This window comes from Leptosomus discolor, chromosome 3 (assembly GCF_034619465.1).
Source record: "Leptosomus discolor isolate bLepDis1 chromosome 3, bLepDis1.hap2, whole genome shotgun sequence".
NCBI classification, from domain to species: Eukaryota; Metazoa; Chordata; class Aves; order Leptosomiformes; family Leptosomidae; genus Leptosomus; species Leptosomus discolor.
Window position 1 is genome coordinate 45202604 of NC_141393.1, and position 54324 is coordinate 45256927.

At 46.4% G+C, this 54324-nt stretch overlaps 4 protein-coding genes across 13 annotated transcripts; 2 read left to right on the forward strand and 2 right to left on the reverse strand.

Annotated features, from left to right (window-relative positions):
* Positions 1-977: 977 nt before the first annotated feature.
* SLC39A13 (solute carrier family 39 member 13) lies at positions 978-12696 on the forward strand. Of its 2 annotated transcripts, none has more exons than XM_009947492.2 (9): positions 978-1245; positions 1683-1796; positions 3336-3457; positions 4684-4836; positions 10071-10160; positions 10485-10535; positions 10767-10899; positions 11032-11131; positions 12621-12696. In XM_009947492.2, exons 1-9 carry the CDS (start codon positions 978-980, stop codon positions 12694-12696), a joined length of 1107 nt encoding a protein of 368 aa, XP_009945794.1. The 2 variants fall into 2 exon arrangements, with proteins under 2 accessions (XP_009945794.1, XP_086319266.1); XM_086463140.1 differs by having other exon boundaries at positions 3339-3457.
* Positions 12697-17786: 5090 nt separating this feature from the next.
* LOC104340782 (transmembrane protein 178B) lies at positions 17787-32079 on the forward strand. The gene is made up of 4 exons (XM_086463231.1): positions 17787-18245; positions 28577-28690; positions 29948-30085; positions 31835-32079. The coding sequence occupies exons 1-4, from the start codon at positions 17867-17869 to the stop codon at positions 32077-32079; spliced, it is 876 nt and encodes a 291-aa protein (XP_086319357.1). The 5' UTR covers positions 17787-17866.
* Positions 32080-33301: 1222 nt separating this feature from the next.
* PSMC3 (proteasome 26S subunit, ATPase 3) lies at positions 33302-41195 on the reverse strand. The gene is made up of 12 exons (XM_086462483.1): positions 41047-41195; positions 40850-40930; positions 37643-37768; positions 36783-36887; positions 36625-36687; positions 36046-36183; positions 35779-35922; positions 35425-35573; positions 34821-34917; positions 34528-34673; positions 34256-34337; positions 33302-34133 (listed from the first exon to the last, which is right to left on the reverse strand). The coding sequence occupies exons 1-12, from the start codon at positions 41071-41073 to the stop codon at positions 34023-34025; spliced, it is 1269 nt and encodes a 422-aa protein (XP_086318609.1). The 5' UTR covers positions 41074-41195; the 3' UTR covers positions 33302-34022.
* A 441-nt stretch (positions 41196-41636) lies between these two features.
* On the reverse strand, positions 41637-51064 carry RAPSN (receptor associated protein of the synapse). Of its 9 annotated transcripts, XM_086462505.1 has the most exons (9): positions 50858-51064; positions 48008-48346; positions 46579-46737; positions 46138-46236; positions 45918-46040; positions 43280-43333; positions 42441-42640; positions 42275-42312; positions 41637-41710 (listed from the first exon to the last, which is right to left on the reverse strand). In XM_086462505.1, exons 1-9 carry the CDS (start codon positions 51047-51049, stop codon positions 41637-41639), a joined length of 1278 nt encoding a protein of 425 aa, XP_086318631.1. In that variant the 5' UTR covers positions 51050-51064. The 9 variants fall into 9 exon arrangements, with proteins under 9 accessions (XP_086318631.1, XP_086318623.1, XP_086318630.1 ...); XM_086462497.1 differs by lacking the exon at positions 42275-42312 and having other exon boundaries at positions 41637-41709; positions 50858-51049; XM_086462504.1 differs by lacking the exons at positions 42275-42312; positions 48008-48346 and having other exon boundaries at positions 41637-41709; positions 50858-51049.
* Positions 51065-54324: the final 3260 nt, after the last annotated feature.

A 54324-nucleotide genomic window follows, 5' to 3' on the forward strand; every position in this document is an offset into this window, starting at 1 on the left:
TTCAGCCTTTGCATCATTTTCTTTCCTTTCCTGTTTACCAATGAGAGTGTAATCATCTGTATTTTCCTCTTCTAACATGCCTGCTTCTGTCCAATTTTCTTGTGACTGAAGATTTCTTAGTAACAGCTGTGCTGGTTTTCACTAAGACACCATCTAACCCAGTGTCCTTCTAGCAAAGAATAAAAATAGGACACGTATATATGCTATTTTCCAACTACTTTTCCAAACTCTAGCTCCTTTCAGATAAGGGGATTTCCTGAGTCTAATGTGAGCTGTCTAACCATGAACAATCAATAGAGTTGTCTTTCTAGTACTTGTCCTGTCTTTTGTTGAATCCATGTAAAATTTTCCATTCTTTTTGGAAAAGTACTACCACGTAAGTTACCTGCTGATAAAGAGTCACCTTTGTTTTATTTTGAAGCTGACCCTCACTGGCTACATGTGATGGCTGTTAGCACTTATGTCTGAAGAGGTGGTGAATAATCTGCCCCTGTTCACCATCTTTACACCACTCATGATTTTACAGACCTCTATTATGCTGCCTGTCTTGCATCCTGATTTGTTACGTGGACGCTGTTCCATGGCAAAGAGAAGACTTGTTTGGGTAGCACCTCTAGTCAGTACCTTTCTCTGAAGCCTCGGGACACTGAAGGGCAAGGACAAGGGTACTTGGAGTCTTTGTCCAGCTCACCTGAGGGAGGGTGCTGAAAGCCAGACTCTTTCACAAGGTGTCTCATGTGCAGTTTCGTAGACCCGATGATAAACAGTTTTTCTGTCCTTTAGTGCTGTGTTGAAATCAGGAAGAGTTTCAGGTGTTCCTTTTGGGGATACATACCTGTGCTAAGATGCTGAGGGAGGGGATGGTGTGACTGAGGCCTTTCCTCTGGGATGGTGGGAGGGAGCCTCGAGTACGCTCTCAGAACTGCTCTCCCCTGTTCTTTTCAGAGATTGGCCAGCCTGGCTGACACCACTTAGCGATGACAAAACAAAACCTTCTGCTTGATGGGACGCTTTCCTTGTTTCTGATCGTGGCCTGTGAAGCTCAGCAGCTCCCAAAGAGTCATGTTGCCCCTAGTTCTGGTCCTCTGTGCGAGAAGGAGGCAGAGTCCTGGGGAAACCTTTTCAGCAGTGAGCAGCTGGATGCCTGGATCTGTTCCCTCATTGGTTCTTTCATGGTGGGACTGAGTGGGGTCTTCCCCTTGCTGGTGATCCCATTTGAGACGGGAGCTGCTCTGCGGTCAGAAGGTAAGCCTGCTACCTGCTTTAGCCTTTCTGAAGCAAAAAGTCCTGTGTTGTGACTGAATAGCACAGTGATGAACAGGACCTTGTCACAAAAGTACTGTCCTCTAAAAGAGACAGTCTATTTCTGGTGCTTTAGACCATACCTGCCAATTTGATAGGGAGTCCTTGGACAAATGCAAGCCCTGGACGGAGCTTGTACAAAGAGTATTGTTTATTCTGCACCCTGCGTGGTCCAGGACCCTCCCACACACTGCTTTCCCAGCCAAGTGGTGTAAGGGCTTTTTCTTGCACTCCAGCAAGTTTTGTGCTCTCTCCTTTGAAAGCTTGCTTTGCAGATGCTTCCAGTTTAGATCTCTTTGTGCAAAATCTCAGCTGGAGATGTTTTGGCTCCTGGCTAAGTTGAGGTCAGTTTTTGATGGGGTTTTTTGTTTTGTTTTTAGCTGGATCACACCGTTTGAAGCAGTTGTTGAGTTTTGCAATTGGTGGACTACTAGGGAATGTGTTTCTGCACCTGCTTCCTGAAGCCTGGGCCTACACATGCAGTGCAACGACAGGTATGAAAGACCTATGCATCTAGAGACAGTCTGTGCTATGCCTACTGCTGCATTTTTTGAGTCCGTTCCATCTTGAAAACATAAGACCAGCCAGGCTGGGTCAGCCCAAAAACTGGTCTAGGCTGATATTCTCTTTCAAATAATGTGTAAAAGCAAGTGCCTAGGGAAGGATGTAAGAACAATAAAAACACATGTGATACTTCATCTTTGTATTCTCTGGTCCTCCAAAGATTTTGATATGGGAGGCTTCCTGAGTTGACCATGGTTTCTTTATGTTTCGTAACTTGCAATGGGTTTCTTGCCTATCAGGTTTTCCTATCTTGCCTTGGACTCCTTTGTCTGTAAAGAAAGGGAATACTTTTTTCCTTTTCTGTAAGGAAAGGAAGTGCTTCTTTAACCTGATGAGAAGTTATGAATGTGTGTGTGATCTGGTACATGAACATGTACATGATCTCGGGTGAGGATTCTGCCCCACCAGATGCATTTTGTCTATAATCTGTCCCTATAACAGTGTTACTCCTAGAGCCTCTTTCTTGGGTCTAACTGGGGCCCTTGGCTCGGTACTTCGACTGAGGGGCAGGGAGAGAAGAAGGAAATGCAGGTGATGGAAGCCTGCCAGCAAACTAAACACTTCACCTCTCAGACAGGGTTGTTGAAACCTGTAATGATTGTATCTCTCTGCTTCAGCAAGCTGATAGAGTGGAAGGCAAGTGCTGCTGCTTCCCACCAGTTGAGAAACCAAAAAAATCATTTCCCTGCTGAAAATGTCAGAAAGGGAAAAAGATGCCCTGGGTTTCCAGGGCTTCCTTGCACCTATGTCCTGGGATTTCGGATCTGCTGGGCCTTTAGTCCTCTTCTTCCTCATGGCTCTAGCACAGCCAGCAGAACCTGCTGTCCTTTTTTCCCCTTTCTGCAGTGGTTTCCAAATGACTCTGTCTTCCTCCTCTAGCTTGTTTGCTTCTGCCAGCCCGTCCTGAAGCATAAAGGTTTCCTTGACCCATGTAAGCGCCATTTCAGAGTCGTTCTATTCTTCTGCAATGCAATCTCTGTTTCTGGAGCCAGGCTGAATGGATTATTATCTTATGAGCTTGGCTGTAATTGAAAAGAAAGTTTATAGCTTCAGGCTTAATAACTTGCCCAGGTGTGGCAGAAAGGGGCAGGTGAGTCTGTAGCTCACTAATGGCAGATTTCATGTCAGGGCTTGCTGCTCAGTAGGTACAGCTGCAGGATTTTTTGTTGTAATCTTCAGTTGCATCTAGAGCTCAGGGTAGTTCCCAGTGCTGTCAGGAAATTTTCTGGATTGCGCTATTGAAGCAAAAGTGTCCCGAGATAAGGATATGTGTTAGTTCAAGAGTGAGCAAGCCAAACTAATTTGCTTTGAGATATGTTTGCTCCTTGTTCCTCGCAGGAGGTGTTTCCATTGTCATTTCTTGGGTTTTGTCTTGGAACTGGTGGTTAAACTGTCTGAGGCGGAGTGGGTTCACATGTGGTTCACTGTGTACTTGATAGTGACATGAAGATTTTTCTCTTGTCCCTCAGGAGAAGGGCAGAGCTTTCAGCAGCAGAAGCTTCTGGGTCTCTGGGTGATCATTGGTTTCCTGACCTTCCTGGTGCTAGAGAAGATCTTCCTAGAGAAAGAAGAGAAGGAGTGCCGTGGTGTGGTAAGTTAGCAGCCAGAGGTGAAGGAGTGCTGTTATGTTTGGAATACTGTACTAAACTCCTTGTCTGTCCTATCTGACAGGCTCAGCAAATGATCCTGGAGCTGTGAGTAGCTTGTCAATGCCCTTTGGGAACTTTTTGACAGTTCTTTGACGTGGGGCTCTAAAAGAAGGTGTTTCATCCCCAGGCTTTGGCTTTGTGGTTTTAGCAGAGATTTCTGGGCTGTTTTGTTCTTGATGTGGTATGTGTAAAAGACAGCTCCCCTTTTATGGGTACTGGGAGCGCTCTGCAGATGACACTTTTGCTCAAGTAAGCTTTGAGGGATGACAGCTTGCTGATGCATGTTCCATTGAGCCATTGTGACTCACTCCACTTCTGGGTCCTCAGTCAGGAAAAAGACCAGCCGTCTCTGTGCTGTTCCTCACTGCCCACTCTTCTTGGGTATGGCCTGGACCAGGCATTTGTTTGGTTAATTTTGTGTGGTAGAAGGGGTTTATGGTTGGCCAGGTAATACTAAGTAATGGTTCAGAGAAGAGTCAGCTGCAAAAGGGCAACGTAGGCAGAGGTACCAGAAGGTAATTCCAAGATAGAGGAGAACAGCTAGTCCTCAGACATCTGCACAACTCCTAGCAGCAACTTCTGTAGACTGTTCAGTCCTTGCTGTGCCATGACTTTTGAGAGGTGAAATTGCAGGTCAGGCACTGCATAAGAGCACTTAGGTGTTACTTTGACTCAACATGAGACTTTAAAGTCTGAAAGGAACTTAGTCTTCTTATTACAGAGAGACTGAAGTCTGAGATGAACATTTTGGTTTTTGGAAACTGACAATCCCAGCTATAGAATAATTTAGACTTAGTTATTCCGATGCACTGGGAAGAGCAAGACAATTCCCTTCTTCCCCCCCCCGCCCAGATGGAGTTGTATTTCTCTGGGCAGAACTGCCAGCAGGAGTGGCAGGCTCAGTCTTTCATCATTTCAGTGGAACCTGGCTCGTGCCAAGGAGGCGTGACTCCCAATTTCTCCTCTCTTTCTTTCTTCCTCTTGGTAATAGCAGAATGCTCTCTGAAATCTGTCTCATTTCTGGCAGTTGTCGTTATTAAACTGGGGTACCAATGCTGCAGGTCTGCATTGTAAGGACAAAAGGATTAAGGGTTGGATTTCTGACCCTGATTCATGCTCGTTCATCCCTGACAAAAAGGCAGTGACAAGTTGTTTTCCTCTAATTTAGGGCTGTGATTCCAAAGCCCCTGTGGGAAAGATTCCCAATGGAAGTGGCTACCCCTTGCTGAAGGTGGCAAGCCAGTCCCAAAGAGCAGGAACAGACTCAACTCAGTGTAATGGCTCTTCTCTCCAGTCTTGTCCAACAGACAACAGAATCAAGGTAAGAGACTCACAAACTGACCTTCACATCTTGTGTTTTTTGGGGATATACTTTAAAATTCAGTTAGGAGGGTGAGTTGTCTGTGGAACGAACTGCACCTGAGCAGGGACCTTGGTGTTTGAGTGAGTTGTGCTTTATTTTGCTCTGTCAAAGTGTCTGTCCAGGTCACAGCAGGGAGGAAATAGTGGACTTGGAGAAAATCACCACTGCAGCTTATGCAAAAGAGGCAAAGTCACTATTGTGAAGGCATCAGTCTGATGATGTGTGTTTTGTCTGAATCCTGAGACCAAAGTACAGTACTTTCACATTTTTTTACTCTGTATCTTATAGCCATTGTATCTTTCTTTGCTTAAATTTTTATGCCACGATTCCTCTGTTCTCTAGAGCCTGCATTGTACCAATTGTGAGCTGTATGTTTCCTTCTAAGGCACTTTTTGGAAGTGTTTTGACAGTTGAAGCTATCCACTGTAAAACTTAGAAGTTCAGTTTCTCAGATTAGCAGATTATCTGCTGCCAAAAAGGGCTCCTTCTCCACTTCTGCCTCCAAACCTGTATTTCCCATCACTTCCTTTGCACTGGACCTCATTTGACCCCACAGTGAGCCTATTCAGGGAGCTAAACCGGCAAAGAATTCGCTTTTACACCCCGCCCCCCCTTCTGCCTGGTTATTCCTCTTCTGACTTAACTTCTTGAATCAGCTTGGCATGTAGACAGGCAGTCTGTAGTGCTGGGATAGGGGAGATCAGCAAGATCATAGGATTGGAGGTGGAGGAGGGGAAAGGAGTACTGTACCACATAGGGCAGTGGCTAATCTTTATATTGGCTTTGCTTTCAGTTTTATGTTACTATCTTTGCACTGGGGAAACCGTTGTCTGGGTGAATGTTACAAGCAAGAGAGTAAACAACTGCTTTGGTGAAGGAGGACCCATAAAAATGTGCAGAATTCTAGGAGAGTAACTATGAACAGAAAGTGAGGTTGCATGAACTGGCCCAAACCTGGATATGTGGTCAGTCAGAGGCTCTTCAGTTTTTCTATTTTAAATCTGTTTTGCTGTAACTTTATAGCTGTTACTACACAATGTGAAAGATGTGCTGAGGTCACTGGATGTTTTTGATATCTGTCACATTCGTGTAATCTGTACAGAACACTGCACAAACTGCAAGGTGCCACATTGATATTTCTAGAGGTGATAGTGGGGAAGGAACCAATATTACTGGGTTATGAAACATGGTGCCATTATTTTGGAAAGGTTTATATAAGGAATTACAGACTTAGAGGATGGTTAATATGCCACTGATTTCAAGTAGAAATTAAACACTGATGGGGGGATAATTGTTCAGGGCCTGGTCCTAATGTAAAAAATAATAATGTAATTAATGTTAATTGATATGATCTTATAGAAGATAAATTCTTGTCAACCAAACATGTTTTCCCTGCCTTTTATTTGGTCATAAGATTGATAAAGGTAATGACACTGGCAAGTGTATATAAAACATAACTTTCTCCCACATTCTAATAAAACTAGTACTGTGTTAAATCAACTTTGCTAATATTAGTTGTATTAAAAATCAGTTGTTCTATATTATCGACAGGGAATGGATTAATGCAGTCCTCCTCAAATCTGTTCACTGGTGGTTTATGATTTTCTAAGTGATTATTTAAAAAAACAGTGTATCATCGTATTTGCAGATACTACTATGTTACTTAAATGGCACATTGTGACTGCATGAGGTCAGTGATGCCAGCTAAACTGAGTAACTTCATCAAAAGAGCTGAATTTTTAACATGTTTTGATACATGCAAATACTAAGAATAGATTAAGAAAGAATGCAGATCATACTTACAAGATAGAGAGACAGTTTCTAGGAAGTCAGTGCCTTGGAAAAACATATGAGAATCACAGTAGGAAATTGTTTGAACACATTCTTCCATTGTGATGCTACAGCCAGGAGCATGGGTGAGTAGGAAATAGTGTGTAAGAGAAGAGGCAAGTGTTCCTCCTTCTGTATAGCAGTAATGAAACAGCCATCTGACTTTTTCCAGTAGATTTATTAACAATATCCAAAATACTACTGATAATTTGTAAAGGGGCCAGGAAAGAGCTGAAATAATTAGGTTTGCAGTACGTTATAAGAAGTGGGGGTTTTTAGTCTTTAGCTCTGTAGACGTGAGAAATCAGGAGTGACTTAAAGAATACAAATACCTATGTAAGAGGCGTGACTAAATTTGAATCGTTAAAGCTATACCACGCAGTAGCGGACTAGAAATCACTTGTCACTTGTGCGCTTTAAGATGTGATTTAAGCTGCTTTCTACAAAGTGCACCATAGCTTAAGAAACAATGGACTTCGTGTGAAATGGAATGAAATTCTTTCAGTTGTGTTATGTAGAAGGTCTAGACAATCATGAAGAGCCCTTCTAGTTTTAAAATCCTAACATATCTGTTCAGTCTTATAGGCTGTTGTCAACATACATGAAATAGAAACTAATGAGTTAACATGTGTAGTTTTAACTTTCTACCTTCTGAGCGTATAATCTGAATATGTTAATAGTCTTTCTGGTAGGGGGGAGATTACCAAAACTACCAAGATGTTACTACATTGTTAGCATGTTTCCTTAAACAACAACATAAGCAGTCGTTCCATCTGTCTGTCCATCTATTCTGCCCTTCATTTCCAATAACTTTTGAACTCATGATTAATTTTACTCGAGTTCAAGAGAGGATAGAAGTCTTGAGGGTAATCAAATTTCTGCAAGTTCCATAAAAATCAGCATGGTGGTAGAAGCGGAATGCAAACTAATGCCCTATGGAAAAACCCTGGCAGAGCTGAGATGCTGCAGGCTGCTTGGCAGGTCCAAGTCTGCCTGGCTGGCAGGTCTGCAGGTACCTCTCAGTGCCCCTGCCTAGTGGGGAGAGGGCTGTCCTGCAGTGCAGGGTGGGGAAGGGACGTGCAGGGAAGCAGTGTTGCTGGAAGGGAGCAAAGTAGGTGCTTGCAGAGAAAAGAGAGAAAGCCATAGCAAGACAGAATTCTTTGATTCTACTATTCACTCAGTAACCCCCTTTTTTTTTTTTTTTTTTTTTTTTTTTTTTTTTCAGAAGACAAAAAGGGAAAGATACTATTTAAACAAACAAACAAAGTCACCCTTCAGGGCTTAATGATTAATAAGCTGTAATCAGTCATCCTTTGTCCATATATATTAGAACTTCTGCTGTTTAGCTGCTGCTGCTGTAATAATTTGTCCTGGCTTGAAAACTGTGGGTGGGGGGCTTCCTTTGCACCCAAACATAGATCATTTCTGTCCTGCAGTGCAGCCTTTATTCCCTCAACAAGTAAAAACGTTGTGGAATACTTTTTCTTTGCTTATGTTTTCTTTTTCCCTGTGGCACATGGGGTCTTTGCTGGTTTGTAGACTTATGTTTTATTGCACGGTGACATTAGTTCTGAAGCATGAACATAAACACTCCATCTGGCTGTGCTCTTTATGAGCAACAAGAGCATCCTATTAGGAATTCACAGAATGTAAATGTCAGCGGCTCATAGCTGTCAAATCAACCCAATTTATTTCTGAGCACTCCATGGCTTTGCTTCTTTCAGTGACAGCTTTTGCCCAAGCCACTACAAGAAAAAGTCATAATGTTTTAATCATGAAGTCTATTTTTCCCTATACAGTGGTATGGGAAAGCATTTTTGTGTAAAACTTACATGAATAATTATTAATAGCCTCCGGGGAAAACACAATCACATAAAATCCCAACATGAAAAGGAGAAATTTTAGACAGTCATATTTGACTGAAAATGAAGAATGAGAAGTAAAACTGCTGTGTTTGTGGGTCTGCCTGCATACATCCATTTGCGTTCCCCTTCTTACAGGAACATGCAGCGATCTTCTGCATCTGTTGTGGAGATGTTTCTTAGATTATTACTTAAACATGATCTGTAGTTAGGCTTTACTTGATTCTTTATTTTCATATTTAATCTTCAATGCACTTTAAAAAGTTTTAAGCCTGTAAAGATGTCCTGAGATTGTGCAGTAGAAGTGCTTTGCAGAAAGGTGGTGCTTTGGAGAGAGACTTGACTGAAAGCCCCACCTGAGCTGTGACGTACAGATGGCAGAAGACACCTCAAGTGGAGTTTAACAGAAACAGGGAAGAGCGGAAGTCCAAAAAGGGCTCATGAAACCCATCAGCACTTGCGTTTTTCCAGCTGAACTTTGCTGTCTGATGCTATGTTGGAGTAAGAGTTTAATGCCTCACAATTTATGTATGGTCTCTCCACTCACTGGATGCTGCTGTGTGTCTGGAGTTAATGTTTACCAGTTTAGATCTTGCAGTCCAGAGACAGACTGATGTATTGGCTAACACCTGGTTTGATAATAATTTAAACTGCAGTGCCATATAGTGAACTGCAGTATCTGAGGACCCACATGCAGTAGTTCTTTTTAAATTTGATGGAAAAAAAACCCCAAAACCTGTGATCAAAATTGCTGGGGTGGTACTTAGAAGAAATACCCAGAATTTGTCTGGAGATGACCATAGTTAGCGTGATAGGGAAGTCTGCTATGGAGATGAACTTGTGAGGAAGGAAGCTGATTTATGCTTAGAATTTTAAGAAGTGTGTTTATATGCAAATGCATATACATGCTATCCAGCCTTCTAGTAGGTGGTTTTTTGGTGACTGTCATCACTATCTTTTCTTTTTATTCTTTGTTAAGGGAAAGCAAACCCACAAGCACAAGCTTTTTTAGTACAATGTTTAAAGATTTGTTTAGTTATAAAAAGCAATTTCAGCAGCATTTGTTCTGTTGCATTATTCCTGCCAGCTTTTGAAGAGGAGATATTTAACAGTTGGATATTAAAGTACATGACTAGAAAACAAGGTCAGGTCATATTTGAAGCCAGTCACCTGTGTAAAATAGCCAGTGTTACCTAAAATTGGTTTGATTTTGAATCAGATATATTGTTGCATTTTTGCTCTCTTCTTTTTCCTTTCTCTTTTTCTAGAGCTCTGTCATTTGAATAATTATCCTAATCTCGGGCAATTCTTACCTACTTAGTTTACTCTAAAACTGGACATAACATTTAATTTGTACTTGAGCACTGACATAGTTTAAGATCTTCACCATGCCCTGACCTTTCCAATATGGTCATGACTGTGTAACCTGTGTCTGTCGTGTGCTTTCTTTTATCTTGTTATGTCTTTTCCTTTATCAGAGGCTCTTCCTTCTCTTTGCAGATTAGTGGATACCTCAATCTGCTGGCCAACACCATTGATAACTTTACACACGGCCTGGCAGTAGCAGCCAGCTTCCTGGTTAGCAGAAAGGTAAGGTTTCTGTCACCAGCTGGGTACTGAACTAGAGAGGCCTGTTCTCAAGTGTGATGCAACATGCAAAAAACTCCAAAGATGTGAGGAGTTCCCTCCTATTTTCTGGATGTTTCTAAGCAAATGGACACTACAATAAAAAGCAACCCTATACTGACCCTCAGACGCAGAGCTTCTTCAAACCTGGGACATGTTAGTCACTTGTACTGGCATTAGGGAGTAACAAGTTTTAACTTGGAGAAAGGGACCTTGACACGCTGATGAAAGTTTCATCTCTCAAAGCTGGGGGCCTGTTTCCTAATCACCTTCTCTCCTCTGCTACAGGTTGGGTTCCTAACCACAATGGCCATTCTCCTGCATGAAATCCCACATGAGGTGAGAGGGCTTTGTATCCAGCCATCATGAGGGATTACAAGGGTGCTTCATCTGAGAGGAGGGCTGGGTCTGGTTAATCTTTTCTCCTCCCTTTGAAAGCTGCTCCCTCTGGGAGACGGGCAACATGGAAAAATAGAAACAGTCTTGAAGCACTGGTCTTGTTACGGATGGCCTTTGTGACTGAGAATGTTCATATTTATATTCGCTAAGTGTCAGCTCTTGGTTGCTTAGGTTGGAGACTTTGCAATCCTTCTTCGGGCTGGCTTTGACCGCTGGAGTGCAGCCAAGATGCAGCTTTCCACAGCTCTGGGGGGCATTGTAGGAGCCTGCTTTGCAATATGTGCTCAGTCACCAAAAGGAGCAGGTAAGGCTCCCTGGGACCTCCGTAGGAATAGGAGGGGTGGCCTATTGTTCACATATGTGTATCTTCTTCCCCTTCTCTGTTCTCTCCCATGACTTTGCCTATTAATAACAAAAGCTTTCTGTATTTGTTCAGGGGAAACGGTAGCCTGGATCCTCCCTTTCACTTCTGGAGGATTTCTGTATATTGCCTTGGTAAATGTTGTGCCTGATCTCCTGGAGGAAAAGAATCCTTGGTAAGTGCTGCCTCCCATTCTGCTGCAGCAGTTCTTGCTGCTGGGGAGCAGGGATATAACCCTTCCCTGTGCCTGTTCTGGGAGCACATGAATGCCAGCTTTCCAGATCCCATGGTCAAGGCTGGAATCCAGGTAGACTGCTGTGCTGGCTATTGCGTTTATGAGACTACAAAGAGCTTTATAAAACATGAGAACGTTCAGCTGGGTCAGTCCCAAAGATTGTGCTAATGCAGTTTGTAGCATGACCAGCTAGAGCGGGTTGCTCAGAAACATGTCCAGTAAGGTGACACGTTCCCCAGTCTGTCTTGTCAGCTTCTGGCATGTACTGGTTTGGGGACTGTCTGAACCAGGGTCCCATAGAAGTGCATGTGTGTCTGATAACTATGTGTGAACCTGTCTTTCACATGCTTCTCTCATTCCTTTTTGACTCTTATCCATTACTTTGGGCTTCTGCAATCTCCTTTTGGCAGCAAGTTTGTATAGTTTGACTGCACTGTCTTAAATGATGCTTCTTATTATTTGTTTTTTAGCCTCTTGCTTATTAATTTTGATTAGATGTTGCTGTGTGACTAGAAAATAATAGTTTTCTTCTCTTTATCATTCATCATTTCATAGTCCGTTATTGCATCTCACCTCCATCATCTCTCTTCTACACTGGTATATGTATTCTGGTATATTTGGCCTCCCCTCATCTGTACTATTCTAGTTTCTTGCAGTCTGATTAAGGCTGTAGCAGGTCTAAATGCAGCTGTACCCCACGGTAAAGGCACTCTCAGATCTGCTGGCAGAGCTGCCCCTGAATGTTCCGTCCTATTTCAGTTGTAACGAGACAGGTAACTTCAGTAGTTTAAATAAGAAGCCTTGTCTCACCTAGTTCATTTTGACTGAAACAGTTAAGGAAGTGCTCAAAAAACAGCTCCATGCTTATATCGGAGGAGACAGGAGCTTCTGGTGGAGAAATGTTAATGACCAGTTGGGAGCTTGCTTTTGGGTTGGTAACCACTTGTGCTGGCAGAGCTTTTGGCAGAGGATGCAGAGGTGGTGGGTAGATAGTCACTTCAATCCAGCATAAACCTGAGAAGGTGCTAAAAGAATGTAAAAATTCATCAGCTTTTTTTTTTTATTTTCATAACTGTAGTTGTTAGCTGAATGAGGTCCCTAAAGTATCTGTGAACATGCTGCAGAAGTGCTGGTTCTCTTGTGAGAGGAAGGACAGTAGCTACATGACTGAATCTGCTTAAATTGATTTTGAAACCTGAAGGTGGGCCTTGCAGCTGAGTGGAACAAATACATGACAGTTTATAGACAACTCCTTTGCTTGGGATGCTGGGAAAGGGTCTTCTCAGCCGTGTTAGTGACTTCATGCAGCTGTTGTGTTCTCCTTGTGGTAGATTTTGAAGGGCAAAGAACAAACCATTCGTGAACCTCTACACTGCTGCCTATTGGGGTTGGTCTATGGCTCCTCCTAATTTTGTTGTTTCTTTCCCAGGAACTCTCTGCAGCAAATTCTGCTCCTGTGTACAGGCATTACAGTCATGGTGCTACTCTCGCTTACAACTGAGTGACCTCTGTGCAGACCTGACAATGCCTCCCAGAGCCACCACAGCAACTCTGAGCTGTTACAAAGCAATAAGGAACACTAATGTTACTTCCTCTGTGTGTGCGTGCAGATCTGGCTGCTAGTATGAGAAGCAGGTGAGAAAGAGGTCTGGGTGTGCAGGACTTCATTCCCTGGCTCTCCTATCCCTGTTCTGCTAAAATCCACACATCAGGGCTTCTGTTTTTTGTTTGTTTGTTTCTTTTCTTATGGAGCAAAAGATATAGTGAGCAGAAATGAACTGAACAACTGCTCCACAGCGAATGGACAATGTTTCATTCAGTTCATTCTGATTGAACTGCACCTCCCAAGCTTTTGTGTGAAAACAACAGAGGCAATTCCTGTAGCTGATAAAGAGGAAGGACTTTTCCTACCACTCTAAGGCCTGGAGGCAGAACAGGAATGGCAAAGCAATAATAAACTAACAGCTTTAGCCAGAGCTCCCTACCCATGAGAAGTTAACGGTGCTATGAGATAGATGGGAAAGGACCTTTTCCAACTTGATCTCCAGCTTTGCATTGACATCACTTCTTCCTAAAGGTAGTATTAGCCTCAGCAGTCCACCTCTTTGGTCTATTTTGTATTTATGTTGAAATTGAGCCAAAAGCTTGAGGCGTTTTAGGATAGGTCACTACAATTAAATGGCTTGGTTTGGAGATCACTTGCCTCAGCCCTGGCCACTCCAATAGCCAGCGCAGCCTAACCTTTTATCTGAAAAATGATCAGTAAACATTCCTTCTATTGCATACTACCAGCTCACCTACATCTGGAAGGAAAGCCACGTAGCTGTTGTGACTGAGCTCCCTTTCCTCATAACCATTAGCTGAACATGGCTCTGAGCCTGCTCTCGAGACCCCACTTGCCCACCATCTGCCCCACACCACGTTTCAGAGCTCTCTTGAGGTGTAGCATATTAGCCCTGCCTGGCATGCTACAGCAGCCCTAGAACTGTCATGGCAAAGATCTGGGCAGTTTGGGCAGTAGTTGAACACTACAGCCTGGTCAGCAGCCCATAACTCCTGGTTAGCTTTGTTCTGTTCAGTGAAGACTATTTAAGAGCATGCTGTAACCAAAAATATAGATGGTAGCCTATTTTTGTGCTTACCTCACAGTGGAGTTACTCTGTTGGGGATTAATGGATAAGAAATAATACTGACAGCCCTTCAAGGAAGGGGCACAGCAGCAAAGAATAGCGAAAGGAGGGTGAAATGGGAAGAATGAAACTGCTGGTGAAAAAGATTTTTAAAAATGGGTCTAGAAAAGCTGTATGCTAAGTAAGGAGAGTAAGGGATATGAAAGGGTGACAATAAGTATGCTTTAAGAGGAGTTTTCTGTTGTGTGACACTTGGGATAAAATTTTTGGCAATTTGAGACCAATAAAAATAAATGACATTTCTAGTGCTTTCCCTCATCCCAGCTCACAAGGCTGACCAGGCCATTCCACAGGCTTGTTTTGTTGCCATGGAGATGTGCACAATTACTAGATCATCCCTTCTGCAGAGCTTATCCTCGCTTTGCTCAAATCTGTTTAAAAACAGGTCTAATTGAACTAGTGGAGTCATTTGACACCAAACAGGTGCCACAATGCGAATTGCACCAAATTGGCTCTGTCTTTGAACAGCTTTTGTAAATCAGTACAGCTCTCCTGTTGCACAGGGCTTTATCAAGAGGGCTCCTCCCTTGAGAGGGCGATTCGGATCAGAGAAACGAGGCAGGTATACTGCCCACAGCAAAGGCATTTACTTCCCTGGGAGATTCCTGAACTGTTGACACAGTTCTTTTTTTTATGACAATTCCTGGCCTACTTTTCAGAGCGTGCTGGAGAGCTCATGCTTGCAGTTCTGTCTGGCCAGGAACTGCTGTCCAAAATTTTTTCAGCTTTCCTTACCCCAGGCTTAGATCAGTAACTAGTTCTACTGCAACAATGAAGGAGGCTTAGTGCAAATTTTTATTCTTCTTTACAAAGTTGCCTTCCTTTCCTAACTACTCCCTCTGGCATTCAGTTGCCACGATCTCTGAAGGTAGCATCTGCTTCCTGCTTTCCTGGAAGGAGGATTAATCGCATCAGCCTGCAGAGACTCTGGGAACATGCTAACCCTCTAGTTCTAGCTTGGGTATTCTCCCCTGCCCTGGCCAGGGACTGCAGCTAAGCGGACCCTGTAGTAGGGCTCTGGAGGAAGCAGGTGTGCACAGAAAGATGTGCCTGCTGTTTGCCGAGATGTCTTTCCCAAAATGAGGCTGGCATTTAAGTTGAGGCGTTGCTAGGTGAGTGCCTATGAGTTGTTGCATCAGCACTCAGCCTTGCCAAGACTGAAAACTACAGTCAGGGTTTTGTGCTCAGCGTTCAGGAATGCAAAGTGGATGACACTGAAGAAAGAATTTCTGAGTTGTTTTTCTTGGCTGCTACCACAAGCCTGGGCAGCCTGCGGTTCTTGGGAAGATACCCTGGTAGGAGGTAGCATGGGGCTTGTGGGAGGTGGGGAGGGGCTTGTTAGTTTTCCACTATGTCAGCCCTTGGGCTGAGGATGGAGAGCCTTGGGAGGAAATGGAGCATCACTCCACCACATTTGTCAGTTTTGAAAATGCAAAGAGAATTGTATTTTCTAGCTCTATTTTTTCAGCTGCTCTTATGCATTTTCCTTCTTCATCTGTATTGGTCTGCTCTGCATGGACACAATAGAGATGAAATAAATGGTTTTCCATGTGGGTTTGTGTTTGGTTGTTGGTTTTTTGTTTTTTTTTTTTGAAGCTACTGCTTTTCTTTGAATTACAAATTCAATTCAAATTTCATTTGAATTACAAAGCATTATCTCGGGGTTAGTCTAGAGAAGTCTGGGCTCTGTCTTGCCCTCCTTTCTACTCCTCAGACTTTCACGATTGAAAGAAAAGGTTCTAATCTAGTTTCCTGTTCCTGCTGCCATGGCACTGTGGGCCAGGGGCAGTGTAGTCTGATCATGACTCTTGGCTGCTGCTCTGGGTTCCCTGAAAAAGCATCACCAAGTGAATTGCTCCTTTTTGAGGGGAGAGCTTGCGTGGTAACCGACTATCCAGAGACTTTTGCAGCCATACTTTGTTGTGATCAGTTATTTTTTTAATCCAAAAAACTCAAGGCATATCTGGTATCAATTGATACTAAGCTGGTTACCCCTCATGTGTGGGACAAAGGCACACTCATCAAACGTTGTAGGAATTGCTCAGAAAGGACTAAAGGGATTTTCTCTACTCTTCCAAAACATGGGTTCAGAGCATGTCTTATCCTACTCTTCATTTGAAAGATTTTCAGCCTGTCAATACTGAATAGCAGTATGTGACTCTCAGTTCTTACTGGAAGTCTTCTTTAAGAAGAAGGAAAACCATAACCCAAGAGCTGGAAGAAGATGAAGGCAGGTAGGTGATCAAGGGCATGATTTCATGGTCTGGGGATTTTGCCAGCAGTCTACATTTTTAGAATCTCTGTCCCTGGCTTTGCTGCGCTGCATTCTGGCTGTGCTGGTACCCCTGCCTGTAGGGCTGTGCTGTGAGCATCACTCCCCCATCCCCTTTTCCTTCTCAAAAGTAATAAAAAAATCACATGGATTAATCAGCTGCCTAGTTCACAGGCTCTACAAAGAGTGGTTCTGGCACGATTGCAGTAGCACAGAGGGGATAACAATTGGAAGGAGTCTCATACATGGGAACTTTCTACAGTGATGGTCTTGCTGAAGTCCCTGTCTTCCAAAACTATAGCCTGGGGAACTGACGTAGAGAGTAGGGTGACGTAATAGCACTGCAGATTTAGGAAATGTGAATATTCAGATTTTTCCAGGAAAGAGCTGTTATAATTTAAGGAGTTTTCCGTGTTCTCTTGAGCAGTGATTGTATTTGAAAATTATTTTTCATTCTTGATAGGGAAGACTTAATTTAGCTGGTGTGTGTAAGAAAATTCTTTTGACAGCAGCCCTTTCAGTTTGTCTGCCTTGAAGGCACTAATGTGCAGATGCTCGGATGGTAATCCCATCCGTTCAGTGCAAACTGCTGAAGAGGATCGTGCTATAATGTGGTTAAAACAAGCTTTGTCTGTGGCTGCTGCATGTTCCCACCAGGCACAGTGCTCTGGGCAGAGTAGTAGTACACTGTTCTGCGTGTCCCTGGGAGAGGTGCTGGGAGGGCCTTTGGGTTGTGCTCAGTGTGGCCAACAGAGCAAGAAGTGACAAGGCAGGGGAGGAGCTGAATCTCCTACAATCGGACAGTTGCTCCTGTGAAACAATTTAAAGTACTTTTAAAAAACAAAACTAAGGATTTTAAAACTGGCCATTAAATTTGTTAATTTAGATGTCACATATCTCTAGATCATTCTAGCTGGAGCCTGTAACTGAAAAGACAATGCCCTAACAACTGGCTTCTGGGACTGAAAGTCCCCAAGCTGCCCCTGGAGGAACAAGTCCCATAGAACAAGCAGGATCAAAAGGGATTTGTGCCCTTGGAATTGTTGAATTTAACTGATGACTTGGGTTTAGCCTGCTTCTCATTGCAAAAAATAGATAGACATTTTTCAGCTCTTCAGGCATTATTTTCCAGTAACTGATAATGAAGGGCCGAGGAGAGTTGTAATCAAAATGCCAACCCATGCTGCTGCCGCTGCTAGTGGTGCTTGTGTTTCACCCACGGTTTGAGAAGCGCCTGGTCCCGTGGTACCTCGGTGTTAGCGTGGCTGGGCGGGCCCGCCCCGGCGGACAGCTCTGGTCTCCGAGGGGCGAGCACGAGGCAGGAGGAGGTCCCGCTCGCCCTTTCCCCCTGGTCCTCCATCTCTGGAAGCCGCCGCTCCGCCTGACCGCCGGCCAGCCCGGGGCTCCCGCCAAGGCCGGGCCGTGAGCGCGGCCGTTGCCACGCGCGTGGGCCGTGAGGGGCCTCGTGCCGCGCAGCAGGCGCTGGGGCTTGGCCCCCTCGCCAGGCGGTGAGCGGCCCCGGGATCCCTTTGAGGCCGGGCTTGGAGTGCCCTGGGGGGTGGCACCCGTGCAGGACCGAGCTCGGATCGGGACCCGGTGTCGGGGAGCGGGGGGTGCCGGACCCGTTTCCCTTCCGGGGGCGGTGCGGCGGGCGGAGGCCCCCAGCCGGGCTGCAGGGGAAGCGCCCGCCCCTGCCGCCCCCGGCGCGGTAAGATGGCGGCCGCGGCTCAGGCGCTGAGCGGCTCCGGGCTGCTCCTGGCGGCCGCCGCCCTCGCCCTCCTGGCCGTGGCCATTGGCACCGACTCCTGGTACGAGACGGACGCGCGGCGGCACCGTGAGCGCTGCCGCGGCTTCGGCCACAAGCGCAGCGACCCGCCTGGCTCTATGTCGGCGCCCAGCTCGCACCTGCCGCTGCGCGCCCGGCCCCCGCGGGCCCTGCTGCCCGGGCGGCCCCCGGCTCCTGCCCCGGCCGCCGCCGCCGCCGCTCTGGACTCGCACTGCGGCCGCCGCTTCAACTCCACCGTCTCGGGGCTCTGGAGGCGCTGCCACCGCGCGGGCTACGAGCCGGACAGCGAGGAGCTCATCCGAAAAGGTGCGGCGACGGGTGGGCGGCCCCGGCCCCGGCCCCGGCCCCGGCCCCGGCCCCGGCCCCGGCCCCGGCCCCGGCCCCGGCCCCGGCCCCGGCCCCGGCCCCGGCCCCGGCCCCGGCCCCGGCCCCGGCCCCGGCCCCGGCCCCACTGCTGTCCGTGGTGCTGAGCGCGGCTGCCGGCGTGGCGCGGCCCGGCCCGGCCGGGGCCCCGGCTGTGCGGGCGGGGCCGCCGCTGCAGCGCCAAGAGGCCGGCGGGAGGGCGCGGAGGCAGCCGTCGCGGCTCCAGATGTCCCTGGCGTGCGGTAAACGGAGAGCGTGGCTCTAGCCCGATGCCGGGGTCTCGTACCCCTCCCTGGCCGCTTAAAATGCTGCAGCGCTGGGTGGGACAGTGTCCTCGGAGAGCCCCTTCTGTGGCCCAGTGCAGGGCCTGATGCTCACACAGGGCCTCGGTGGGCATCCTCCTGACCCTGACACATTCTTGTTACTGAGCCTGAGAAACGTGCAACGTTCTTTATAGCTCTGCGATGTGTGCAGCTGGGGGAAAGGGACCTGTTGTTCCGGTTCTGGCATGGGGTAGTTCTCATTGCGATGGTGGATTGCCAGGCCTTCATGGTGGCAGATGTCAGTCAAGGCTCCAGGGGTGACAGGAGAAAAAGCTGTGAATCTTCCACTATTGTGGCATGTAGTACAAAGTCAAGCAGTTCACAAAATACGAATACAGTTCCTGGACTTAAATAATGTAGTAGGCTGACCCATTGAGTCAAAATAGATGACATATAAAACAAGCTTAGGATAAGAAAAACTGTGTGTGTTAATCATAAATAACAGGGCTTACTGTTCCAGCAGGTACGTATTAGCACAGGAGAGTAGGAGTTGGGAGAAGTGCTTCCATTAAGGCACATGGAAATGCTATCTTAAGAAAGCGGGAGCAGTTCTTCAGCACAGCTTCTGACTGTGACGCCAGTCCTGCACAGCAGAGGATGGATAGACTGGCACTGTGAAGCTCAGCTCATCTTTGTCTGTTCTTTCCAATGCACAGCAGTGACTCTTGCTTTTAGACACCCTAGTGCTGTGTGATTAGCTTCTTTGTTTAATCCCCTAGGATCCATTTTATGCATTTTCATTTTTATTTCCATGTTGATCTCATTTCACTAAAAGGCAGCTTATTAATTTCTTTCTATTAATTGTGCCTGTCATGTAAAATATTCATCTATTTTTTTGCTTCACTTCAAGCCAAATGCTTTCAGCTCCTGATGAGATTAGCAAAGATCAGGGGAAGGAGTGGGAAGAATACTAGCGTGATCCTCAATGCTTCTGTTTCTGAGGTATTTTCCCAACACTGCAACAGTGTCAGACGGAGAGGCTAGAGTCTGCATTGTGCATGCACGAGGCTGTTACAGAGTGGTGAATTATCTTCCTCAGGGTCTGGTGTGTAAAACTGGTGACTCTAAATCTAAAAGGTTTTCCTTCTACTTTCTTTTTTTTTCTTCAGCTGTTCGAATGAACGACCTTGCCTTTCCCTGCAAGCCTTGCTTCCCTCATATTCTTTGCCTGTTAGGTCTGTAGTTGCTGCTGTAAAGATTTATGCGTTATCCTATAGAGGGAAATTATTAATGATAGTTCTTGTAGAGTCAGATCTTTAAATAGATATGACTCTCTTCTTATCGCTTCCCTGACCTGCTTTACTAGGAGCCTTTCCTTGTTCCCCCTGTGTGTGCCTTTTCTCTGACAGCTGTGATTAAGCAGCCTTTTCCAGCTGGTTGTCTGGTGTGGCTGTGGCCGAACTGTTCTCTCAAGCACGATACTAGATCTGAGGCTTCCAAAAAGAAAAAATTGGTGGTTTTTTTTCCTAGTGTGAGCTGAAGATCACTACTGTGCACCTCTGAAAGTCCTACTTTCTCATCGATTTGCAGTAAATTTTCAGCTAGCCCTCTGGTGATGTGTGATGCCTTCTTATATTCCTAATATTCCTTAAACTAGAGATTTTTATAGGCTTTTAGTGACAGAGGAGTAATTTTGGGGGTTTTTTTATGACAGTCCTGTGGTAATTTTTGTTTGGGTTTATCCTCTCCATTTTCCTAGTGCCTCTGGAATAAGGTGTCTTTTCTTTTTGGGTCTCTCTTGAATTCTGAATAAATTACTAAGTCCGTAAGTACTCTTATCGATTTAGACAATTCTAAATGCTACTATTTAGATAATTCTAACTGCTATGAATACAAAGGAGTTCTGCAGAAACTTTCATACTTGAGCATTTCAGCTGATGATGTATATACATGCATACATTTATTTATCTAAAATATATATTTTTTTAAAAAATTAAAATATATTCACTTCATTTATTTGAAAGGAAAAAGCAGGAGTCAAAAAATGTAGTGCAAATCCAAGAGATGGGAAATGTTTAAATGTAAGAGGGGAATCATGTGTGGGATTTTTCCTAAAATGCGAAATCACCATTTTGGAACTGTGAAAAAATAGATAATTTCATTTTAAAAAGACAATTAAGAAGGCAAACAAGAAATAAAGTACAAACCAAATGGGGAAAATGGAGCTTAGCAATTGGTAGAAGATAGCAGCCAAAGATCTGAAATGCTTGGTGAGGAAACTAAGAATCTATGTGTGTGTAGGGAGGGACTCTGAGTGTGAGAACTTGAGCACTGTGTATCATCTTATGGAGCCTATGCTGTGTGGATTACACACCAGATAACTGGTGCTGCAACAAACCCTTAACTAGTGAGGTCCTGCAGGGATTTGTTATATGCTGTTTAGTGGTCTTCTCTATTAATGTGAAACAAGTGTTGTTTACAAAGTGGTGACAGTAGAAAGTGATTAATTAGGAAATATCCGTTCTAATCAGCTGCTTTGGATTACTTGGTGCATTCGTTTGAACAACATGCATTTTATCACCACTAAATCGAAGGAATTAAAAAATAAAAGGTTCATCACTATTCATAAACTGGGTTTCTACTTCTTTTCAAGCTTGCCCTGAAAAGACTCTGGAGTGAGACTGGTACGTCTCACATATACTGGGCAAAACTGACTTCTTAGTGTCATGATGTAGCTGAGAAAATGAGAACCACTGGATGCTTAAGCAGAGGAACACAGCAGTTTGTGGCAGAATTGAGGCCCTTGAGAGGAAACTGCTCAGTCCTGGTGTCTGTACTTCCTGTCCTTTCCAACTGGTAAGCTGGAAGTGTTACAGGAATGGCTGTGAGGTCTGCAGAGTGTCTATTGTAGTGGCATATTTAATAAATTCAATCTGTTTGGTGTTACATGGCTGTTGGTAAGTATGGTCTGTCAGTAAATATGATCAGTAAAGTTATCATGGTGCTTTAAAGGAAGGTTGATTTAGCTGTTATGCTTTCCACAATCCTGGGCAGAAATGGTAGGAATAGGCCAGGGAGCTTCAGTAGCGACCTGGTCCTGGGGCATGAGGTAGGGGAGGACCAGACCTCACATGGTAGCTCAGTGCTAACTGCCCATGGATGCTCCCTGGTATTGCTCGCGGTGAGCAGGGGAGGGTCCCTCCCGGCTGTGTGAGAGCTGAACCGCAGTAAGATAGGACTGGGACAGGTCCAGAACTGAAATGAGAACCCCTCCATTTCCTCCTTGTAACGCTGGCACATAGGCAGTGCAGGGAAGAAAACCCTCATGTTTCAAAGTTGAAAACTAAACTGAGAGACAGTTGGGGTGTGCTGAGCCCAGGATTACAACTTGAATGTGTCATAGTACGCCTCAGTCTGGGTTTCCAGTGCCTGGCAGCCCAGGGACAAGGGGCCTGTGCTCTGCCTGAGTATCTGGAGGTCCAGAAATCCTTCTTAGCCAGCATCCTCTGAGCTTTCCCAGCCTTTGTGTTCAGTCAGGAGAAAGGACTCATCCGGGGACACTCACATGTAGTGTCCCAAGGGTTGTGAGAGGGTATGAGAGCGGAACCTGTCTGCAGTTGCTACCCTGAGGAGGAAAAAACCACATGCTGAGAACAAGGTGTGAGAAACCATGTTGGCTGTGGGAGGGCACAGGCATGTAGCTGGGCCATGAAAGTGTCAATGTGACACTGCTGGATGCAGCTCATTATTCTAAGTTTGCTTTTTAATCAAGAAAATTGCAAATGCAGCGCAACTTTCATAGTGTTCTTTTAGTGCCCCTGAGAAATGCTGGGATCAGGCTGTCTGTGTAACCTTTTTCTGGTGCATGCGCTTTATGGTGAGCCAATGAACCAAACACCTGCCCTCTTCCGTCCTGTGTGCTCAGCTTACTTGTGTGCCAAAAAAGACAATGCTCACTTACTTCTTGTTCACTGCATGACTCCATTCTATTCAAGCCCTTGCCTGAAGGCAAAGTTTTTAATTTTGGCAGGCTTTCTTATGGTGCTTGTCTGAGTATGTTACAAAAAAAGCAAAATCACTTTGCTAGCAGGTTTCTGAAATGGAGGGCAGGATGCCCCATTATAGACTGCAGTTTAAGGTATATAAGGGCTTAGGAAAAAGGACTTACTTACTAGAGCAACTTTGAAATACTTTTGACCTCACAATAACTTTGAGACTGCAAACCTGGTTTTGATTTTTTGTTCTTTTTTCTTGAGTCCTTAGAGAATAAGGTGTTATATCACTCTAAATGCAGCCCTGTGAAGTACCTGGCTCTATTTGAGTGCATAGCTTCTCTGCGAATTAGACTTAGAGATTCGCTTAGAAAATTGGAAACATGGACTGGGGACTGCAGATGCAAAATCTAGCTACTGAGTATTGCCTGGGTGCATGTTATAATTTTCTGTGAGAAAGTGGGTAGGTACTCAACTGAGAGATCACTGCTTCCCTGATCCCCTGGCTCTCTTGCCTGCCTGTTCCAGCTTTTCTAGCAGACCTACAGAGAGGCCTCCCTTGTTTTGCCTATAGTGGCTCACACCAGAGCAGGTCCAGACTATGGTCTCAGAGAAATGGGAATCTTCCTGGAAAAATGGCTTGTGGTGGTGTAATCAAAGGCTGTCAACAAGCCCATGGATTAGAGGTCAGCACTAAGCATAAGCCCTAAAATTTGCAATTTGTTTCGCAAACTTGTTGTTTAATATAATTCTATGTGCTACCTACATAAAATTAGCAGTTTGAATTCTGGGGAAGAGAGACTTCAGGGCCTTGGGACAGTTACTGAAAGTCTGGTGCACCAAGTTATTTTCTCTTCCCTCCTTCCAGTTGCAGGTGATGATATGGGAAGGAATAGAAGGATCCAGTCTGAAAATACCTGGCCCTGAGACTGGTGCTACAGGCAGGGCTTTGGGTTCTTTGATAATGGCTGGTTTTATAAGACACCAGACCTGGTGGTAACACGTGGGAAAGGCTCATCTTGTAGAAGGAAAAGGGTTGTAGGGCAACAATTAGCAGAGCTCATACATAGAGCTTTAAACTAGATTTGAAGGGGATGGGGTTGTAGGTGGGTTTGCACTGGTGGGGCAGTGTTCTAGTATCAATGAAGACCAGAAGGCCTCCCATCCCCCTAGGGTGAAGTCAGCGTGCTCAGCTCGCTCCCTGAAAGGCCTGTATGCCAATGCACGCAGCATGGGGAATACACAGGAGGAGTTAGAAATCTGTGTGCAGCAAGGGGTTATGATCTGGTGGCAATTACAGAGACATGGTGGAACAGCTCACGTGACTGGAATGTGGTCATGGATGGCTATGTCCTTTTCAGGAGAGACAGGCCAACAAGGCGGGGAGGCGGAGTCGTTCTTTATGTGAGAGAGCAACTAGAATGTATGGAGTTCTGTCCAGGGGTGGATGAGGAGCAGATTGAGAGTTTGTGGGTGAGAATCAAGGGGCAGGCTAGCACGGGAGATACTGTTGTGGGTGTCTATGACAGGCCACCTGATCAGGATGAGGCCTTCTACAGGCAGCTGACAGCAGCCTCACAATCACAGGCCCTGGTACTCATGGGGGATTTTAACTACCCAGATAGTTGCTGGAAGGCCCGTACAGCTAGCCATTCACAGTCCAGGAGGTTCCTCCAGTGCATCGATGATAATTTCTTGATGCAAATAGTGGATGAGCCAACTAGGAGAGGAGCACTGCTAGATCTTATACTCACTAACAAGCAGGGTCTGGTTGAAGCGGTGAAGGTTGAGGGCAGCCTTGGCTGCAGCGATCATGAGATGGTGGAGTTCAGGATCTTGTGCAGTAGGAACAGAATGCCAAGCAGGATCATGACCCTGGACTTCAGCAGGGCCAACTTTGGCCTTTTCAAGCAATTGCTATGGGAAGTCCCGTGGGACAGGGTACTAGAAGGTAAAGCGGCCCAAGAGACTTGGTTTATATTCAAGGACCACTTCTTCCAAGCTCAAGATCAGAGCATCCCAGTGGATAGGAAATCAAGAAAGGGAGCCAGGAGACCCTCATGGGTAAACAGGGAACTGATGGGCAAACTCAAGTGGAAGAAGGGAATATACAGATCTTGGAAGGAGGGGATGGCTACTTGGGAGGACTGTAAGATATTTGTCAGAGGATGTAGGGAGGCAACTAGGAAAGCTAAGACCTCCTTGGAGTTAAGCCTTGCAAGGGAGGTCAAGGGCAACAGAAAGGGCTTCTTCAAATACATTGCAGACAAATCTAACACTAGAGGCAATGTAGGCCCACTGTTGAATGAGGCAGGTCCCCTGGTGACAGAGGATACAAAGAAGGTGGAGATGTCTTCTTTGCCTCTGTCTATACTGCTGGAGGCTGTCCTCAGGAGCCCCAGACCCCTGAGGCCCCAGAGGAAGTCAGGATAAAGGAGGAGTTTGACTTGGTTGGTGAGGACTGGGGTAGGGATCAATTAAGCAAGCTGGACATCTATAAATCCATAGGCCCTGATGGGATGCACCCGCAGGTGCTGAGGGAGCTGGCGGAAATCATTGCTGGACCGCTCTCCATTATCTTTGGTAAGTTGTGGGGAACAGGATAGGTGCCTGAGGACTGGAAGAAAGCAAATGTCACTCCAGTCTTCAAAGAGGGCAAGAAGGAGGACCCAAGTAACTACAGACCGGTCAGCCTCACCTCCATCCCTGGAGAAATGATGGAACAACTTATCCTTGGTGCTGTCTCTAGGCTTATCAAGGATAAGAGGGTCATTAGGAGCAGTCAGCATGGCTTCACCAAGGGGGTAAGTCATGTTTGACCAACCTGATAGCCTTTTATGAAGACATAACCAGGTGGACAGATGATGGGAGTGCAGTGGATGCGGTTTATCTTGATTTCAGTAAAGCATTTGACACCGTCTCCAGCAGCATCCTCACAGCTAAACTGAGGAAGCGTGGTCTGGATGATCAGGTAGTGAGGGGGATTGTGAATTGGTTGAAGGAAAGAAGTCAGAGAGTTGCGGTCAATGGGACAGAGTCTAGTTGGAGGCCTGCATCTAGTGGAGTCCCTCAGGGGTCGGTACTGGGACCAGTACTATTCAATATATTCATCAATGACCTGGATGAGGGAACAGAGTGTACTGTCAGCAGGTTTGCTGATGACACAAAACCGGGAGGAGTGGCTGACACACCAGAAGGCCGTGCTACCATTCAGTGGGACCCAGCCAGGCTGGAGAGCTGGGCGGGGAGAAATTGAATGAAATACAACAAGGGCAAGTGAGAGTCTTGCACCTGGGAAAGAACAACCCCATGTACCAGTGTAGGTTGGGGACTGAGCTGTTAGAGAGTAGCGTAGGGGAAAGGGACCTGGGGGTCCTGGTGGACAGCAGGATGACCATGAGCCAGCAATGTGCCCTCCTGGCCAAGAAGGCCAATGGCATCCTGGGTGTCTTAGAAGGGGTGTGGTCAGTAGGTGGAGAGAGGTTCTCCTCCCCCTCTCCTCTGCCCTGGTGAGACCGCATCTGGAATAGTGTGTCCCGTTCTGGGCCCCTCAGTTCAAGAAGGACAGGGAACTGCTTGAAAGAGTCCAGCACAGAGCTACAAAGATGATGAAGGGGGTGGAACATCTCCCTTCTGACGAAAGGCTGAGGGAGCTGGGTCTCTTGAGCTTGGAGAAGAGGAGACTGAGGGGTGACCTCATTAATGTTTATAAATACGTAAAGGGCGAGTTTCAGGAGGATGGAGCCAGGCTCTTCTCAGTGATGCCAATGATAGGACAAGGGGCAACGGGTGCAAGCTGGAGCACAGGAGGTTCCACATTAACATAAGGAAAAACTTTTTCACTGTGAGGGTGACAGAGCACTGGAACAGGCTGCCCAGAGAGGTTGTGGAGTCTCCTTCTCTGGAGACATTCAAAATCCGCCTGGACACATTCCTTCGTGACCTCCTCTAGGTGGTCCTGCTCTGGCAGGGGGTTGGACTAGATGATCTTTCGAGGTCCCTTCCAACCCCTAACAGTCTGTGATTCTGTGAGATTGTATGATTAGCATTAAAGTTTTTAAAGTAGAGGCAGAATTGATACTTGAAAACTTCTGAGTAACCAGATTTGTACAAGAATGTGGAGAGATCTTAGTCTATATGTAAACTCTTGTCATAATACAGAGCAAAGATTTTCTCAGTGACATTTTAGCTGGGGAATCCATAGCTTTGATCATAATGGATGTACATCTCTAGTCTTTGACTTTTCTTTAATGAACTATAGAAGTACCAATCCTTGTTCTTATACAAAATACTGCTTCATATATTTATAATCAGAAAATGCAAATGCATGCATCTTTTAATGTGCATTGTAATCTAATGTCATTAGTTTGTACCAGAGACATATTTCTCAGCAACACATGTAAATCATGTCAATATTGAAATTGAATTGAGTCAACAGCTACAGGTGAATTTTAATTAGATACTGTGCTGTGCTGTATATGGCCTAAGTTCTTAATTCAGGTGTTTGCAGTGCTTTTGCAAATGAACGGGCAGCAGTTCCTGGGTTGTCTTGCTAATCTGTTTGGTCAGGCAGCACTACAGACATGTTCTGAGATAATGGCAAAGAGGAAGCCTTGCCTCACAGGTGAGGGTGAAGGGCTGGGGCTGAAGGGCAGCACCTCGGTGTGTCAGTGTAGCCTTGCCAGTGCCCTGTGGTGTCGGGGGGGTGCAGCAGGGAACCTCAGCTGGGGAAGGGGGTGGTGGAAAGCACAGCCAAGGATGGGGGTCTCCTTGAAACCCTTTGCTGCTCAGGGGCTTTTGGAACTCTAGCGTTGAGTTTTCCCGTTTTGGGGCATGTTCTTCACATATCTGTTTATTCCACTCAGTAATAAATGCCACTGTTTTGTTAATGTGGGGCAATTCAAATGACCTTTCCCTCCCTGGCCTGATGGCTGGGACTCTTGTATGCAACCCCTAGTTTTGTGCAGCAGAGGCTTCCTCTTTGCAGGGCCTTGCAGGAACCAGGTCGGTACAGTCCCAGTGAATGTTGTTAGAGGACAAAATCATGCTTCTCATTCCTGCGGGAGCAGCATAAAGCCCATTTCTTCTGCTGGGTTTTCTGGTGTCTTTTGCAAAGCTGATCACCAAGTCTCCAGCTCCCTGCTAGTGATTGTTCACAAGATTCATTAGCTCACTGGCCAACTGATTGTTTCTGAATGGTTCTTCTGCCCTAGCATTCAAATAGCAGAATGACCCTGTAGCCATTGTTTAAGGGGAACTTTTTGTAATATTTAGCCCTTCTACCTTTCTGGCTCTTCTCCACTCCACCATCCATGTTTATTCACTCCCCCATGGGCCTGGCTTTATTTATAACAGGGCAAGGCACACCTTCTTCTCCCTCCAACCCCTAGTATCTTCTCTGTTATCAGTTGTTTTCTAAACTAAAAATCACTTTCAAGAAGAGAGTGCATGTATGTTCACATTTGCATCTGGGGTACACTTTTCTTTAAGCTGTAATGGAAATGAGACTACTTGGGTACTATTGTTCACCAGAAGTAAAGCAAAGAGACAATGTCTACTGGCATGAACTCAGACTTTTCCCCCAAGCAGTTTACTTCCCAGCATTCATTCCAAATTTTCAAAGTGATTCAACTCTGTATTCTTAGAGACAAAGCAGTCCTGTTGGTACTCATTTTTGCCACATTTTTGTCTCAGGCATCCCAAGGAGATCATATCAGTTCTTGTGGGAAGCACCTGGAGCTGTTTTTGGTGACTGATGTTACTGTTTGCCTTCAGCTATTCCTCCTGGAGCCTGCCTGGGTCAGCGCCTTGCTCCTTCCTGGCCCGTGTTTCTTTGCAGCAAGGCTCCCTCCCCTCCTAATCCCCAAAGCCTTTGAAGTAAACAGCTCTTTTTTGGTCACATTTGCTCTATTACTGAACCAAGACTCCCTCTGTGTGAGCTGTGCTGGGCCAACCAACTCGGCAGCGAGTGCAAGGCACAGGAGTTTCATGCTGTTTCACACTGATGTCTCTTTTACAGGAGTTATTCAGCGCTGCACTGCTGTGAAGTACCACTACACTTCCAGTTCTCTGCCCCGCAACTTACCCATCAACATTACAAATACCATCCGGCAGGATGAGTGGCATGCGCTCCGTAAGTAACCCGAAGCAGTGTACAAGACTGGATTACTGAATGCCTTAAGACAATGCCAAGTGAGGGCTCTGCATCAGCTGCAGTCACTGGGCTCTTAAGCACAGATACATACTGTTAGCGAGGAAGGGCAAGCAGCTGACAATATAATTGGAAGGCGACATGAGAGTTGTAGGGACTTAAGCGGTGAATTCAGAAATACAGGTGTGTGTGTAGTGTGTTGCAAGGTGTAATCCTGTTCTGGATCTGAGGACAGATAATTCCTAGCTGGCTTACAGCAAAGGTGCTGCATGACAGTACAGTCTGTATAGGTCTTATTCCATTTTCCTGTGTGCACCCCAGTGACCTGGTGCAGCTCCCTGGCACCCAGCTCTTTAAGGGAACACCTCAGTTTGTCTTTGCAACCTCCTGTTACCAGCTCCTGGTCCACAAGCTGCCTCATTCTCAAGTCCTTCCCACACAGATGACTGACCTGTAGCCTGTCACTTAGAATGATTTAATCAGTTGTTTTTACTGCTCCAGCGTCTCTTTGTTTTCTGTTGCCTCACATAATTCTGCCTAGCCCCTGTCATGTGAGCCTCAGTGCTGAGGAAATCTAGCTAGAGCCTGAACTAGGAGGAGACAAGAACAGCACTTGCATTATGGATGACAAAGTGCTGTTCATATCACTGGTGCCCAAGATTTTTTTTAGAACTTGTTACTGGGCTTGTTCCCATCATACTGTATTGATCGTCTGTCTGCTGCTGTCCTCCTACTATTCCTCTTTTCAGTTCACACTATCTGCCTTCCATGTGCTTGTCCTTTCCTTCTCTTCAGTGTCCCCTCTCGTGTCTTTTATTTGTATTTTCAGCAGACACTCACCCAGCAAACTCCATCCCAAAGAAACACACTACACACCTACACACCAAAAAAAAAGCCCTTGCAGTACTAACATTTACAAATTGGTGCCGAATTCACAATGTGCCCCTTCTGTCCCATGTTGGGGAGTATTTGGCCGGTATTCCTCTTGATCAGGACAGAAATGCTCTCTAGTTGTACAGAGCCCAGCAGAAAGGAGTCAAGTTACCTGGATTCCCTTAGTTTCAATGTAATGGGCAAATTATCTACCTCAAAGAAGCTACAAGAAGAGTTGTCCATGGGTGAAGTATAAAATTTAGAACTAGGAAATATAAATCTGTCTAGACTATCCCCTGGCTGTCCTATCTGGGTGCCGCCATCTTCATGTCTTCTTTCTTGCTTTTCTCCTCTCTCTTTCCTCAGATCTGCGGAGGATGACTGCTGGTTTCATTGGCATGGCAGTCTCCATCATCCTGTTTGGGTGGATCATTGGTGTGCTAGGCTGCTGCAAACAGCAGGAACTTATGCAGTACGTGGCTGGGCTGCTCTTCCTAATGGGAGGTGAGAACCTTTCGCTTCTACTCCTGAAATCACCACAGGCGGGTATTGCTGGCTGGGGTGGTGCTCTTGAAAGTAAAGTCAGCCCACAGCAAATGCATGAAGCAGCTCTTTAGTGCAGCAAACCATCAGCACAGCACTTATAGGACCTGTACTTGCATGGGTATTTGCATGTGTCTGAGTAGACCCTGCGGTATGTATGGGAGCCTTCTGCTCTGGAGAGCTGGTGTGTAGCCACATGGACCATGTGCACAAGGAGCACAGTCCTCTTGCCTGCCCTGACGGTGTGGAGCCTGTGACTCCTGTCAGACAGCTCAGCTGTTTTCCCTAGGGAATTTTAACAAACAAACACAAAAAATCAGTGTAGAGCACCTTTATGCTGCACAAAGATGTCCACATCTTTGGGTAACAATGAAGTCCAAAACCAGCCAAGCCTGGAGAACACTGACCCAGTAGTCAGGACATGAGCTCAGTGCTTGCCAGGGGTATTACGTCTGTTCCTCCTGGCTGGGAGCAGATGTGCTGCATGGCCAAAGGTTTTTCTGAACTTCGATTTTTCAGCTCAAAAAACAGGCAATGTTTAGCCTTTATTTGAAAGGGGCCTGGTAGCAACAAATGCACCAAAAGGGTGAGCTGCTGAGATATACCATGTATGGGGGAACTCTTAAATTGCAAGCAGTAAATAGGCAACTTTCAAGTATGAAAAATGAGGCTCTACTTTTAAAAGCCAGAGCTGCTGCCCTAGAGGCCCAGTGTCAGCATCTAAAATGGCTGCATGCAAGGAACGTGGTGCTAAACAGCATCTATACTGATTAAACAAGTAGGTGTGACACTGGTTTGATGACACTGGGGGGGGGGGGGGGGGGGGGGGCGGGGCGCGGGGGAGGTGCTGCTTAACTGCAGTTTCCTCTGGGAACGTCGTTGTTTCTGTATCACAGAGCAGTGAGAAAGTAACGTGCAGTAAAAGCAGCGCAGGTAGACTGGGTCCCCTTCAAGTGCTTCTGCACTGACCATGATGGGCACACTGTCAGCAGTAAGAGCTGTCATTAGTATTTAGACACAGAGCCAGAGCTGGAGAGAATAAAATGATCATCTCGACCTTGAGTTTGGTGTACTAGTGTACTAGTGTATATTAGACATAGTAGAGTGCCTTGCACTAGAAGTTTCTCTGGCTTTTTTTTTTTTTTTTTTTCTCCCCCCTCCTCTCTGTAGGTGCTTAGTAAATGCGTAGCAGATGACAAAAACCTGGGCACTTTCTATGGGTTTGGGCTACAGCTGGCAGGAGTCTGGATGTTCCCAGTAGAAACCAATCAATCAGTGCTGCACTTTGCAGCCCTGGGCTTCAGCTATTTACCTTCCACAGGAAAGACTGCCCAGGTACTGTCTGGAACCTGATGACGGTAGTCATTGGAAATAAATAAAGTCTCAGGAAAGCCAAAGCATGACAGAGTTTGAAATAGCAACAGAGGGAGCTAAGGCAGTTTTGGTAATTTGTAAAAGGGAGGTATCCTGTAGTCCTATGTCTTTCCACCCCCCCTCCCCACCCCACCCCACCCCACCCCACCCCACCCCCCCACCCCTCCTTTTAAGAAGAGTGACTGGTAGGACTAAAAAAAAAAAAAAAAAAAAAAAAGATTTTGAAAATTCATGACTTTTTGAATATACCTAGGGGGGGAAAAACAAACAAACAAACCCAGAGCATAATTAACCTGTCTGAGGGCAGTGTAGAACCCTCTTGCTTTTCTCCTGCAGGTACATGCTGTATCATCTCACTCTGCACATGTGTAGCTGGGATCAATTTTGAGTTGTCTCGCTATCCTCGCTATGTCTATGGGCTGCCAGAGGACATCAGTCACGGCTATGGCTGGTCCATGTTCTGTGCCTGGGGTGGCCTGGGTCTCACCCTGCTGGCGGGGTTCCTCTGCACATTGGCCCCATCACTCAACACTTCTCGGGCGTCCGTACAAAAACCCAGACAAGAAAATGGGGCTGTGTGACCTCAGCGGGTGTGAGGGGACTCTGGGAAGCGCAGCCTGGGCAGAGCTGTGGGTCAACACCAGGAAGAGGTGGCACATCAGCGTGTGGTGAGCAGTGCCATAGCTATGGAAATACCAGCCCATGGGATGCTGCTACAGCCTCCAGTCGCGGACACAGACATTGCAAATAACGCCAGGTTTGAATTATTGGCGATTTGCTCATTGATGGTTTAAGGGGGACAGTTCTTTTAATTTGTTTTTCTTCTGTTTACAAGGGATTAAGTCCAAGGCTGTGTCTTTTTTTTGTGCTGTTTTTTTGAACTGTACCTCCATGGTCCTGTTTTTGTCCAGTTGTAAGGGATGTTTACGCACCAACTCTATTGCTGCAGGTCTGTCTAATTCAGACCCAAATTAGGGCAAGGATGTATGCGAAGTTGGCTTGAACACTTTTGCAACAGGCATGTCCAGTGTTGGCTCAGGCCATCATTTCCCAAAAGAACCTTGATCTAAGCCAAGGTTTTGGCCAAAGAATTAGCCCGTTCTTAGTATTAATTCATTTAAATTAGCAATCTGTGCTATTCCATGATACGGTATCAGCTATTTACTCACTACTAAAGCTGTTTCCAAAAGGAGCCAGCTGTAACTGAGCAGCAAGACTCTAAAATACCAGCTTCAGGAAAGGAGGGGAAAGTTTTCCTCAGCTTCTTACATAATTAAGGTTACTCATTTGGCTACCACACCGTTTTAATGGGGAGATGTATGCAACATGCAGCTTCTAACTACTCCACTAGAGGCCAGGGTACATTTCTGAAAGTACGTCAATAGTTTGAGCTGCCAGAATCAACTTTCACCCCCCAACTAACTTGTGGGTGCAACCCCTGTTCTGTGAAAGGAGGCGAGTAATCCTTCCCAAGCTCAAATAGCAGTACTGATGAACTAGCAGAAGATGGACAGCCCCCTCCAATATTAATGTCCAAAGGAACCGCAATGTATTTTCCTCAGGAACACATGGCTTCTGCTCACTTCACCACTCACCCCTTTCTCATATCGAATGCCCCCTGAGCACAGTGTCAAGAACACGCACACTCTGCTGGAACAAGCTCCCTCTCCAAAGTGAGCAGTAAGGACCTTGGAACCAGTGCAAGTACTAGGGTAACTCAGGAACATCAGCCAAAGTACTTTGGGGTGCATTTTTCTTTCATTAATTTATTCTTTCCTCCCTCATGTCCCCACCCCTCTCCCAAGTGTCCAAAAACTGCACAGGTAAAGATGAGGTGCCCAGCATTTGGAGATGTTTACATTGTATTTAAAATACAATACAGTGGCATGTAAGATACTTAATGCTAAAGTCGGTGTATTTATGAAAAGTGTAATTTTTAAATGGAAGTTGTAACTCTCAACTGGCATTAAAAGTACTGAAAGACTTGCTCAGTGGATGAAACCTTGAATTTTTTCTAATCACCAGACTGATTCACCAGAGACCTCACATGCGTATCAGCAATGGTGTTTAAAGCTTCCAGAGTTAAGTTTAAGTGACAAAGTTAAAACATCATTCGTGTGAAGCGTGCTCACTTCTCCCTTGCAAAGTGAGTGTTAGTTCAAAAGCCTCAAAGCCTCTAACAAGGCTGTACAGTCTGTTCACTGGCTGCACAAGTTAAAACGGGATGCTGAGCTGCAGTTCATGACTGCCGTATAACCTGTTGGTCGTCATCCAGAAGTAGCAGAGCAGGATTTAATCCAGTTCTAGCAGAAAGTTCCAAAGGCACATGATGGGCACTGTGGACAGGAGGTTCTCGCCTTGCCTTTTGCAGAGGTAGAACCACCGAGCAAGGGCGACAGCCCCAAGACATCACGGATTTGTTTTTAGAGGGAAAAAATGCTTTATTTTTTCCAGACAGAAAGTAATGGTACAGTCCAGTCTAGTCCTGTCCCCTGCCAAGGCCACAACCTTGACTGGGCAGAGATTAGGCATAGTATTGCAGATTGGCTTTCTTCTTTGCTTGAACCTCCAGGATTCCTTCCATGTAGTCCTCGTGAGTGAGCTCTGTAGCTCCACGGCGGAGGGCAATCATTCCCTGCCCAACGAGACAGTATTTAGAGAGGGCATGTGCGCACCACACCAATGCAAAGGAACTACTCCATGCTAGCTTTCCCATTTCCCTCCCGTCGGTGCTGGCTGTTGTAGAGGAATACTTACCGCCTCAACGCACACAGCCTTGCACTGGGCTCCATTGAAGTCATCTGTGCAGCGGGCCAGTTCCTCATAGTTCACATCAGGGCTGATATAAGTGGGAGGGGGAAAAAACCAAAAGGTCTGAGAACACGTACCAAATAGAAAAAGCAAGGTATGGAGCCTCTTTAAAACCCAAAAGCGAGCGCTCAGCAAAAGAGAGCGTCTACCACTCCACAGCCCTGAGGTACCATCACGAGTGACAAGCATAGCCTCAGAAGGCCGTGCCTCTTCCATACCTGACATTCATTTTGCGTGAATGGATCTGCATAATTCTGGCTCTGGCCTCCTCATTAGGCATCGGGAACTCAATCTTGCGATCTAATCGTCCAGAGCGGAGCAAAGCTGGGTCCAAGATATCAACCCGGTTGGTGGCAGCAATCACCTAAGTAGAAGCAGGGTCATCAGTCTGAGGCAATGGAGGACACACCTCTCTTCCCCAAGGATCCACCAAGCTTCTTCCCTGGACATTGTTTTCCATCCCCCGCTAGAGCACCCAGGACCTCAGTAGCACTCTCTGCTAGTTCCCAACCTTGACTTGTGTGTTGGGCTGGAAACCATCAAGTTGATTAAGCAGCTCCAGCATGGTCCTCTGCACCTCCCGATCACCAGCCTTCTCACTATCAAACCTGAGGAGGAAACAAGGGTAGAACTATCAGCATGAACCTGACCACTCTGCCCCTATGGTTTTAATCACATAAAAAACCAGAATGACTGCAGTTCACACTCCTTGGACAAGGTCTTCCAAGTTCCTCCTTGAAACTACAGGAAGTCCTACCCTGATGAGGACTGCGACTAGAGTAACTGTCAGCAGCAGCTAAGTCTTATTATGGCCTTAGAGCTGAATGGGGCTAATGTTGTCCAGGCCCAAGTAGTAAATGAAGATGAACACCTCCATGTGCCTGATGCAGTCATCAGAAAACAGTTCTATATAGTGGGAGACCATCAGGTGGATCCCAAGTCTCATGGACTTCGCTCATGAGCCCAAGGATTGCAGCAACTGCTATCTATCTGTGGTCGGCTTTACACTCCATTTCTGAATAGGCCACACTTCAAGCTAGGCTTCCCTCACATACACAGGCAAAGGGGGCTGTTAGGCAGCTCCCAAGAGCTTTACAACATGGCCTACACCTCACCTTTTAGTACCAATGGCGTCCAGTTCGTCAATAAAGATGATGGAAGGAGCTTTTTCCTTGGCTAGAGCAAAAGCATCGCGTACCAGCTTAGCTCCATCGCCAATGAACATCTGCACAAGTTGTGGACCTGCAAGCTTCAGGAACGTAGCCTGGGAAGGGAAAGAGAATCCTATGCCTCGTTTCTTAACAGGGTCACTTCTGAGTACTACAAGCAGCCCCTAATTAAAACAAGCACGCGAGCAAACAGACAAGAAAATCCCAGCCTTTGTATGTATGACCCCTCTCCCCTTGGAGGTGTTCTTATTTTTCAGGTACTGTCCTACAGCAGCACACATTTTCAAAGGTTCCCTTTACCTTGGTCTGTGCAGCACAGGCTCGAGCTAGAAGTGTCTTCCCTGTTCCTGGAGGCCCGTACATAAGGACTCCTTTGGGTGGCTGTATACCCAAGTTTTCAAATTTCTCCTTATGATTCATTGGCAGGACAATGGCCTCCACAAGCTACAGCAAAAGAAAAATGTTAGTACATGAAACAATTCTCCACAGATCCAGGCTGCCTGTTCTGAGCTGAAGTTCAAAGACTGTTGTCCTCAGTCACACCAGAAACTGGACAGAAAGTATCACCTCTTGGATTTGTTTATCCAGTCCCCCAATGTCACTGTACTGCTCTGTGGGTCTCTCATCCACCTCCATGGCTTTCACCCGTGAATCATATTCAGTAGGTAGAGTCTCCAGGATCAAGTAAGAGTCTTTGTTCACCCCCTGTAAACACAAGTCCTTTGCTTTTAACAGGCCTCTCAGATAGCAATTAATAAACACGCCGTCAAAGACGATTCACTAGACCTCAAGGATGCATTTGACACTGGCATTCACCAGATCGCCACAGCTCAGCACAGTGGACAACGCCACAGCTAACCTAGCATGTTTTAAAGAAGTGGGGCCAAATTTACTTAAAGAGATTGGTTTTACAAAGCTCACTAGGTGATATCTAAATTTTCAGCACCTGATCATATGTACAAAGAACATACAGCCCGAACTATACCACGAATGTGACTGAACTCATAGTATCTTCTTATTAAAATTTTAGTACAGAAATGGTCTTGGAGAAATCTGGACAGGTTTGTCTCCTTCCTAAAGGGCAAGACATATGCAATTTTCTGGCCAACATCATAGCTAACAAACAGTCACAACAGCATCACTCACCACTAGGTCTCCAGGCTTCAACTTCTCAGCATCAACCAACCCAATAACAGGCAGGAAGTATGTCTGTAGGAAAGAAATCAGAGTAAGCAAAGCCCAGCCATATTAGGAGAAGGCCCTTTTCAGAACTCCTCACACCTAGCTGGGCACATGGGTCTTACCTGGCGTGTAGAGGTCTTGATCACAGCACACTTGCCCTTCCTCTGGGAGTCCAGGTCAATGTTTGCTCCATCCTCCTCCTGGTCATTGGGGTCAACATCCAGCAACTGAAAACCAGAGAGAGATTTCCTGTAACAAGGCCAGCAGGATGACCCCAGGATTAATGCCTCTAAATTACATGCAGTTCGAGAAATAAAACTTCCCATCATCCGTCAGCAGTAGAATCCTGAAAGCATTAAAGCCCTCCTGTAAAAATTAACTTCTTCCTTTCCTCATGAAGCAGCATGCAACAGCGCACAGAAAGACACTATAAAGTTCAGAACAAAGCAGTAGCTAAGCTAATGGCACCGAGTTCTCCTCCCATTACAGCAGCTCACATTAAGCCTTTGGTTCATTAAGTTTGAAACACTAGTACAAACCAACCCCCTTCTTTTAACAAATGGAAAACTATCAGCATTTTTTTTATTTATCAGCAAAATTACTGAATGACAAAAAGAATGTGATGTAGTAACAGAGCCACCACTTCCCACTCCCTGTGTCACAAGTGTCAGAAAGCACATACTGCATTTCACACGCCCAACCCTGCACTAGGCAAGGCTGCGTCACCCTTTGATGGCTATGTTACGTACAGACCAACAGTAGCCAACGCTACGGAACAACACAGACAAGAAGTGGGCAAGCAATGTACACTTCCAGGTCACCACAAAACCAACAGAAAAACCTGAAAGTCCTGGCTCCAGGACCATCAGTAGTTTGAGAATACACCACATCTCAAAGTCAAGATGCCTTCCCCTGCCTTCCTCACTCCCGATACATACTGTGTACACTTCTCACACTGCTGCAGGAGAACACATGCTCTCACCTCAATAACGTTGGAGACAAGGTACGGCAGGGTTTTGTTCACTTTGATCTTCTCACTGTTCTCTTTAATCTTGTCTTTCATGGCCTGAAGCTCATGGGTCACCCTCAGTACTTCACTTTTCATGATCTGGAATCAGTACACAGAAGACAGGGATAGGAACAATACTGGAAGACTAAGGCAAGATAAAATTAATATATCATTCCAAAAGTAAAACAGCTAAAAAAAAAAAAGTAAGTCTGAGGAAACAGTGGGTATAAAGTGAAATGTAGTAGAAAAAGAGGAAAGGCCAGCAAATTAGCCAAAACTGGTTAGGAATCAAGGCTACCCAATCCATTCTGGTCTCCAACTAATCAATATCCACAAGTAGTTTCTTCCCAGTGTCACTGGGTAACCTCAGCCTAATCCATGCATCAGCTCACCGGGTGGTGCTGTGGCCTAGCTAAGGATATGAGCTAGGTAAGGCAACTGTGTCTTGGTTTTCATTTTTTAATATACACAGATACACAGTAACTTGACATAAACACACACACACGCATGTATCGGTGTGCATCCATATACACAACCTATTTTAAAGTTAGGCTTTGTTGGGTTTAAAGGCCAGCAGGTCGAGGGAGATGATTCTGCCCCTCTGTTCTGCTCTGGTGAGACCTCACCTGCAGTGCTGCGTCCAGCTCTGGGGTCCTCAGCACAGGAAAGACATGGACCTGTTGGAGTGGGTCCAGAGGAGGGCCACAAAAATGATCAGAGGGATGGAACACTTCTCTTATGAGAGAGTTGGGGCTGTTCAGCCTGGAGAAGACTCCAGGGAGATCTTATAGTGGCCTTCCAGTGCTTAAAGGGGGCCTAAAAAAAGATGGGGATGGACTTTTTAGCAGGGCCTGTTGCAACAGGACAAGGGGTAACAGTTTTAAAACTAAAAAAAACCAGATTCATACTAGATATAAGGAAGAAATTTTTTAGGATGAGGGTGGTGAAACACTGGCACAGGCTGCCCAGAGAGGTGCTATATGCCCCATCCCTGGGAATATTCAAGGTCAGGCTGGACGGGGCTCTGAGCAACCTGGTCTAGTTGAAGGTGTCCCTGCTCACTGCAGGGGGGTTGGACTAGCTGACCTTTAAAGATCCCTTCCAGCCCAAACCGTTCTATGATTCTACTAGATCTACAAATCTACTAACTAAGGGAAAACACCTATAACAAAAGTTCTGTCCTCACCATCCAACAGTATGGTTCTGTCCTCACATCCAACATTCATACCCCAGACTGATGCAGCCAACATAGGTGTTTCTCTGTGCTGTCTGGCTGATGCCCACATATGTTCTCCATCCTCTTCTAGTTACTCACACAATTGGAAAACATGCAGTCTGCAATCCCCACCAAAGTGACTGTAGCACCAAATGCTCTCAGGAGAACTGGCTTACATGATTCTGTTTAATGGGAAAATCCACTCTTCTCTAAAAAACTATCTTTTTAAAACTCTTGATGCCTAAGCATAATACTGCACTGTAATACATACTTATTCACAGGACAGAACTACTACAGGAGCCAGTACAGAATCCATTACAAAAAACTGCAAAAAAATTTATAAATTTGAGTCAATAAACACAGTCTGGGAAACATTCAAGGAAAAGTGCAGGAAAGGAGGGTGCCAATAAACATTTATCAATTATGATGCTCCTACTATAAAATAGAGAAGGCTACTTTTACTCCTTACTGTATTCTGCAATTTAAAAACAAGACACACATTTATCTCTGCTGTCTTTAAAGAATAAAAAAGTATGTTAATAAGGCAGAATTACTTGCGGAGCCTGAAGCAGTAGGATGAATCTGCTCTACAGAATTTATGAAATAATTTATCTCAATATTGCTGAATCAGGCAGTAAAGACAAACTTATACTGAAGTTGTAAGTGCTCTTTTATGTGAAATGGGTCTATCTTTGGACAGATCTACCCAGGTTTATGTTACTTAACACCTTTAGGAATGACCTAGACAACAGGATGGAGTGCACTCTCATTGTGTTCGCGGGTGACACCAAACTGAGGGGCACCATCTCTGTGCCCAAGGACAGGGCTGCCACTCAGAGGGACCTCAGGAGGTGGGAGAAACAGGCATGCAGAAACCTCACAAAGTTCAAGGACAAATGCAAAGCCCCACACCAGGGAAGGAAGAGCTCCTTGCAATTACACTGGCTGGCAACTGGCTGACTGGTGACCAGCTCTGCAGAAAGGGACCTGGGAGTCTCCATGGACAACAGGAGCCAGCAACGTGCCCTGACAGCAAGGGTGGCAAACGGCACCCTGGGCTGTACAAACAGGAGCATAGCCAGTAGCTGGAGAAGACTGGTCAGCCCCCTTTACTCAACGCTTGTTAGATCCTATCTAGAACACTCTATCTGGCTTTGGGCCCCCATACAGCAAAGACACTGATAAATCGGAGTTCAGCACAGGGCCCCCACCATGGCCAGGGAGCTAGAGCACAGGCCCTCTGAGAAGCAGGTGAGAGAAGTGGGCTTGTTCAGCTGAAGAAGCGAACTACCAGGGAAAGTACAAAGAAGATAGAACCAGACATTTCACAGCAGGCAGATGAAACAACAAAACCTGAAACAAGAGCAGTTCAGGCTGTACGTAAAGCAAGTCTTTATCCTCGTAAGATCGGCCAAGCAGTGGCAGAGAACTCCTTGAAAAGGGGTACAATCTCCGTCTTTAGAAGCTTTCAAGATCTGACCGGATACAGACCCGAGCAGCGTGGGTTACAGCTGACCCTGCTTTGCGCAGGAGGTTGGCCTAGAGATCTTCTCAAGTCCCTTCCAGCCTCAATTACCCGGTGACCCTACTTGACCCAGGCCGTGGAACACACTTCCCCCTCCCCTGTGCCTAGGAGAGCTGGGAGGAACTTGCGTACCTTCAGCTAGAGCACCCAAAGCTCTGTCCCCTCAGCTTCCTCGGGTCCTTGCTCTCTCAACATTCCTTCCCTACCTTCCAGGCTCACCATACCTCAGATCCACCGTTCTCCACCTAGTTAACTGCATCTTATTTTTCACTGCCCTCACCTCTGCCCCCATGGCCGTGCTGAGCCCGCCCTCCCGCCCTCACCGAGCACCAGCAGCTCAGGGCTCCCGGCAGGCGGTCCCGCCGCAGGCAGACGGCCCAGCCCGGCCCGGCCCCATTCCTCGGCTCGCCGCCACTCCAAGGCCCGCCGCCGCCACTACCTTGATCTCGCTGTCGAGGAGGCGCGTGCGCTGCACGATCTCCTCCGTGGACATCTTCAGCACTTCCTCGCCGACGCCATCCTGCGGGGCACAACGGCGGCGTCACCCTCGGCCCGAGCCCCGGCCCCGGCCCCCCATCCCACCCCACCCCCACGCCTGGCGGCGGCGGCCCCCGGCCCGCCGCCCCGGCCCCTCACCTCGGACTCATCCCACACCGACGCCATCTTTCCCCCAGCCAGCGAGAGGACGCACAGCGCGGCCGATTCCGGGCGGCAGATTCCGCGCTCCTCGCCCCGGGAGCAAGGCAGGAGGCAGCGGGACAGACAGCTCGGAGGCTCCGCGCCCCCTCTTCTTCCTCCTCGGCCCGCTCGCCCCCGCCGCCCGGAGAGCAGCCCGACGGCTCTGCCGAATCTGCCAGTGGGGTGGCGAAGGGCAGACCGCCGCGCAAGTCACGTGCCGCCAGCCAAATCTGCTGAGTGATGGCCCCGCCGCCATCTTAATGCGGGGCAGGGGCGGAGCCCGGCGGGGGAGGGACCGAGCGCGGCCGCCCCCCACTGCGAGGGGCAGGAGCTGGAGCCCGGTGGCGGAGGCAGGCGGGGCGCTCTCCCGGCGATACCCTTTATTGCAGTCAATCCCCGTACAGAGGAGCGATCCCGAGCCGGCCGTGCGGAGAGGAGATCGAGGACGCCGCCGCCCGCCCGCCCCAGCCCCACGGCCGCCGGGGTGGCCAGGCGTAACCTGAGGGCCCCGGCAGTTCCGGCGGCGAAGGCCGAGCCCTGCGGGTGGGTCAGACGTAGCCGGGCTTCACCGACAAGCGGCGGCAGTTAGGGCAGCCCCGGGTCCCGTTGGTCTGGAGGCACCTGCGAAGGGAGGAGGTCGTTCGGGGGGGCTCGCGTCCTGCGGTCGGAGCTCCCCTGGGGACGCTGCCGCCGCAGCTCTGCCCGCTGCCCCCGTACCGCAGGGAAAGGTCCCTCCCGTCACGGGCAAAGAGTTGATCCCGCCCATTCCGTAAGTCCCCGCGCTGCTGGAGACCAAGCCCCAGGGCGCACCGGGCTCCTCTCGCTGCCCCGTAGTTTGAGCCTAACTTTAGTGTCACTATCAGGTGGTGGTTTTAAATTCTTAATTTTCAGAACTAAGTGTGTTTGCACACATGTCTCTTCTAAACATAAAATGATGGTACATCTAACTTCTTTCATGGCAGTAGCACAGTAACAGACAGAACATCACCTCAGTGTACTTCTAGATGACAGAAAGTGGGGGGATTCAGGGGAAAAACCCCCACTGCCCCTGGGAGGGGAGAACGAATTCCCCAAGAGGAACTAAATAAGAACCCATGAAGTAGGCTAAGCACCTACAAAGTGAGGAGATAGTGAATGATCATTTGAAGGGACAGGAGCGGGATGGATATTACGGCTCAATCTCAGCCTTCAAGGCCCTGAGATTCATGACACCGCAATGGGATGCTGCAGGGCCCAGATAAGCAGGAAAAAGATCTAGGGAACAGCATGCCTAGGACTGTCCTCCTCTGGGCTTCAACAGCTCTTTCGTATGACTAATGTCATAAGGATCTGTAGTACTTCCAGCTCATTACTTTAAGTGGAAGAAATGGGAGCAAGGCAGCGCCTGGAGCTGGTTGTTCTTCTCCCCAATGGACTCCCCACACATGCCACAGTACAGCTCCATCTCCTCCACGCATTCATGGAACTTCACTACATGGCCACGCAATTCTCGCTGCTGCCCCTTTGTGCGATAGATCCTTTCACATAGGCAGTGGAGCTTCAGCAGGCCAAGCTACATGTGAAGGGCAGAAAGATAAAGAAAAGTGAACAAGGTCAAGACAGACCAGTACCAGAAGGAGTGAAAACACTACAGCCCCATCAGCCAGCTAGAGAAACATCAGCATAGAAAGCTGCCCAAGGGATAAGATCACTCATAAGGACGATGTTTGGTGTCTCAGCACTTCTTGCCATTAACCCTACTTCTCTGTATCACAAAAGGGGACACCAGATTTGAGGCAGTCTGCAGCTCTTTCACCAAGATGGTTTCCCTGAGCTATCTGTGCCATATGCTGTATTTCACTTCCCTTTGCCTCCAGCCAGCACACAGTTCAACTGCTGCTCAGGGCAATAATATTTTTCAAGAAGAGACCCCAATCCTCTGCTCGTTTCACACCCTGTTTTTACTGTTTCACATTCCCCTTTGTTTATCCCACTGTGACGCCTCCCTCACTTTTCAGACTTGCACATGGATGATCATCTGTGCAACTGCCCACAACTAAACACTTCACAACAAAGCAAGTCCCAAGCATCGACTGGTTAATACGGACATGTTAAAAAGCAATTACAAGTCTGGATATTTCAACGTTTGGCTTCTTAAGTTGCTTGACAGAAGACTACAGACAGTGCTGAAGAAAAAGCTGTAGGGTCCTACCTTGTTCCCTAGTCCCTCTGCCAGCTCCTGTGCCTTTTCAATGCTTTCCAGAGCCTGTGAATAGAGAGCATGCATCATCAGTTCTCAGTCTGATATATCAAAACTAGGCTAGTATGAATGCCTTATAGGAATTTTTAAAAGAAAGAGGTACAGAGTAGAATTTGGATAAACAAGTATCACTGCAACTCTGGAGATGTAAGACAGCTGTCTGGCAGATTTCCCTCCCCTCCTTACTTCTTCATCCATAAGAAAAGCTCGGTTTCTGAAAATCCACAAATAATCCAAGAGCTACATTCCTGTTCCAGCCACACAGTGCAAAGTAGGGGTACAATATTGGCAGAGGCTGGTGTTTCCAAGCAGATAGATTACAGACTTATTTAAACTCAGTCCCACATGCTCACTGGGTTTGGAATGAAGCATAAGCAAAGCAAGCCTTTTCCCTGTCCTGCCCTACAGGCTCAATAATCATTGGGCAACTACAATTTCACTTGCACAAGAGGGGAGGAAAGGGATCAGCACCACCAACACACCACACCTTTCTATTTTTTCCCCTGCCGTTCATATACCCACTTTGTCCTACTTACACATGGTGTGATGTAGGAGTGCACTCCTATCTCTTTTTCAGTCTGAAGGAGAGTATTATACCAAAATGAGACCCTACTTTCCCCTAGACACCACAGTGTTCCTCACTGTTCATCATCTCTGTTTTCCAGAACAACTGAGATCTGCTTCAGATTTGTCCAAGGGGAAGAAGAGGTCTCCCTCGTGATGCAGTAGTTTTCAGGAGGAATATTATAAAATTTCTGCCCTATAATTTGGCATTACTGCCATTCTAGGAGAGGAGGACCAGATGAGATGAAAGCATGCACCCTGAATGCAGAAGAGATAGCATTAGACCTGTGGTGGCAGCAGCAGCGTAGGATAAGGAACTTGTAGAAGAGGGAAGCAGGAAGTGAAGGCCAGCAGGTAGAACATAACCTATGACGACTGGCTGCGTACTGGAAAACCCTGAAATTAATGACCGGGACTAAGAATCGAAGTGAGGCATGCGGGGTGGGGGAAGAGGTGCTGAGAAGTCCAGGGCACAGTTTGTGTCAAACAGCCTGCAAGGATCTGCAGTAGTACTGACTACATGCAAACGAAAGGAAACCGACTAACTGGGCAAGGAGACTGGGAAGATGGAGGAGGCTAGGACAAGAACAGGGAATCTGCAAGTGCAAAGTTAGCAAACTGCTTTATTGGGTAACTGATACTGGGGTGAGTAGCATGAGAAATAGAAACTGGGACTGGCAAGTTGAGGAACAGGCTTGGGTGAGTATTCAGGGCTGTGTCATTTGAGGGGGTCACATTTGGGGCAATGGTCATAAGGTCCCTGACCCACTAGGGCAAGCTTCCTTCTAACGCCTGGAACAGAATACAAGATTCATCTATTCATTCTCCTCTTTTGTGGGTTTTGGTGAGATTAGGGCTCCGTGCAAAGCCCTCACCAGGCTCTCACAAGTGAGAACTGCTTGTGGTATCAGAGGGTGGCAATGGCTGGAGGTGGGATCAGGGGATGTAGGGTTTGATGAATGGTCTGAATATTCTCTCATGTAGAGGCCTACCTGCTGTGTCCTGTCCCATTTTTTTGAGTATGAGATATGAGGCTGGGAAGGGATTACACTGAGCAAAGTCCACAGTTTCTTCTTCCATGGCAAATGTAGTGTTTACTTACTGAGATTGCAAGCTATATCTCACCCAACTGATATTCTGCTGTAGGCAACTCAAATGCTGACAGCACCTTGAACTTGTCTCTTCCAACAGACACACTACTTGATTTCCTACTATGTGGGATGCTTTGTCTGAGCTAAATTTCTTTGTATGTCATATGAGTGATAAGAGTGAATCTTCATTATATCTACACCCAAACCTGCATCCTGATGCGGCATTGTGCAGGCAGGCATACCAGGTTGTTCAGCACTAGTTCAAGGCTAACCTTTGAGGATCTCATTCTGCAGCCCAGTAATGTTCCTGCAGTGCAATCTTCTGTATCTAGTACAATCTGGATTTTATACACATACACTGCCTAAGCATTTTCCAAGTAAGTAATGTCACCACTTTGTACTATATTGATTGGTTGTCTATTCACAAATGATTTTCTTCTCTCATTTCTCTGTTTTACGTCACAGTTTATATACCTTCAGAGTTTCTCTAGGAATTTGATGTCACATTTGTCTGCAAAGCACATGGTGGAGCTGTAGAGCTGTCTAAATGTTATCACTATCACAACAATGAGCTTAGTCATATAGCTAAAAAAGTAGGCAGTGGAATCTGTTTCAGAGCATAAGCTGATTGCCCTCAATGGCAGGAGTAGGCTTCCTTCTTTCAGTGATGGTTTCTCAGTGTAGTGCTTTAAGTCATCCGGATTGACTAGTGAGACAATTCTCTAAGTTAGCAGTCTGACTCAGAATGGACGTTCGTAACATTAGTAACAAACTCCAGGCTGAGTGGGACCATTTGGAGAAGTAACACTGTACAAGTAACCGACCCTGTTGGGGTACAGGCCTCTGCTGCACTTTGATGGGCGCACGGTTCAGAGAAAGACTGTATGCTCTCATCTAGTCTAACAAAATTCTGTAGAAGCAAGTTCATAACTGACCTTATCCAGCTCCTTCTGGATCATCCAGCACTTGGTCACTCCTAGCAGCACCTGGACCAGGCCCAGGCGGTTTCCAATCTCTGTCATGATGCTCATGGAGGAATCATACCGAGGAAAGGCTGTCTGCAGAAGCAGGGAGGAAAACACATGTTTTGCTACGGCCTGCTTTTCACACCCTCTTGCTCTCCCCTCTGTCCTTCCTGGCAGAAAAGAGCTGTACCTGCATGTCTTTGCGACTGCGATGGATATCTGCAAAGCACAGTAGGCACAGCGCTTGCAGAGGCCGGTCACCATGCTGCAGGGCAATCTTCATGGACTCCTGAAAGAAATTGTCTTTGGTCAGTAGAAGTGCTTGTTCCTGGTCCAAAACAGCAGGGCTGGGACCGTGCACTCCAGCCACTGACAGGTTAGCTCCAAAGAAATGGCACAATCTTTCTACAGCAAGTAAAGTCCTGTTCACAAGTTCCCAACCAAGCGTCATTCATAGACCCAAACTTCTGAGGCCCCCTGGGCTACGGAAACCACAGCTCTAAGATCAGGAGACAGCAGAAACATCTAGAGTCAAGCATGAATACCATCGTATCTCTCTTCCTCCCAGTCCTGTAGGCAAGATCCCCTTGCAGAGACCTGTGGCAGCTCTGCATCTGCCTGCACACTATACCTCACAGCAGTCCATAGCATCTGCCAAGCGCCCCAGCTTCCGATAGGCCACTGCCATGTGATACTGGCTCATTGCACGGTACTTCAAGCTCCAGCCCTTTCCATAATCATTCACCAGCTCAGCTGCTTTACATGGGAAGAACAAGGCTTTCTCATAATCCTGTAAGGCAGACAAGCAGATAGACAGCAGTTACAGCAAAAACAAAGCAAAAAGAAAAAAGAAAAAAAACACCCTTTTTTTAAATTTACTAGCACTGCAACAGCTAGCAGATTTCTGTACACCTTTCAACTCCTGCTGCTCTTCTTCCACATGCCACAGTTCACTAGTTGTTTTCACTGTGGAAGGTAGAATTGCCATATGCTGTATTCCTACTACTCTCTGATTTCAAGACACTGGGGCAATGACACAGAAAGTGAATTTTATATAGTATGCCATCAGCTTTCCTCTGCAGGAACCATTTACCTTCCTCTGTAACCAAAGGCTGAAAACTTTCTCTGCTCTTACATCATCTCTGCTTTCAACACCTACATGGAGGCCTTATGTTCTCCATATGGTGAGTCAGGATCTCCAAGAGGCTCATCATCTATCATTGTAGGAAATAGGAACAAAGAATCACGGCCTCACCAAATCCACAGTAAGTCATCATATAATATATGTTCATTTTTAAGCATCTTTCTGCATTAAAAGCATTTTAGAAAGAAATCTTATTTTACAGTAAGTATGTAAAACTATTACCTAAATATCTAAACCCATTCTCAAGTAAGTTAAATGAGACTGCAGAAATTAAAAAGTCCTCATATTTTTTAATTCTCCAAGTTGCACAAAGGAAACCACAACTTTTAAAATTTCCTTGCTCCCTTCTTATTTCATACCTTAAAAGTATCCAGCACAATGTTCTTTATTTTTGGTATTATGAGGGAAATTTACTGATAGTTTTTAACAGTTCAGTTGGTGAGTCTTCCAGTAGCGACAAAAATCAAGACTTTGTGAGGAAAAACCTATTTGTTGCTGTTTGTGATAGAAGGTAGAACTGGCAAATCACCCCCATCCTCAGTTCCTGCCTGGTTTTGCTCATATAATAGCTGTTTGCCTGCAATAGTGGTAGAGACAGAGAATCCAGGAGTTCTGGCTGCCAGCCCCGTGAGCAGACAGTACCTCCTCTGATGTGATCTTCTTTGAAGCCAAGTTTGGTCTTTTCAGCACTCAGGGATATTCACAGCTGCTTCTGCTGTGCTATGTAAGCATTACACTAATCCTTACTGTGAAGGAGAGTACTCAATGATGGTTTTACAAAGAAGCGATTTTAGCTTATGATGCTATGCCAGTACTCCATTTTCTATAGCAAAGAAATAAGCTGCAATTCACATCATTTCAAATTCCTTCCTGCATCCATGAGACAATCACCCTTCCGTCCCTTAGGTCACCGCACCTTTATCTGGGCATAGAAGTTCCCGAGGCTGCAGCAGACTCGACACTCCAGCATCTTGTCATCGTTGTTGTGTGCGTAGCGTAAAGCTTTCTCAAAGCACTCCAAAGCCTTCTGGAAAATGCTGAGGCCCAAGAAGGCATTGCCCATGCTGAGGCTCACCTGGCCATTCAGCTGCAGGCTTACAGTGGTACCCTGCATGTTCAGGCACGTCTTACAGTAAGAGATTGTTTTCTGGAATTCACAGAGTTTCTCATTGCTGCGAGCCAGGTTTAGGTAGCTCTCTGTAAGGTAATCCGGGTCTTCCAGCTCCCGTGCTGTGTCAATCTGTACCACTGCAAACTTTAAGTAGAAAAGACAGTGTTTATGAAAGTGTGTTGTTTATGCAAATGCAGCTCAAACACCCACAGAGCAGCACCCTGTACTGGAGAAGTGGCTCATCTCTGAGCAGGGCAGAGGAGTCCAGCAGCACAGACTGAGAAGAGAAGCATCGTATGCATTGAGCAGTTATCTGGTGTTTTAAAAGGCCCGTGAGCAGTCTGCAGAAACCTCTCCCCCTCGCCACACCGTCTCTGGGGCAAGGAAGGTGAATTAGGCTGGCGGTTAGTGGAAAAAAGCTGTTAAACAGCCCTAAAGAGAAGCAGGTGAAGCAGGAAACATCAGACAACGCAGCTCAGTTTTCTTTCACTCAGTTTAATTTATTCCACTGTCTCTGGAATTTTAAGACACTGAAGTACTCTATTAATAAAAGAAAGTAAGCAAGCTGCTTCTTTCATCAATTTTTTTTATGAACACATTGCAGTCTTGACAGGTTTTTTCCTGTAACCTTCAGGATTCATTGCATACAGTCCTCTTAGATGACTTAAGTCTCTTGGACTGTAAACTCTTCTGAGCAGTGACTCTTTTGTGCTTTGTAATGAAGCAAGCACGCTGCTGGCTTGAATTAGTATCAGTAACAAAGGTAAATATTTAGCAATTTTCTCAGTTTGTGTTTTCAGTAGAGATTATCAGTTAGGTTTATGGATAACAATTCCCAAGGGCACCAATTACTTCCTTTTTGTTTAGTGGCAGCATGTAATAATTTAAGCTACTAGAACATTTCACATTCTTCACAAAAAAACCCAAACCAAACATAAATTGCGCATGTTTGGGTATGTATGTTTTCAGTTTCCTTAGCACTTTAGGAAAGCTGCTATGCAGACCCATTAATGTGACCCAGCTCATGCTCCCCCACGTTCCCTTACCTTCGTACAAGTTCTTCATTATTTCCTGATTGCCAGAGCCTCTTTCCTTGATGTGAAGTAATTTTTCTCTCCAAAAGAGGTTGAGCATCATAACCCTCCTTAAATCATAATTAATTTCATGCCTTTAATCCCTTTTCTCATGTTATTTCCTCTCTCAATTGTTTATTGCTAAAGTTCTCCTTCCTCTGTCTTTGATCACTCACGGAGTAAAATCTTCAGTTTGACTAAGGCCATTTTTCCTTCTTAATACTGGGAAGAACTAAAATTCACCTGCTCTGATTCTACTCTCTCTTCTCTTCTCAGGTAACAAATTAAGGTCCAGGTATACTGAGCCCACTATTTTGCCTGTGTCTAGTTTTCTGTGAAGCCTTCAGTATTTCCTTCAGGTAGCCACATCTTACCTTTTTTGGTTCTCTCTTTCCTAATCAGTCTCCTGTTTCTGCCACCACCTAATTCCACATCACTTACCAGAACTGTTTTTCTTCAAATGTTTTCCAAGTATATTAATACCCCTTTTTTTCTTCTTCATCCAAAATATTTGGGTTTAAGATAGGGCTTTGACATGTGCATGGGTTTACTAGTAAGATGTGTTCCCTCCCTGCCCCCATTCTAATCAGAGTTACCAAAAACTTTTCAGTAAGATGTGGGCACCCCCTTCACAGTTTGTGCTAAATGCTGAATGATTACCAGTCTAGCAAGAGGCAACCAGAAACATCAGGACAAGAATATCGAGGCCCTTCAGAAAGACCCTATTTCAGGCTGGGATAGTTTCTTAAGACTATTACAACATTCTCTTGCCTTGTTTTCCCGATTCCCGAGTCACCCTCCCAAACACTGCCTGCTGCTCTCTATGTATCCTGTTACTTCTCAGATCCACGCATCAGCTTCTTTTTGTTCATTTAATCAAACACATTTATCCTCAATGCTCCTGATATCTAGCTTCAGCTTCTTTTTACCACTCTTCCATCAAGCCCCATATCCTTCTTTCTTCTGTGCTGTCCTCACAACCGGGAGCCCCTCTCTGACCTCAGTGTCAGACCCCTCCTGGAACATGCCTCAACACCCTTTGACAAAAAGCATCCTCTTTCCCCTCTTAATCAGCCCCCTTGCAAACAAATAATTGTAATAAAAACCAATGTAAGATCTATTAGGTATCAAACAGCAGTTCAACAACAAGATAACAGCCACATCTCCAGAAGACTGCCGCTTATTCTACAGAATCCACTTGGAGAGCTCTTTTTACAGACATACACACTGTAAGCAGCTCTAAGTGGAGCAAAGGCCCTGTTTTCATACCTTTTCCTGAAGCCTGATAACATGGTGTGCCTGTATGTGGGGAATAAATCAAGAAAGGTCCCCATGGTTAACTGGAGAACCTCAATAACTGGGGAATCTTGAGGGACCGGACCCAATGAAAAGTAGTACTCTGTGCATCTTGTGGGCTGGAGCTATTGGTCAACACAGTTATTATGGCAGCCCGCAATACACACTCAACAGCTGGTATGTTTTACTATATACAAAATCACCCCCCAAATTCACATTCTGATCTCCGGCCACACTCCGTAGGGGGTGCGACACAATAGCATGCATTCATCTCCAGTTGCCTTACCTTCAGCATATCTTTGTATCTGCCCATCTCTGCGTGAGCAGTGATGAGGCAACCCAAAACCCGAAACCTGCCAGCAGGATCCGCAGACTTCTCCAAAACCCTCATCCAGACTCGCAGGGCCTTTTCGGTCTGATTAGACTGGTAAAGATGGAGTCCTTTCTCTATCTGTTGCTTTGTCTGGTCCTGACCCATCTCCCATGCGTTCAAAAGCCTCTTACACTAACCTCTAAGGACAGCAAAAAGGAAGTGCACAGAAGAGAACACAACATAAAATGCCCTAATAGAGGAGGGCGGGTTGTGTGCTCAGGCTTGGAGCCATAAAAGCCCAGCCATGTCAGGGGGCTGGAGCTGTGGTAGGCAATGGCAAGAAGGGGTTGCTCAGCACTGAAGGTGGAATCCCAAGTCCACTAGGCAAACGTCTTGCTTGCTAGGACTCCATCAGCGTGTTCGCTTCCCCAATCCCATAAACAAAGAGGAAAAGCACAACAGGGAGAGAAAGAGAAAAATCTCAAGCGGCAGGAGTGAAACTCAATCCGTGCAGCCAGTGCTGGTCTCCTCGCCATTGGCTGCAGCTGCGCCTGCCAGTCCGGCTCACGTGGCTCCCAGGAACGCTAGTGAGGCTCCCCAGCTCCCAAGGTCACGGCAAGCCAGCTGCCCACCCCTGCCCACTGGTATGCAGCTTATAAATACGCCAGGGAGAGACAATCAGCTGCAGTCACAGGGATGTCTCCGTTGTCCCTTTCCTCTCTCTGTCATCGCCTTTTACAAATACTGGTGGTGGTGGGCTAGCCTAGGAGGTAGCAGCCTCAGCTAGGACAGCATCCTTAGGAACAATACGAGCCTTAAAAAGTAAGGTACAAACTAGAAGGCTGCAGCACGTACACGTGTGCAGTATTATACTCGCAACAAGGTGCCTGATACTTTGCCAGGCACACCATTTAGCCTCCCTTTTGAGGACCTCAGCTGGCAATATGGCCTGTTTCTGTGGACAAAGGTCAGCTCTGTTAGAGATTTGCTGCAAATATGGCACTGACTTCTTAACTTCAAGGACAAGAAGCAGCTAACCATCTCGAAAAACTGTGTTCATGACTAACTGTTGCTCACTGCCATCAGATACCTGTGACAGTCCTCCAAGAGTTTTCCACAGTTGCCAAAGGCACTGCTGAAGTTCTGCATCCAGAACTTGATGATCTTCTATCACGAATGACAACAATGATTCAGCGCAACAGATTTCTGCACCTTCCGATTGTGCAAGAGAATTGTTAGACGAATTAGAAGATAGCTTTAACTCTCCTACACACCTCCTCTAGGAGCCAAGTTTCATACCCCCATTAATGTGCTGCATTTTTAATGGGCCCAGTCTTTGTTATCTATAGATTCACTCTGTCCTTCATAACAAGAGATAACAAACTTGGGGGAGTGGGGAGTGCCTCAGGGAAATCCAATGTTTTTCAGATACAGAAAACCCAGACACCTGGTTTGGGATCTTTTTCATAGAATCACAGAATGGTTTGAGTTGGAAAGGACCTTAAAGATCATCCAGTTCCAATCTCCCTGTCATGGGCAGGGACACCTCCCACCAGACGAGGTTGCTCCAAGCCCCATCCAGCCTGCCCTTGGACACTTCCAGGGAGGGGGAAGCCGCAGCTTCTCTGGGGAACCTGTTCCAGCATCTCATTGCCCTCACAGTAAAGAACTTCTTCCTAATATCTAATCTAAGTCTTCCCTCTTTCAGTTTTAAACCGTTACCCCTTGTCGTGTCACTACACTCCCTGATCAAGAGTCCCTCCCCGTCTTTCCTGTAGCCCCCTTTAAGCACTGGAAGGCCGCTATAAGGTCTCCCCAGAGCCTTCTCTTCTCCAGGCTGAACAAGCCCAGCTCTCTCAGCCTGTCTTCATAGGGGAGGTGCTCCAGTCCCCTGAGCATCTTCATGACCCTCCTGTGGACCCGCTCGAGCAGGTCCATGTCCTTCTTGTGCTGGGGGCCCCAGAGCTGGATGCAGCACTGCAGGTGGGGTCTCACAAGGGCAGAAGAGAGAGGGAGAACCACCTCCCTCAACCTGCTGCCACACTTCTTTTGATTCAGCCCAGGATACGGTTCGCTTTCTGGGCTGTGAGTGCACATTGCCGGGTCATGTCCAGTTTTTCATCCACCAGCACCCCCAGGTCCTTCTCCCTAGGACTGCTCTCGATCCACTCATTGCCCAGCCTGTATCTGTGCTTGGGATTGACCCGACCCAGGTGCAGGACCTTGCACTTGGCCTTGTTGAACTCCATGAGGTTGGCATGGGCCCACCTCTCCAGCCTGCCCAGGTCCCTCTGGATGGCCTCCCTTCCCTCCAGCGTGTCCACTGCACCACACAGCTTGGTGTCATCGGCAAACTTGCTGAGGGTGCACTCGATCCCACTGTCCATGTTGCCAACAAAGATGTTAAATAACACCAGTCCCAATACCAACCCTTGAGGAACACCGCTTGTCGCTGGTCTCCACTTGGACACCAAGCTGTTGACTGTGACTCTCTTTATGGTCCAAAGAGAAGAACTGACAACTCAGTTTTAACAACAGACCCACACACAGAAGCAGACATGTCCTCAGCTGCCTCCCTGCTACTGTGTGAATTTGGTGGCAGTTCTTCTCCAAGACAATGTAAATACCAACAGAATCATTTCACAGGCCACTAGTTGGACCATCCTGGCCTGTGTCATCACTCCTAAGGAAACACAAACCCAAGGGAGCCTTCCTGAGGTGGTATCTCTAAAGAAATCAGGACACAAAAGAATAAGGAACCACAGCCTACCTAGGAGCTGTACATCATAGTAATCATGATCTTAAGAGACTACATCCATACCTTTACCTAAAATTTCCTCAGAAAAGTATTTTTAAAAGAAAAGCATTTTAAATAGTAGAAAAGTCTTGCTACAATCAGACTGATTCTCTTTTGGGAACTTATATACTCTATGATATTTGCAGTATTTAATTTAGCATTGTTTTTCAGAACAGTAACATGCCAGGCGACATTTCAGCATAGAGACTCTGTGTACTCACAAACTTTGGAAGTAGAAACTGTGGAAAAGTCTACAGAAGGCTGAAGAAAAGTATTGCTAAGCCACAGCTGGTTAATGTGCAAAAATCACTTCAGCAGCACTGTTGAAATGATTATCTAGGTACCTTATAGATTTTAGTGCTTCCATGAAAGTCTGATTCAGAATTAGAAAAAGTCCCTCCTCCCTGCAGTAACTCTTCTATGTCTCTCTGCAGGTGGGTGGTGGGATAGAAACAACACGCAGAAGACCAGTCCCCACGGAAAGCATCGATAATAGTGAGGCCATCAGATTTCTGGACTTGGAGAATTAAAAGGCCAGGCAGCAGCCACTGGAGTCTGCTACAGAAAAGAATCAAGCTGGGACTCAAGAAGGGAAAACAAAAACTCCATCATTCTTTGCTAGAGCAGACTCCTTTGCAAAACT

Bases quoted from the DNA above. Each gene is read 5' to 3' on its own strand.
- LOC104340782 (XM_086463231.1), top strand. From the start codon at position 17,867: ATGGCGGCCGCGGCTCAGGCGCTGAGCGGCTCCGGGCTGCTCCTGGCG. The intron at 28,691-29,947 runs GTAAGTAACCCG...CTCTTTCCTCAG, and splicing joins GGATGAGTGGCATGCGCTCC to ATCTGCGGAGGATGACTGCT. The intron at 30,086-31,834 runs GTGAGAACCTTT...TTTCTCCTGCAG, and splicing joins GCTGCTCTTCCTAATGGGAG to GTACATGCTGTATCATCTCA.
- PSMC3 (XM_086462483.1), bottom strand. From the start codon at position 41,073: ATGGCGTCGGTGTGGGATGAGTCCGAG. The intron at 40,931-41,046 runs GTGAGGGGCCGG...TGTGCCCCGCAG, and splicing joins CGGTGTGGGATGAGTCCGAG to GATGGCGTCGGCGAGGAAGT. The intron at 34,674-34,820 runs GTTGGGAACTAG...GCTTCTACTTAG, and splicing joins AGCCCAACACACAAGTCAAG to GTGATTGCTGCCACCAACCG.
- RAPSN (XM_086462505.1), bottom strand. From the start codon at position 51,049: ATGGGTCAGGACCAGACAAAGCAACAGATAGAGAAAGGACTCCATCTT. The intron at 48,347-50,857 runs GTAAGGCAACTG...TTCTACTTAAAG, and splicing joins GATACAAAGATATGCTGAAG to TTTGCAGTGGTACAGATTGA. The intron at 46,237-46,578 runs GTATAGTGTGCA...AATTTCTTTCAG, and splicing joins ATGCTATGGACTGCTGTGAG to GAGTCCATGAAGATTGCCCT.
- SLC39A13 (XM_009947492.2), top strand. From the start codon at position 978: ATGACAAAACAAAACCTTCTGCTTGATGGGACGCTTTCCTTGTTTCTG. The intron at 1,246-1,682 runs GTAAGCCTGCTA...TTTTGTTTTTAG, and splicing joins AGCTGCTCTGCGGTCAGAAG to CTGGATCACACCGTTTGAAG. The intron at 10,161-10,484 runs GTAAGGTTTCTG...CCTCTGCTACAG, and splicing joins GCTTCCTGGTTAGCAGAAAG to GTTGGGTTCCTAACCACAAT.